Source organism: Carcharhinus amblyrhynchos, chromosome 17 (genome assembly GCF_965287045.1).
Source record: "Carcharhinus amblyrhynchos chromosome 17, sCarAmb.v2.hapA, whole genome shotgun sequence".
In the NCBI taxonomy this organism is placed as follows: Eukaryota; Metazoa; Chordata; class Chondrichthyes; order Carcharhiniformes; family Carcharhinidae; genus Carcharhinus; species Carcharhinus amblyrhynchos.
This window is the reverse complement of record NC_137340.1, coordinates 34571576-34643664: the sequence shown is the minus strand read 5'-3', so window position 1 is coordinate 34643664 and position 72089 is coordinate 34571576. Positions and strand designations below refer to the sequence as shown.

The window sequence follows — 72089 nt, the reverse complement described above, 5'->3', positions numbered from 1 at the left end:
CTTTCAGGCTGCAAATAGATCCTTGGCACCTGATTCTGGATATTGATCTCTGTGGCTCCCATTGCTTTCTCAGAGTTAGTCTGGAATGTCTCCAGAACTCCTGTGGATTGAGGATCTGTCTCCTCCAGTTTACCTCCTGCACCAAGGCTCCCATTGCTGCGGGAGAGAATCTTGGAGCACACGCTCTCTCATTTGGTGCCTTCCTTTGATTTGATTTTTGATTTGATTTGATTTGATTTATTGTCACATATATTGGGATACGGTGAAAAGTATTGTTTCTTGCGTACTATGCAGACAAAACATGCTGTTCATAGAGTACATCGGGGAGAAAGAAAGGAGAAGGTGCAAAATATAGGGTTACAGTCATAGCTAGGGTGTAGAGAAAGATCAGCTTAATATAAATTCATTCAAAAGTCTGACGGCAGTAGGGAAGAAATTGTTTTTGAGTCGGTTGGTACATGATCTCAGACTTTTGTACCTTTTTCCCAACAAAAGAAGATGGAAGAGAGTATGTCGGGGGGGCATGTGGGATCCTTGATTATGCTAATTACTTTTCCAAAGCAGAGAAAAGTGTAGATTGAGTAAATGGATGGGAGGCTGTATCCACAACTCTTTGTAGTTTCCAGTGGTCTTTTCCCTGTGTCTTTTCCAGGTTAAATAGTTTACACGGTGACTTTCAGCTCCTGTCCAGGCAAAGGGCACCTCACCTTTAAAGGTGTAGACTAACTTTAAGCAGTGCAAGTTAACCTGAACTCATGCTAGCCTCTTGTAATATTGTGCCCCCTGCATAGATGCATAGCCACTCAGCAGCACACACTCACACTGGCTGCACAATGCAATCATTTAATCATGAGCAGCTGCAGGAGGCTGGTACCCAACCTGGGTCAGAAGCAAGCGGCCTGGGCTAATGGCGTATTGTGATCCCGCCTGCACCACTTTTTAGACCATTATTAATCTTGCTCTCCATTGTTCTGCTACGAGTGTTAGACCTATGGATTTGGTTTCTGCTTAATGAGAAGTTCCATACTGGGCAATGTTTTGCTGAAAATGTATCTACCATGGATTGGTGTTCTGCTCAGCTAGTTCAGGTTTGTTGAAATATTAAGAGTCGTCTTCCAATGCTACCTCTTGGGAGTCTTGCTGTGGTGGATCACAGCATAGTGTAACTGCAGTGCTGGCTGAAGTCTAAGGTTCATTTCAAATATTCTGTACTCCTTACTGCAATTGATTACCCCACACTGAACAAGGCAACCCTTTCAATCTTTCCTTCCTCCACTCTTTTGCCAGCCACCCCCACCACCTCCCCTCCCCCAACCCCCGCACTCCCCTATCAGGTTGCCAACACTACAGGCTTGGCCTGGCATCTACAGGAACATTCAATTCCAGGACACTGCTGTGACTAGGTCATTAAAAAAAGTATTATTTTTCTCATTTTCTTCGAATAACTCTGTTTATTAGTTCTAAAAATATCAGAGATTGGATGAAATAAAAGGTATTTGACTGACTCAAATTATTATTGGAAATGGAGAGCCTTTTTTGCTTTGCAAGTGGTATGGAAAGATAATGGGTGCAATTTTATGGCCTCACTTGTCCCAAAACCATAAAATCCTGCCTGAGGTAAATGGACATTCCCATTGTCTTCCCCTAGCCCGCTCTGATTCCCGTGGCAGGTGGGGCGGAAAAATTCCGGCCAATGAGTCTTCAGGATGAGTGGCTGCAGCTTAGGGGTGTGGAGCAGTTGGAGGCAGGAAGTCATGTGGGTGCACATCCAGGAACCCATTCAAGCAGAATGCCAACTCCATTGCTTACTGACCTGCAGAGCAACGTAACAGATATCGGGAGCGCAAGAGGCATTCCTGACACCCGGGGTAAATTTTCCCATTCCGCCCACCACGGGAATTGTAGCAAACAAGGGGTGGACCATGGAAAGCTCCATTGACCTCCGGTGGGATTTTTCAGTTTTGGGACGAATGCAGCCAGAAAATACCGCCCCCTGATTTGATAAAGTATTGAAGACTTGCTGTCACTTCTGGCAGAAAATTCTAGAAATGTCAACAAAGAGAAGGGACCTGACAGATTAGCTCCCCTTACTCTCACCCTCAAAATGGGCAGAAAAATGAAGAAAACATGGAACATTATATGGATCAATCATACATGGATTATAATTTACTAAATGGGGTAGGCAGTGGTGTAGTGGTACTGTCACTAGATTGGTAACCAGAGTAATGCTCTGGGGACCTGAGCTTGAATCCCTCCATGGCAGATGGTGAAATGTGAATTCAATAAAAATCTGGAATTAGAAGTCTAACTATGATCACATCATTAGGGTTCATTAATCCTTGAGAGGAAGGAAATCTGATGTCCTTACATGGTCTGACCTATGTGTAACTCCAGATCCACAGAAATGTGATTGATTCTTATATTCCCTCAGAGATGGGCAATAAATGCTGACCCAGCCAGCAATACCCACATCCCATGAAAATATAAAAAAAAATTCTTTTTAATTTATTACAATGTTTCAATGAATAATCTAAGAGCTCTCATGGTTTAGTAGGTAACATTTCTGGCTGGTTACATCTTATGTCCATGAAAGGTGCACTCAAGATGTGGTTCAAACAAGTTGATAATCAGCCTGCTAATCCTACTGCTGTTCCCCAGAAGGGAATAAGTCTGTGTGAAGTTACCAAAAATAAACAGACAGAACAATCTTATTGAAATAATGTAAGTGATATCTCTCAGATCTCAGAAATTCTCTGTCCTGAATGTCAATCAAATCATCACTTCTCCTCTTATCAGCAATTGTCAGCGTTTTAATTGTTATTGAGTGAATAACTAGTCAGACTATAGGCTCGGTCAGGGATTCACAGAGACAGAGAAGCATGGATTCTGCTGGCAAAGTCACAGAAGAGAATTTGTGACAAAACTGCACTGTTTTTTTTTCATTACATCTACTGTAAACTGGCATAATAAAAATATCAGTGTTGGTTTATTGGTACTCTTGCCTGATGGCTATTGTTTCAATTGCCACACCAGAGTCTTGCGCACATAATCTAGGCTGGCATTTCAGATAATACTGAGGGGATGCTGCACTGTGAGAAGTGTCATCCTTTAGCTGCAAGGCTGTCTGGTCCCTCAGTTGGATTTAAATGTTCCACAATGTTTTCAGCAAAGAACAGGCAAGTCCTCCCAATGTTCTGATCAATATTTATCCCATAACCAACACCAAAAGAAATAATCCAGCTGTTCAATGTCAGTGTTAAACATATATATATATATAAAATCATTGGTAGAGAATTTTGAATAAGTATTGTAGATTTAAAATTTATTTTCAAATGTCTTGTAAGCTTTGGCCAAGATGCAGCCTGCCTCAAAGCATAATGGGAAATGAGCAGACTAGACATTCTTTGGAAACAATAAGGTACAGAATATATTCTCTGTTATCAGTAGGAGGCCCAAGAGCTGCAACCTACCAGGGTTTTAAAATGAATAGAGGCATTTAGTTTCTAGCTGCAGTGAGAAGAAGTATTCAGCTTCTACTGTTAAGAGGTAACTGGCAGACAGAGGGCACGACTCCCTCTCCATTCCCCTGGTTTACAGATGGTTAGGGCAATCTTTGAACTTACTGGATTTGTGTAGATAAGGTTACTAAGCAATCAGGGGGGAAGAAATTCTGGGTCCAGTTGACCAATGAATTCCCAATTCTGCTATAAGGTAGAATGCTATTGGCCAATGTTAATAATGTGTATTAAACGTAATAGGATCATCCAGTTTGGATAACAGGTTGGGTGGGAGAAACAAACCTTCAAAAAAGTACATCTGTTTTACACAGGTACTGTAACACTGGAGAGAAGTTAGAATTTTCTGGCTATCTCTCTCCCAGTGCGCACTGGTCAATAAAGAATGTTCCTAATTGCATAATGTCTTTTGTAAGTCTTTGTATTAGCTGAGTTCAGCTCAGAACATAGCACCAGAGGGAATTCCCCCAGAAAATCCCCTTACACATAGGATCTAGCTGAGGAAAAAAAAGTGGCTGCTTTTTTCTTTTAAGTGAACAATACACTTCAAAGTTACCGTACCTGGTTGTGAAGCACTTTAGAAACATAGAAAATAGAAGCAGGAGTAGGCTATTCAGCCCTTCGAGCCTGCTCCACCATTCATTTTGATTATGGCCGATCATCAAATTCGATATCCTGGTTCCACCTTCCCCCGTATCCCTTGATCCCTTTAGCTCCTGTAGCTATTGATAGAGATATCCTAGGAGCAGGAAAGATGTTATAGAAATGCAATTTACTCCTCCCTTTGTAATAGTAAAGCAGAAAAACTCGAGATTGTTAATTCTGCAAATAAACTTGTCAGTCAGAATTCAAATCCCTGTGACTATCTCATTGAGCCCTCTGACTGTGCATTCTGAATTTAAAAATGACAGTAGCGGTGTGTTTATACAGGACTTTATCATATCCTCAATCATTACTACAATCAATTATTTATTTTCAAAGTGAGGTCACTATTATAGAGATATATCACAATAAAATTAGTTTTGAATGGTCTTGATAAAATCTCTTCACTGCAAATGGAAAGAAAAGTTGCAAACTATACATACTCAGAACCCCTGTCCCTTTTTTATTCAAACTTGTTCTTTGCGCTGCTTTGAAACCTCATTTCTACATACGTAGCCTGATATTTGTCTTTCTGACAGTAATGAGTCATTGGACCACATGCACAGCTCCAATCGTACTGACATAGCCTCAAACAGACTGTTATTATCAATGGGGTTAGTTATACTGAAATTTTTGTATTGAAGGAATGTGGTATTTCATCCCACAGTAATGCAGAACTAAAATGCAACTGAGGAACGAAATTGTCAAATCACAATATGTCAGGTGTGTGTCACACTTTGCCTCTTCTCAATTGCTTCTTCTCAAAAAGTGTTTAAATCCAATTTCACTTCACGGTCTCCTACTTCAACCCCCTTCTTCCACAGGACCTCAGCACTGTTGAATTTCATGTTACCCCTTCTGTCTTTCCTGTCTCCCAGCAACCCATAGCCTTTAAATGGTTTGGCATCATCACTTGATCACAAATTAACTCATTTCAGCTTCTCATTTATCCTGTTTAAACTTGATGTTGTTGTGCATTACCAACTTTGGACTTTACATTGAAGTCTCAGTTTAATATCTTGTGCAATCCTAGGAAATAATCCAACAATTACTTCAGCTTCACACTGATAAATCTATAGCCAGTTCTAAAGTAGAATTTACAACCTTGAAATATAGGAACAAGAATAGGCCATTTGTGTAGCTTGTTTTGCCATATTGTAGCTTTGCATTTCTAATCTCAATTCCCCGTCCTTGATCCATATTCCTCAGTACTCTTGCTTAAATTTCCTTTAAGGCTTCAATTGAATTTGACCTTATAGGGAGTGTGCTCTTTACATTCTCTCAACCTTTTTGTATGAAGACATTGTTCCTGGATTCACTTTAACCATTGGTGTATAAACTGTATTCTTTTACTCTCTAAATAGAGGGAGAAATTTTCATTTTTAATTCCTTTCATAATTCACACACTTTGACCTTCTCCTTATCAGAAAAAATAGCCCTGATTTTCTCAGTGATTCATCATAGTTCAAACCTTCCTTCCTGGGATTTCTTTCTAAGGTCTTCACAAGCTGGAGTGTTCAAAACTGACCACAGAATTCCAAAGAATAAATGTCGTAATTTCTCATGTTTCTACATTATGCTATCTGCTCAACATCTCATTCATTTTCTTAAAAAAAATCCATTTTGTATTTACAAACCAGCTTTTAATGCGATTTGTGCACCTAGACACTTCAATTGCTTTGTTGCATACTACCTCGCACTTTAAGTTAAATTGTCATCATACTTGCTTAATCTGCTGGTCATGGTCTCCTCTCTTCTCCAAGATTCCCTTAACCTCTCAGTTTGGTATTAAATGAAACATTGATATATTTTTCAAATTCCAAATCCAAGTCATTTAGATAGAAGGAATCATTTTCAGGCATTTCACACTTCTGGCAGGCAAAATTCCTGAGAGGGAGCATGAAGTCTGAGGATTACTGCCACATGGTGAAAAGCTGGGAGCCCGCAGCAATCCCAGGGAACACCACCAGTTTCATATATCTGTCACAAGGTCAGCAAATCTATGCACTACAAATTTGGTTGAAGGCTTCATGCAAAATCTTCCCAAATTTGTATCTTGCAATCTTTGTTTCACTTTCTCCGTCGGCTCAATAACAGCACTATGGGTGTTCCTGCAACACATACACTACAGCGGTTCAAAAAGACAGCTCACCTTCTTCAGGGCAATTAAGGATGGGCAATAAATGCTGGTCTAGCCAGCGATGGCCATATCCCACGAACAGATGTGTTAAAAATTATATTATTCCACCAAAATACTCTGTAGAATTCAGTGGGGTCTTCTTAAAGACCTTCCCAGTATTTATAAAAAACCACCAGGGCTGTCAACACTCCATTGACCTTAAACATGTAACCATCATTCAGAATAGATTGTACCTCTATCTGTAGCATTATATAAAAAGCTCCATGTTGCCTCAGCATAGAGCAGTAAACTCATAGCAGATATATCCAACACTTCAAAAAGTAATTCATTGTGTAAACTACTTTCAGACATTTTGACATAAAAGGCAATATATAAATGTGAGTGTCATAATGAAACCCGTATTGATATCAAACCAGTGCTCGCAGTGTGAAAAAGCTATTACATACCCAAATTTCACAAGTAGATGAAAGCAATGGCTTCTGAGGTAAGAGACAATAATTGATTGTTTTGGTTAATTGCAGTACATCCCATAATTACAACTCACAATTAATCATCTGAATAAATAGAATAATGAATTGCACAGGTGGAGTTATAAAACAATTCAAAGTGGTTGTGGTAACATAGCAAACAATGAGGATAAAGATCAAATCCCAGGACAGTATTACTGTCTTTAAATCCAAACAGACAATTGATATTTCTCTAAATTTAGCAAAAAATTCCTGGTGTATTGAAGTTGTGAACTACAATGATACAAGTGTTATGCAGAGAAATGCTTTGCATTAGCATCATAGAATTATAGAACAGGTACAACACAGAAGAAGGCAATTCAGCCCATCATATCTATGCTAGCTTTATATAAAATAAATTCACCAAATCTGACTCTTCCGCCTTTTCAAGCAGCTTGGCATCTCTTTTCCCTTCAGCTGATTATTCAGTTCTCTCTTTTGAAGGACCCTACTGAATCTGCATTCAGGCAGTGGATCTCAAATCCTCACCACTCGCTGCATGAAACAGTTTTACCTCATGTCATTGTTGCTTTTATTTCTTTGTCACCTTAAATCCTCTGGTTCTCAATCCTTCTGCCAACAGCAGCAGTCTCTCCCTATCCACTGTATCTTGACACTCATAGCTTTGAACACTTCTGTGGAATCTCCTTTCAATTGTTTTTCCTACAAAGACAACGGTTCCAGATTCTCCAATTTGTCCTCATTAGTGAAGTTCCTCATTCCTGGAAACATTCTTGAGAATCTTTCCTGCACCCTCTTTAACACTTCCACATGCTTCCTAAAGTTGATCCCACTCCAGCTGAGGCAAAACTTGTGTTTTATACAAGTTTATAGAATCATAGAATCCCTACAGTGCAGAAGGAAGTCATTCAGCCTATCCAGTCTCTTCTGGCTCTCTCTCACAGAGTACCTTACTCAGGTCATTTCTCCCACCCTATTCCAGTAGCCCCACACATTTACCCTGCTAATCCATCTACATATGCACCTTCGGACACTAAGGGGCAATTTAGCATGGCCAATCCATCTAAACTGCAAATCTTTGGACTGTGGGAGGAAACCAGAGAACCCGGAGTAAACCCACGCAGACAAGGGGAGAATATCTAATTTCACGCAGACAGTTACCCAGAGCCAGAATTGAACCCAGGTCACTGGCACTGTGAGGCAGCAGTGCTAACCACTTTTATACCTTCCTTGTTTTTGTACACGATTCCCTTATTCATAAAACTCAGGATCTTGTGTGCTTTATTCACCACTTCCACAAATTGCCTGTCACCTTCAAGGATTATTACATGTATTTCCCAAGGTCCCTCTGCTTCTATCCCCTTTAGAATTATACTTTTTCATTTTATATTGCCTTTCCTTGTTCTTCCTAATAAAATTAATCATTTCAGACTTCTCTGCATTAAATTTCGTCTGCCACTTGTCTGCCCAGTGCACCAACCTCCTTCCAATGTTTATCACTATCCTCCCCATAGTTCACAATAATTCCAAGCCTTGTGTCATCTTTAAGTCTTGAAATTTTGTTTTGTCTAGGTTATGAACATATGTCACATATTCTTTTATTTTGTTATTTGTATATTAGTTGTGTTTAATTATATGCAGCTAGTGAGCATTAATTGGGACTCACTTGTGTCCCTATAGTAAACAGACTGAAACGGTGATGGTTGAAGTTGGGAGGCGTATTCTTGCAATGTTTAACTCTATAAATAAATGTTTATTAAAGTATACACAGGTCATCTCCATTCTATCTTTCACCAACCATTTCTGGAATATAACAATACTACACCACATTACAAAGCTGCCTGAGATGACCGATGTTAGCAAAGGCAAGGTGATCTTTATTTTGTCATTGCATTATATAAATGCTTCCAACTGCTTTTTTTGCTAATACAATTATTGTGTTTTCAATGTAGCAAAATATAAAATCATTAAATGATCCATTCATTTAACTGCACAGGCACAAAGTGAAGTCTAGATCCCATTCCACTTTATGCAAGAAAGCAGAGTAACCATCGCTTCTATTCACATTGTAAGAAGTCTCACCACACCAGGTTACAGTCCAACAGGTTTACTTGGAATCACAAGCTTTCGGACCAATGTCAATTCACGTTGACACTGGTAGTTGTCATGCAGCATTACACATGCAACACAAATTACTACAAGTAAGGAGGGGTGCTTTATTAATACAGCATAAATCCTGTCCTTTGAACCATCCGAGTTTTTGTGTACATCTGGCAATTTGTCATTCCTCAAACAGCTAGTTTGTCAGCTGGTGGAGGGATTATAGTACTGGTTGCGATTTGGCTCTGACCCACATCTCATGGACATCCCACAGGGGCTTCCCGGGGCTTAGATCCAGGGACTATGCTGGCCCTGGTGGAGCCTAACATTTTTGCCCACGCTGTTATCAAACTGGCTTCATGCAATTATTGTCCCACAACCATGATTCTTTGTTGAAGCACATCAATGGATAGTTGGCCTTCCAGGATTTGAAATTCTCTGGCAGAGCAGTGTCATGTATTGAGCACTGTTTTCTTTGATGACATTAAAGTGACATTTTACCTTTCTTTGATTGACCTAAAACAAATCACAATTACCCCTTATCTTACGCATGCACATTTTGTTCCGTGTACATTCTTACCTTGTGAAATATTCCAGTTCATTCTGAGGCTGAATTGGTGAGGGTGGGGGAAGAGGTGGGGGAGGACAGCAGCTTTTAGTCATACTTACCATAAATTAAACTACTATAATAGTTGTGGTGGGGTGGACATCCACAAGATGCAATATGGACTTGATCTTTAAAATGTACAGCTGGAAGGAGCTTACAAAAAGTAAACCCTGACAGGAATTGCGACAGATTTATGTGTTCTTCAAGAGTATAATTGCCAAGTCTTTATGTCGGGTTTAAAGGCATTTAGCATACCTTTGGGTAAACTGCGATGAGTTATTAATGAACACAGGTGTTAAACCAGATCAGTGTTTAATAGGTTAGCATGTACTGCTGGGAGAAGGTACAGTCTGGCTGTTGTGTTGATTTTGTCAGTGTGAGCTAAATAGCTGTCTTATTAATGTAACTGTTTCTATTACTATTCTCTCCACATAGCATTTTTGCATAGCTACAAGTGAGCCAGGCAGTCAAAAAATAATAAACTTAGTAAATATTCAAAACCCAAATGCTGTAAATTATAATTTTAAGATGCAGGGGAGGCAGTGTCGCAGTGGCGTTGATGCCAGACTAGTAATCCAGAGACCCAGGGCAGATGGTAAAATTTGAATTCAATAACAATCTGGAATTAAAAATCTAATGATGACCATTAAACCACTGATGATGGACTTAAAAACCCATCTGGTTCCCTAATGTCCTTTAGGGAAGGAAATTCACCATTCTTATATGGTCTGGCCTACTGATGACTCCAGATCCACAGCAATGCTGTTGATTTGTAAATGCCCTCGTGGATGGGCAATAAATGTTGGCCCAGCCAGTGATGCCCACATCCCATGGATGAATAAAAAAATTCAACTAAATTGCCTACTAAATTGCCCAACTATAAATGACATAGACTGTTGATGCTGGAGATCAGGGCTAAAAACAAAAATCTCTGGGAATATTCAGCAGGTTAGGCAGCAGTTGTGGAGAGAGCAATGGGATTAACTGCTTCAGGCCAATGACCTTTTGTCAGAATATATGACACTGTAGTTACTCTACATGTAACGGCTAGAACATGTCAGTTGTAGCTTAAAAGTGCATTCAGAGACATCCCAAATAATCTTTGTTCTGATACTGATTCTTAATAAGATAAAGATCTATAACATTTTAGGTGGTCCATGCATAATGTTACAAAATAGCTGTTTGCCTTTGATGTCAAGCAGAATGCTAGGTGAAATGGTGCAGAGAATGGCATGTTAATTATATGTCTGGGATCGAAAATCAAATGTAATTATTTCACAGTTTGGCTTTTGCAAGAAAAATGTGAAAGATGTGTGTGAACATAACATCATTTTTTTTATTTCTGTAAGCAGCTTTGGAAGGAAGAGATGTACAGTATCTTACTTGGGGAAAAAAAAAGTGCTTTGCAATTGTTGCCTACCTGCAGGTAATTCAACTTGCTCTTTAAGTCATTAAATATTTCAGTGAATGTATGAGAGAATGTGGCATGTGGTCGACCTCCTTCCATGGCCATTGAATGAAGCTCCCACAGACAGAATGTAAATGCTCGGCTCAACTGAAGCCAGATGTTTCCTGTACCTGCGGTGTCCACAGCAGAAACACAAGCCTTCCAGTCAGGGACACTGAATCCCAAGTACGGCCGTCTGTTCGCTATTTAAGCTCCCGTCAGCCAGTGAAAAAGATCCCACTAACAGGGCTGAGACCTGGGGAGCTGCAGCAAGGGGAGGGGAGCAGGCAGCAAAGTTCACTTCTCCAAATCATTTATCCTTTCTGTAGCAATTCCCCGATGTGTTTCTGTGATCACTATCAAACAGGTGGCGGGAGAAAGCTGTAGTGCTGCTTCTCAGAAAATAAAAACTGAAGGCAGGCTGGGCCACAGTGTTCTGCCTGCCAGTTCTTTCCTTTTCTGTTGTGTGTATGTGTTTGTGTGTGAGTCTGTGTGTGTTTCTATGTATGTGTTTGTTTGTGAGTCTGTGTGTCTTTGTGTGTGTATTCGCGTGTGTGTGTATTCGTATGTGTGTGCATGAACCCATGTATGTTTGTGTGGGTGGGTGTGAACCTGTGTGTGTATTTGTGTGTGTGTCTGTGTGAGTGTCTATGTGTGTGTGTGACTGTGTGTGTGTGCGTATGCAAGTGTGCGTGTGTGTGCAATGTACTGCTGTTCATTAAGAGTAACACTGGCTGCATTATTAATCATTAACCTAACAACTATATAAACGTATCTTGGGGTTTTATATTTATGAGCAACTAATGTGCCACTGTGCCGAATGATATTTATACAACTAAAACGAAAACAGGTTAGAATGTTGGCCCCAACTGGCATCTCTCAATAAAGCATGAATTGCAAGTCTGTATATGATGTTATATTTGCCTGCCTGGTAAGTGAGAAGGAAGGCGAAAGGTAACAAGGGAGCATGGTAACCAGAGCTAAGCTTGGAATCCTTGACTTGAGCTTTTCTATTGCCTTCATGCTGCTTGGTTAAGGATGTCCAAGGTCAAAACTAGGCAGCAATTTCAGATTTTGGGCCCTCTGTTCAGCTTGATTTTGCAATGAGCCACGTGGTTTCTTTCTGTGCTTTTATGACTCTATAATCCTTTATAGTAGACAACATCATGTCCCGCAAGTAGAGAAAGTATGTTAACCACAGTATAAGGGCAGTTGATAAACTGCCTCATTGGAAATAGTAAATTGGAAAGCCTCAAGTTGATGAGAGAGAATCATTGTGGAGTTCGATGACTTTGCAGAGTGAAAAGTATTTTTCCTATTTAAAGCCGTTCAGGACTCCCATAACCTGTTTCCATTCCCAATTGGGCCAATAACTGGATGATGCAGATTTGATATAATTGACAAGAGAACCAGAAGGAGATGAGGGTGTTATTTTTTAACGTAGCACGTTGTTATAATTTTGGTGGTAACATGTCATTTTAATATAAAGAACCCTGTCACCATGATTTGGTATGGGATCAGTACAGTGCCAGACTGGTGAAAGTACCACTCTGCTATGATTCCGGATGTGCAGTGGCCTAACTGGAATCACCAGGCTTAATTCTCACCACAGTGAGAATGTTCGAATGTGCAACACAGATTGCAGAATGATCTGATTCAAACCATTGCTGAAGCTGACTGGGCAAAAAAGAGCGTAAAAGTTGAGCAAAAGGATGGCGTTATGCAAGATGGCTCACATTGGGTCAAAGAAAGAACACAGGCTGGATGGGCCAAATGACCTTAATTTCCATATTGCTGCATTCTATAATTCTGTTGAAACATTCTTACCATGTTGAAAAGCCAACTTTCTCCAATAAACATTCAGGTCACAATCACATTAATATACATGAAAGATAACAACACCATTCCCCTGCTTATCATATATTTGCTCAATGCTGACTACTAAATACCAGCCAGAACAACTAGACTATACCTAACAGTAGTCTTTCATATAATAATATTACACCTCAATTCAATCACATCACTCTAACAGCAAGTATTTTGTCCTAATAATCTCCCTGATTACAGAAGAGGTGCCTGGCTTTCACTGCTCACTATACTCAGAGGAACAGATTCTGCCTTCATGTTCAGGAAATAGGTCAAAATTTTACACTCAAGCCATGGGGCATCCACATTTACCCTGTGTGCAAATGATCTCAACCCTCATGCATTTTCTTTCCAACAAAAGATCCTTGCACAAGGAGACCCATTTTTTCCATGTCTCCTTGATTTAACGACCAAGATCTCTCGGTAGCAAGAACTAAGCAAGCAATTCACCAAGTGGAAGCTAGGGGAATTGAACACAAAAATATCACTTGCATGCTTATCTACATACGATTTGCTAGATAATCATACACCAAGCCTTTACATACCGTGTGCATTCAGGCTTGTCAAGTAGGTATGTAATTGAAAAATCAATTCAATTTTTATTTATAGTGGCCTTTACGTTTGCTATCAAAGCATGCAACATAAACCACAACAGTAGTGCATCACACCACATTCCATCATTGGGTTACACTAGTTACTTACAGATTATAATAGTTACCTTTATTGTGGCAGCATCGGCAGTCTTTGTCCTGTGGATGAATAATCAATTATGTACACATCCATGTTATTATAAATTCACAGTCTGCGGAATTCCACTGTTAACAAAATAGTTGCTATTTGTTCTCAGGTCTCTTTGTTTGTCAGTGCTTTCCTAAACCCCTTTATGTCACATTGCTCAACCTGTGGGTTCACAGTCAATGGACCAAATAGCCTCCTTCTGCAGGGATTCTATGATTCTTCTACGAGGAGGACATTTGGCCCATTGAGCCTGCACCGACAACAATCCCACCCAGGCTCGAATTCCGTAAGCCCACATATTTACCCTTCTAATCTCCCTGCCACTAAGGAGCAACCTAAACGGCACATCTTTGGACTGTGGGAGGAAACTGGAGCAGCTGGAGGAAACCCACACAGACACAGGGAGAACGTGCAAACTCCACACAGACAATGAGCAATTATTGTTTTGCAATTGTGTGTAATGTTTCAAACAGATGGTTTATGAGTAAATGAATGACAAATAAAATGTGATGGTGATTAGAAGGTTATAGGAATGTTGTGAGTGGAGAAACAAGTCAGGTATGCCTTTGCAATACTGCATGAGATAGCCAGACATTCAGGTGACGGGTTCCCAAGAATAAATAGTAACCATGACTTGTGCTGAGTAGATCTGGATTTCTCTTTTTGTTCATAGGATGTGAGCATCTCTAGTTAGGTCACCATATATTGCCCATCTTTAATTGCCCTTGAGAATGTTGGAATAGTAATTGACTGCAGGAGAGATGTGGTTTGTGCTAGGACTAACAAGTCCTTACTAATACAAATCAGAAGGATACCAGAATGTTAATTTGACAAAAGATATGGCATCCTTTCATCATGTAATAAAGATACAAAGAGAAAGGATGTGTAGGTAACTGTGATTATTCATCCACAGGACAAAAACTGCCGACGCTGCCACAATAAAGGTAACTATTATAACCTGAAAGTAACTATTGTAACTCAATGATGGAATGTGGTGTGATGCATTACTGTTGTGGTTTATGTTGCATGCTTTGCTAGCAAATATAAAGGCTGCTATAAATAAAAATTGCATTGATTTTTCAATTACATACCTATTTGACAAGCCTGAATGCACATGATATTTAAAGGTTTGATGTATCTAACAAATTGTAGTTAGGTAAGCATGCAAGTGATATTTTTGTGTTCAATTCCCCTAGCCTCCACTTGGCGAATTGCTTGCTTAGTTCTTGCTACCGAGAGATCTTGGTTGTTAAATCATGGAAAAAATGGGCCTCCTTGTGCAAGGGTCTTTTGTTGGAGGGAAAATGCATGAAGGCTGAGATCATTTGCACGCAGGGTAAACGTGGATGTCCCATGGCTTGAGTGTTGAATTTTGACCTATTTCCTGAACATGAAGGCAGAATCTGTTTATCTGACTATAGTGAGCAGTGAAAGCCAGGTACCTCTTCTGCATTCAGGGAGATCATTAGGACAAGATGCTTGCTGTTAGCGTGGTGCGATTGAATTGGGGTGTAATATTATAACATAAGAGGCTACTGCTAGGTATGGACTAGTTGTTCTGGCTGGTATTTAGAGTTAGCATTGAGCATTTACAAGATGGGCAGGGGGTGGCGGGGGCGGGGTGGGGGGAATAGTGTTGTTATCTTTGATGTATATTAATGTGATTGTGGCCTGAATGTTTATGGGAGAAAGTTGGCTCTTCAACATGGTAGGAATATTTCAAGAGAATTGTAGAATGCAACTGTATGGAAATTAAGGCCATTTGGCTCATCCAACCTGTGTCCTTTTTTTGACCCAATGTGAGCCATCTTGCATAACACCATTCTTTTGCTCAACTTTTACACTGTTTATTGTCCAATCAGCTTCTGCAATGGTTTGCATCAGATCGTTCCGCAATCTGTTTTGCACATTCAAACCTGCATGTCTGGCTATCTCATGCTGTATTGCAAAGGCATACCCAACTTGTTTCTCCACTCACAACATTCCCATAACCTTCTAATCACCATCACATTTTATTTGTCATTCATTTACTCATAAACCATCTGTTTGAAACATTACACACAATTGCAAAACAATAATTGCTCATCGTCTGTGTAGAGTTTGCACGTTCTCCCTATGTCTGTGTGGGTTTCCTCCACTGTGGTGAGAATTAAGCCTGGTGATTCCAGTTAGGCCCAACACCCAACACAACACAGTCACCGCTGTCTGCAAAAATAAAGCGAACCCTTAAGCTTAAACCAGATACTACATAATTCATAATCCTCCCATTTGCTAAATGAGTCCAATCACCCATTTGATTCCACCTAAAATACAGTTAAATGGACAATTTTTGTTTCGACATGCCTCCTAAGAGAATATAAGACCTCTGGAACTTATCTAAAATGTTCAGAGGAATCTTGCATACAATAGTAATATATTCTCTCTCTTTATTATTAAAATAGCTATAACTAAAAATTGGTTGCAAAAGCATGATCGTGGATTGTAATTCATTGCAACTTTGAATAACTAATCTGCTTATGTATTTAGAAATTGGAATTTACTGTCAAAATGGAACAATTACAAATCTTTCCTTTAGCTGTTCATAATATATTTCCTTATCAAATTGACAAATAATGATGCACGGTTTTCATTATAAATCCTGAATTACGAATAAATGCTCTTAGATTTTTTTGCTTTCTTTTACTATGCAATACAAAGCAGCAATAATATTCAGAACGATAAAACTTGACATGTACCTAATGATTAGGCATGTTTCTGTTCCGCCATTGTTCCGCGCTATCACTGAGTCCATAAATAAAGCTCATCAAGGCCTCAGTTTTCAGACAGATTAGTGGGCCACCCCACCATCTGGAATACCTGAACATCTCTCCAGAACACTGTCAGCAAGCAGCACATGGGATGGCTACAGTAAAACAAAAGTGTGAAATGCTAATCTTGCAAAATACTGGGTGTTTCAGAAATTTCCTCCAACTTTTTTGAATTCATTCATGAGACATGGGCGTCACTGGCTGGGCCAGCATTTATTGCCCATCCTCGGTTGCCTGAGGACAGTTGAGAGTCAACCACATTGCTGTGGCTCTGGAGCCATATGTAGGCCAGACCAGAATTGAGTCCCTTTATCAATCAAGAATCTGTCTATCTCTGCCTTAAGTATACTCAATGGCTTAGTCTCCACAACCCTCTGCGGCAATGAATTCCTCAAATTCACCCCACCCCCCCTCAAAAAAATTAACCTTTTTGCTTGTCACTTCAGTCAAGTGTACCCCTTTGATGCCCATTTGACGCAGATTTGATGGCAGATTTCCTTCCCTAAGGGACATTAGTGAACATTAGATGAGTTTTTCTGACAATTGACAATGATTTCATGGTCAACAGTAGACTCTTAATTTCAGATATTTTTTATTGAATTCAAATTCCACCATCTTTCATTGTGGGATTTGAACCTGGGCCCTCAGAACATTAGCCGAGTTTCTGGATTAATGGTCTAGTGATAATACCATGAAAACATCACCTCCCTTAAATATTGTCTTTGGTTGCCACCACAAACTCTAGGCTGAATTTTATGGCCAGAAAGTGAGTTGCCAGGCATCGCACAGAATTAAAGTTACATGCCTATCTGCCCCTCCTCCTGCCTAACCCTGGTTGGAAGATTTCAGTATTGACTGATGTGGAGGGGAGTGAGGGAAGTGCTTTTGTTAGCTTGAGGAAGTGTTTCAACTTCAGCATTGGGGAATGAATGCAAGGTATAAACCAGAATGGGATTGCAAGGGCAGAAGATTACCAAGCTGAACTGGGGAAGTAGATGGGGAGAAGTATGACCTTGCACTGGGGACCATCTGTGAATCTCAATGCCTTGAGCTCACTTTGTCAGCTGAGATCGGCTCAGTGGAAAGCAGAAATGATTTACTGAGGATGTTTTCCAACACTTTCTGAGCCATTTGGAAAGAACTAGGGATGGGCATTAAATGCTGGCCAGCCAGTGCAGTCCATGTCCCATGAATGAATAAAAAAGAACTTAGATTTGTGTGTGGAGCAGTTCATGTCCTCAGGACATCCCAGAATGCTGTACAATCAATGACCCACTTTTGTGTAGTCACCTTGTGATTTAAGAAATGTGACAGCCTATCTGAGCACAATAAGATCCCACAGAAGAGCAATGAGATCATTGCCAGATAATCTGCTTTCAGCTGTTGAATTATGGGGGTAAATGTTAACCAGATCATTCCTGCTGAGCTTTGAAATAGTACCACGGGATTTTTTTTATATCCACCTGTAAAAAAGGAAACACAACCCATTTGGAGGCAGTCATGACGGAAAGGACTTTTTTTCTCATTTACAAATATCAATCCTAAAGTGAATTTCCCATTTTTTTCAATCATGTGACCTGACAAGAAACATGTCTGAGTGGAATGGACATTGACCTGAATAATCCAGTTTCAAATTACTTCAGGTGATAAATAAACTCGCGAAGGGGATTGAAATTAAGAAAAGATGACCTTAACTTGACTTTAAGTGCAGCATTTACAAAAACGCGTTTACCACTGGGATGAATGTCTTCAAATAATTTTACTGTGTGAACAGACGGTATTACTTACTTTACCTGGGGCTAATTTAAGTTCAGCTCTCCAGAGGTGAAACAGGGCATCCAAAACAATTTAATTAATTTAAGCCTCCACCATTATCATGGCCTGGGATTTCTTCATCTGTAATATAATTCAGATGAATAGCACCGCAGAAGAACTACTCTGGCCCAGAATTTCTTTATTATCTTCAGTGCTCATGCTGTTACTGTGCTGAACACGTATTTCCTTGACCTTCTTAACAGTGCATATTTTACACCCATCAAAACCCCTCAGGGATCATTTAAACAGCTGTGCTGCTCAAATACAAACATATTTCTCAGATTCACACCAGGCCCACAATCAATGTAACTTTATTTACCAACACCATCATAAGACCATATGATAGAGAAGCAGAAGTAGGCCATTCGGCCCATCGAGCCTTCTCCGCCATTCGAGTATTTACCCTAGCTAGTCCCCCGACACTGCAGGGCAATTTAGCATGGCCAATCCACAGCTTTGGGCTGTGGGAGGAAACCATAGCACCTGGAGGAAATCCATGCAGACACAGGGACAACGCACAAATTCTGCACAGTGATCCAAGCTGAGACTCGAACCTGGGTCCCTGGTGCTGTGAGGCAGCAGTGTTAACCAGTGTGCTGCTCTACTCAACACCCTTTTTCAACCCCATTCTTCCGCTTTTCCTTTTAACCTTTGATCCCCTTATCAATCAAGAACCTATCTGTCTCTGCCTCAAGTACACTCAATCACTTGCCTTCTGTGGCAATGAATTCCTCAAATCTATCCCAGCAGCCTCAAAAAAAAGGTCTAACCATTTTGCCTGTTAGTTCAGATAAGTGTACTCCTTCAGTGCCCAAGACCATTTGGTGCCCACTTGATACAGTTAAGATGGGACTGTAAATTAGATGCAGTGCATAGCCACTGGAATAATGAGGATGCTGCATGCTGATGCAAATGGCGTTCCTATGCTTGATATAAATAACCCATGTGCTGAGTGTGTACTGCCCCAACCCTCCCCTTTGTAGGAGCTGGTAAGTGGCTGAACCAAGAGTCCTAAAACGGACTGCTAAAGGCTGCTCCAAAAAAGGCCTAGGAATCTTTGGGAGGGAGTTTGTAAGAGGCCAGGTGAGTCAGAAATACAGCCTACCATTCATTGGCTGTTGATTGGACCCTTGCAATGATCAGCTGCCCTCTTCCATCAACCCCACAATTTTCACATGAATCAAACCTACTTTGGCTTGTTCATGAAGCACCTGGTGAAAGATCATTGACCTGAAATGCTAACTGTTTCTCTCTCCACATTTGCTGATGAGTATTTCCAGCATTTTCTGTTTTCAGAATGACCTTTGGTGCTCCCTGCCCCAGGTTGTGGCAAGTGACCTGCTGGCATTCAATTCTCTGGTGAGGCCTAAGCCTGAAAACAGTTGGGGCTTCTCAACATTGATGCAGTGTGGGTGACACATCACCTCCTCTGATCTCATGTCCATTTTGGATCAAAGTTGAAAACTGTCCTCCCTCCTGTTAGTGATATCACCACACGTTATATAATCTCCAGGCCGAATTTCCTGCTGGTGAGATTTTCTAGTCCTGCCAAAGTCATTGGATATTTGAATAGCTCACCACATTTTACAGCCTTGCCCACATTGTGACAAGAATGTGAAATTTAGTCCCAGGTGTCCGATGAACACATGATCGCTGTGACCAAAGGAATCTCTGTAAATCGTCAGTAAGTCACCAAATTAACATATTGGAAGCGGAATATTCTCTTTTCTTCTGCTGATCTGTTGCAGAACAAAATGTAACAATTTAGGACTGGATTTAATCAGCCTGTTGGAAAAAGATTGGGAGGCTGGACAGTTAGCCAAATGGCAGTGAAAGGCACAGAATATCTTTGTCCTCGCACAGCAAGCAAGGAATGGACACTGACTCAACAGTCGATGGAGACAACCCTGTTAAGGCTACCTCCCACATCAGGTGGCATATGGGGAGCCTTCCTCCAATTACCTCCCAGTGGGCTCCCTGAATACCTGCTGCGTGGTACATGGAGGGGCTCCATGGCTGCCATGACCGCTCTCGGATTAAGCAGCCGCCACTGCAATATGATCTCCCTGCAGCCCGCACGCCCCCCCCCCGCCCCCCACTATGCCAATTTGGTCTCCAAGGGCACCTCACCCTAGACAAACCACCCCCCGCTACCCCCCCCACCTTGCAGTCTCTTCATTGGCTGCGACCAGCTGTGACACCACCAAGACTGCCAGGCTTTTGACTGGAACAGCAGCTCTGGGAATGGCAATCCCGGCAACAGCTGGTTAACTGTTCACCACCAGTAAAATTCCCCAGGGATCCTGCTGGTTCCTGCTTCCAGACCCAGCAGTACTCCTTCACTCCTGACAAAATTCAGCCCTGACATTAGAAATTGGCACTTTTAACAGAAAGTATTTTATGATAACGCTTTTCATAAGCCCTATGATCTCTCGGGGAACTATTAAACATTGTGGAATACATAAGCCCAATCTGCTCTCAGTAGTTTAAAGCATCTGTGAAATATTGACTCATCTGGATTATTTTGGAAAGTGTGATTGAAGTCACAAACTTGTAATGCACGTGTGTGGCATATTTCATTTGCCTTTTATTTTTCAGTGTGTGACTTTATTACGTTCTGGATATTTCAGTGGCTTGTGGGATGTATTGCATTGGGAGGATTCAGTGATCTGGTTCACACGTATTTCATGATTTGAACTGTGGATCTCGGAAGATCCATTTTGCCTTCTTGTATGCAAATATCCTGATGCCAGGTCTGAGTCGCAGTTAATCCGCTAACTTGTATTGCTGTTCAATTAAAGAAAATGTGTATTAATTTATTCTTGTAGCACAGTGTATAGGGTCGCTACAAAGAGCAATTGATCATGTGTTTCTTGTTAAAAGAAAGAAAAACGTTCATTTTTATGACACCTTCATGATCACGGTACATCCCAAAGCACTTTACAGACAAGGAAATATATTTGAAGTGTAATCGTTGATGCAAGGTTAATTCCTCAGCCTCCAGACAATTAAATTGTTTTCCGATGTAACAAAATGATATTGTTTTATTAATAAGTATGGAAGATAAGTGTTAAATAGGAATTTAAATGCAACAGAGTAAATTAAATTTATTCTCTTGGTGCACAAAATTAAGCCTGGATGCTTGGATTTACGGTCCCCCCGGGATAGGTTTACAGATGGAGGGGCTTGTAAAGTACATTGGATACTCATCCTGTCACAGTCTGACCAGATGTGGAGGACATTGGGCAACACACCAGGCCATTGGCCAACTGAGGCCCTCAAGCCGCCAATCAATTGGCTGCTTCTTCTGCGATTTAACCAATGGGGTGAGAGGCCCACATTAGGCATCCAGCCTGGTAGCTTTCTCTGCATGGGTTGGCGAGGGGCAAAGAGAGTTGTCCTTCCTTAATGGCCCCCTGGGTAACTGGAAGGCTTCCCCACTAAAATCTAACACTCGTCCTTGCTTCCCTGCATCAATCCCCGCCAACAATTCCAGCTGAGATAGGCTCGAAGCCTATCCCCTTTCCTCTACATGTAGTTAAAAAATACACAGCACTGTGCAAGTTTTGGCAAATTATCACCAAGGACTTGATCTCAGACAAGAAACTCAAGAAGAAGAGATACAGTATCAGGGGGGAGTGCAGATGATTTGCAAACTGACCTTCGGTCTCAGAAAATTTACTCTGATGAGCAAGGCACAACTGTCAAGAAGATGAGGCAGAGAAAAGCACTGGAGCTATATCAAAGGGAATGGGAAAAAATGTTGTATCCCTCAACACAAAATCTCATCGCAACGCTTAAAGTCAAGTAACAGGAAGTTTGTCAAACTCTGATGCAATTGTCGGTGACTGAATTCACCTAACAATTGCTTTGCACATGTCACAAACTGTTTTAGATAAAGGCTAACACTGTGATCTTCCAACACTTCATCAAATTTCAAATTACATTAAAACCCCACCTGCTTTCAGCTTCAAAACTAAATTTAAGTGTGCAATTGGAACAAGAGAGCCATGTCTCCTCACACTTTTGTCTCAAAGTGGGGTGGGGGGGGGGATAAAACATTGCAATCCAAGATTTTCTCTATCACTGTAACAACTGATGAATTCTTCAGTAGATTTTAAACGAAACTAAGTACATGAAACGTTCAAGGAATAAATATTTTAATGCGTTTAATACTGGGAAGTTCCAATTGTCTGTGGGTAATTCTGAATGCTGATTGGCTCTTAATAGTCATTTTCAATTTGAAAGGGTCTATCTTGACAAGATCGAGGATCCCTCAGTGACTGATTGTGTCTTTCTGCGTTCTTTCCAGCCTAATTTGCCAGAGCGATGTTCAAACATGAATGCTTTAGCCACACTTCAGTAGTTCATATCCTTCTGCACTCCATACAAGATTTATTATAATTTTTTTTTGGAAAATGAATAAATGACTTTCCTGAGCTTGTCTCACTTGCACTGTAGATTCTGACGGATGATAATTGAGCCGTGTTAGCGCAGGAATGTATCTGCGGTCCAGGCTGATTCACACTGACACAACAATTAAAGGCAGACATCTGAACTTTGGATTTTAAATGGTGTTTCAATTTTTAATGCGATGGGCGGGATTTGAATTGTGATGGGTGCGGGGGGGGCACTAAGTTTGGTGGAGGCAGAACACCTGTTTCCTGGGAGTGGGATAAACTGTTGGAATTCTCTTCCCCCTACTTTCAAGGTGGGGTTAAACGGGGTGGGAAGGTTCAGACAAACAATACTGCAAATTTCATTTGCATGTATTAGCATCCCACGCATGCTTACCTTGCTGGAATTAAGCTCTGATTCCAAATTCAGTCCCCCGCCAGCGAGAATGTGCAACGTTCAACATTACAGCTGTGGTGTCCACATTGGTGAGTTTCGCCTCTTCCACAACTTCGAGCTTTGTAGGAATTGCTTTCTTATTCTCAGGGACTCAAATAACTTCACTTGAGCACCGTAACCAATTGCTGCACCGAGGTTGGACAAGGACTGCTTGGGACTGGGGGGGGAGGAGGAGGGGGGAGTGCAGGCCGGCAGCAGGCAGGCAGGGTGGAGTGCAAGCAAGCTTATGATATAAGGATGGGGAAAGTGTCTGGGGAAGTAGGTGGGAATGCCCAGGGAAGGGATAGGGGTCTCTTAGAGGGCAGGGTCAATGATGGGGCCCTGGGGACATGAGTTCAGAGTATTGGTGATAGGAGGGTATAGCCAAAGAAAAAATGGAATGACGTTGAATGGCAGGTCCAGGGTGGGAATCTGGTTGGTGAAGGTCCCAACAGAGGTAGGAGGAGAGGGACAAGACAGGTGGCCCAGCTAATGGGTGGAATTTTATGAGAACAATTCTAAGTGTCCAGCTAGTGTGAAAATTTGAAGATTTTTGGGAGAGTTTTTACTCCCAATCTTATGCATATAGTGCTTGAAAAATGGGCTAAACTCTTTCTGGGTACTAGAGGCAGTGGGTGGGGCTTAATTCACCAGCCAGCCTGATCAAACAGCAGAGGGAGCTATTGCGTACATGCAGATTTCTGTGTCAGCACATGCACAATTCTAAATGCAGAGGCCTGACAGAGAAAGAGAGATCAGTCAGGCCTCTGCTGTTGCAGCCAGAGTCATCTCAACTGCCACCCACCCCAAAATCATGGGGCCCCAAGGCAAATCATGAAGATATAGCTCCCACTGCCCAGACTGATCGTGCCCCCTACCCCCCCCCACCAAACTCCAGCAGAGTGCACAGTGTCCCTCCCCCCCCAACCCCACTGATCGCATACAGAGTGCACAGTTAGCCTTCCCTCCCTCTCTCCCCCACCAATCTCCAGCAGAATGTGCAGCGAGCCACACCTCTCCCCTGTTCCAACAATCGCAGATACAGAGTGTGGTGGGCAGAGCCAAGCTGGCATTGCCCAAAAGACATCCCCTCCCCCCCTTGCCCTCGACCTCCTTGAGGGCCCTCAATCACCTTTTAGTTCTACCGGTGAGGGCAACATGAGTGTTCTTCATTCGTGGGCTGCAGGTGTTTTCCTCACCAGACAGAACCTCTCCCAGTGAGGCCGCAAGGGCAAGTGAGCCGGGACAATTGAGGACCAGGCTCGCTAATGCCGTGCAAATAAACATTTCAATAAATTTACATAATATATTCAGCCTCTTGCTGGAAATGTGCAAGAAGCTGACTGTGCTAGAAATCCGGTGTCGGTAAGATCGTGAGAGCCAGGAAATCGGGTGCAGTCCGGATTGCTCGACTCTCACATGATGTTACCAGCTCACTATGTCCACCGATGGGCAGGGCAAACTGGTAAAATGGGTGTGTGCTCTGTGGGAGGGAAAGCACATGGAGGTGAATCTTGATGGATCAAAGATATTGGGGAGATTCAAAGATGACACGTGGTAAAGGAATGGTGATGTTATGTGGGTCTATTTTGGTGGTGGTTGTTTTGGGGGGGGGGGGGGGGGGAGAGGTCAAAGGCCTTTGAACATGGACCAATGCATGTATTGGCCTGACCACAGGTACACTGTCAGCAGTACTCTTATCTAGAGATGAGCGAGGGGTAATGCTGGTGGTGCCCTTCGATGTCACCAGATGTGATTGCTCACATCTGCCAGCTTCTCCCGTATAAGCAGTGGCCATAAGGGCATTGGCGGGGTTGTGCAAAGTATCTGGCCCATAGTGAGTGAATGTGTGTCTCAGTGCCCTTTAAAAATGGTGCTTCAACCCCCTATAGTAATGGCCAATACATTTGTTAAGCTGCTGGCTGAGGCATAATTCATGAATTGAAAAGCAGAGGGTTACACGTGATCACCCAGTTCACTGCCCAGTGAGAATCATGCTGACTTTCCTGCCCGCTGCTGGACTTGGGTTTCCAGAGTAGAACATTCTACTCCATCCCTTCAGGAAGGGATTTTATTTTTACAGTTTCTAGGTACTTTTTCTTATGTTTACTAAATATGGGCAACAATTGTAGCTTCTACTCATTGATTCAGCACCACTCACCTTATCTGAAAAGGATCTATTAAGCTGTTAGTCATTAATTTTGTGCTATTTGAAAACATACAGCAGCTCACTCTTCATAATCTGACAGCACATTGGAAGCTTAATCATCTGGCCAAATTTATTGAAAGCAGATTCTGCTACAGCAATAGCCAACTGCTTTACAGATCAGATAGCTGAAATCAAAAAGACCATACATTTATAAAGTTTAATAGCCTCTAAATAAGCTAATATTTTCTCCTTCCTTCTCAAAGAGAAAACTGTGACATTGTAATCTATAATTACATCTCTCTGTATCCACCCAGATTTCTGAAACCTTTACCAACTTTTCAACCATACTTAGTGGACAATATTAAAGGGTCTAAAACTTTGATGGGTTTAACGTTGGGCCAAATCCAATTACATATAATATTGTTGCCAACGTATATGATATTGCACCGTGTGGCATGGTGATACAGTGGTTAGCACTGCTGCCTCACAGCACCAGGGACTTGGGTTTGATTCTCGGCTTGGGTCACTGTCTGTGTGGAGCATGCATGTCCTCCCCGTGTCTGCGTGGATTTCCTCCCAGTGCTTCAGTTTCCTCCCACAGTCCAAAGATGTGTGTCTTAGGTGCACTGGTCATGCTAAATTCTCCCTCAGTGTACCCAAACAGGCACTGGAGTGTGGCAGCTAGGGGATTTTCACAGTAACTTCATTGCAGTGATAATGTGAACCGATTTGTGGCTAATAAATAAACATCTTTACTTACTACTTTATTACGTAACTAATTATAATGGATGTAATTTTGAAATCATTCCTTTCACACCCAAATTTGAGGCAAGTCTAGTTAGGATAGTACGAGAAAATTCCAGGCACAAGTCAATTTTATTTTATCCTTCCACAAGATGCGGGCTTCGCTGCCTGGGCCAGCCTTTATTATCCATCCCTGATTGCCCTTAAGAAGATGGTGGTGAGCTGCCTTCTTGAACTATAAGAACACTCACAAGGCTGTTAAGGGAGGGGATTTCAGGATTTTGAACTAACCAGAAACAGGGAACAATAATGTAATTCCAAGTCAAGATGTGTGACCTGAAGGGGAACTTGCAGGTGGTGATGTTTCCTTATATTTGCTGCCTTTCTCCATCTAGGTGGTAGAGGCTGTGGGTTTGGAAGGTGATGTTGAAGGGAGTTTGACAAGGTGCTGCAGTACATTTTGTAAACATTACACATTGTGCATCGGAGATGAAGGGAGTAAATGTTTAGGGTGGCGAATGGGGTGCTAATCAAAAGGGCTGCTTTGTCCTGGATGGTTGTCGTGGATGGCTGAGGTTCTTGAGTGTTGTTGGAGCTGTACTTATCAATTACACACTTGAATTGTACTTTGGGGTTGGTGGACTTTGGGGAGTCAGGAGGTGAGTTACTCACCACAGGATTCCTAATCTCTGACCTGCCCTTGCAGCCACAGCCGGTTACTATTGACCAAAAAGTTAAGCCCCAGGATGTTGGCAGTGGGGAATTCAATGATGATCATGCCATTGAATGTGTTACAATGCAGAGGTTGTCCCCCTTTTTAGACATGACACCGAATTCCCCAAAGAGGAATACCCTGCCTTGTACTCTGTTAAAAGTGCGTGGAAAGGTGAACCGTCCTTCAGTAACTCTTAACGGTTAACAAACAGAAATACCTGACACTCACTTTAAAATAATCATTTAACAATTGATTTATTTTAACTAACAGGGAATGTTAACTAAACACGTGAGATACCGAATAAAATAAGATTCTATTGAAATGTCCAAATATATAGAATATCCATTCATTAATCAAAAAAGTAATAATAGAATTTAGTTTCACTCAAAAAAAATACAGCCAGGTTTTGTGCCTTTTGGAGCCTTATGGGGTTTCTCAGTTGATTTCTCTGTTCATAAGTTCTTTTTGATTTGGTACCTTTCACTGGTTAGATGGTGTGTTCTTTTAAGACATAGCTGAAGCTGGCAGGATGGAGAGCTGCTCTCTCCCTTTCAAGACTTGAGAGGTAGAAGCTGCTATCTCCTGTTTTCCCCCGTGCACTACTTTTTGTACCTGTGATGACCTAACAATAAGATTGGCCTGCTGTTGCCAACAACATCAAATTCAAATCTGATAGGTTCTTAGTAGCTGAGTGCCGGCTTTAAATTCATTGAGCCAAATTCAAAAACATTCAAATGCCTGAAGCCTATTACCAAGGCAACCCTGTTGCCTGGCCTTTGATACAAGTGTTTCAGCTTGGATTCAGTATGTACTTTGCATTTTAACCTCGAAGTACTGAAACAAGAGACCATGCATGTTTTTTTTCCCCTGTAGCATTTTTACATTCTTTACATCTTTACAAACCCAACTTTGCGGCAAATGTAATGGGGAGATGATCATTGCCTGGCACTTGTGTGGTGCAAATGTTATTTACCACTTGTCAGCCCAAGCCTGAATGTTGGCTAGGTCTTGCTGCGTTTGGACAAGAACTGTTACAGTATCTGAGTTGCGAATGGTACCGAACATTCTGCGAACATCAGCAAACATGCTCCCCTGACCTTATAGGAAGGTCACTGATGAAGCAGTTGAAGATGACGGGGTGTAGGACATTATTCTGTGGAACTCATATAGTGATGTCCTGAAACTGACATCATTGAATCATAGAATAGAATCCCTACGGTGCAGAAGAGGCCATTTGCCCATCAAGTCTACATCTACATATTTATCCTGCTAATCCCCCTAACCTACACATCTTTGGACACTAATTCTGTAACCTAAACGTATTTGTACACTAAAGTCAATTTAGCATGTTAGTCCACCTAATCCACACACCTTTGGAATGTGGAGCAAACCCACGCAGACACGGGGAGAATGTGCAAACTCTACACAATCACCCAAGGCTGGAATTGAACCCGGGTCCCTGGCGCTGTGAGGCAGAAGTGATAACTACTGTGTCATCAGCCATCACAGATACTGGAGGCAATCCCATGATGGATTATTGAAGGTATATCCACGACGGAATATTGGAGCTAAATCCAGGACAGGTTATGGAAATAAGTCCATTATGGAATAATCTTACATGAGCCCTTGTGAAGCAGACCTGCAACCTAAATGTTTTATTCTCACTTTACATGTTCTTGCATTCTTATTTTGAAATTATGACTCCTGTAACAACTCATTCTAAACAACACTCGTGATGTTGGTTCCACTACCAACAAAATGTTTCACACTTGCCAGGCTACCCATGTGAATGTCCATATCATTAATATTCTCCCTGTAATTAGTGTATTTTAAACACTGAAAGGGAAGAGTTGGGACAGGTACAAAAACAGAAAATGTGACAAAGGGTCATCCAGACTCTCAACGTTAGCTCTGTCCTCTCTCTATAGACGCTGTCAGACCTGCCGAGATTTTCCAGCATTTTCTGCTACTGTTTCAGATTCCAGTTTCCGCACTAATTTGCTTTTATAAGAGTTGGACAGGGACAGTTCTGAGGTGGAATTTTTCCATCTCGCCGCTGCGGGAATCATGGGGGACAGGACAGAAAACTCGGCGGGCCATGTGAAGGTCTGTTGACCTCAGGCATGAATTTCCAGTCTTAGGGTGCACACAGTTGGAAACTATTGCCCTGGCACAGAGGGTAAGGTACTAAACCGCACAGAGGTCTACAAACCCCTATCCCCTTTCGCATTGTATGTACTCACAAACATAAAGCCTGGGGACCACATACCCCATATGCCTGATGTCCAACTCCCTCCCTCCCCACCCACCCCCACACCTCAGTGTCCAATTCCACCACCCCCCGCAATGTCCAACCCATTTCTCAATTGACTTCCCCTCCCCATAACATTCAGCCCTCCACCAACCGACACAATCCTGCCAACGAGCTAAATCCCACTCACTTACCTTGTCCGTGGCCTGCCAAATGCATGGGGTCCTTTAAACCTACCTGTTTTCTGGCAGCCAGTGGCAGTAAAAAGATGGGGTTTCCGGGGTGGGAGAAGGGGCCGGGGGGGATTTGTGGAGGGGTGGGGGAGGGGGAGGGGACCGTGGCCTGTCAAAACTCTTTTTCTGCAGGCCCAAGAACCTCTAACCAGTGGAGGTTTGAACGCAACTTTCCAGAGCAGGTCAATGTAGATAGGGCTTTAAACTAATTAAGGGGGGGGGGGAGGGTGCGAGGGTAGGTGACATTACGGGGTCTAAAGTTAAGGAGAGGGTACAGGTAAGGGAAGAGGCCGAGGATGTCCCAATAATAAAGGGAGTAGGGGGAGTGAGTATGGTTGGTGACGTTCTGGCAAATAGGGTACAGGTAAAGGCTGGGATGAAGGCACTTTATCTGAATGCACGAAGCATTCGGAAGGAAGTGGATGAGCTGGTGGCGCAGATCGGCACAAATGGATACGATCTGGTGGCCATTAGAGACGTGGCTGCAAGGTGACAGGGACTGGGAGCTGAATGTCCAGGGGTATCAAGTGTTTAGGAAGGATAGGCAGGAGGAAAAAGGGGGGGGGCGTAGCTCTGCTGATTAAGGATAGCATCAGGGTGGTAGTAAGGGATGATATAGGAACATAAGAACATAAGAAATAGGAGCAGGAGTAGGCCATCTAGCCCTTCGAGCCTGCCCCGCCATTCAATAAGATCATGGCTGATCTGTCGTGGTTCAGTTCCACTTTCCCGCCCTCTCCCCATAACCCTTAATCCCCTCTCTTATCAAAAACCCATCAACCCGCGTCTTAAAAATATTTAGCGAGGTAGCCTCCACCACTTCAACGGGCAGAGAATTCCAGAGATTCACCACCCTTTGAGTGAAGAAGTTCCTCCTCAACTCTGTTCTAAACCGCCCCCCCTTTATCTTGAGGCTGTGTCCCCTAGTCCTATTATCCTTTCTGAGCGGGAACAGTCTCTCCACCTCTATCCTATCCATCCCATTCATCATCTTATACGTCTCAATTGTGGGTGGAGATTAGGAACAGCAAAGGGAGGAAGACGCTGGTGGGTGTCGTCTATAGGCCCCCGAATAATGATCTGGAGGTGGGGCGGGCTGTTAACGCACAAATAAATGCGGTGTGCAGGAATGGAACGGCAATAATTATGGGGGATTTCAATCTACATATTGATTGGTCAACCCATGTTGGACACAGTGGGCTTGAGGAGGAGTTCTTGGAATGCTGCCGGGATAGTTTCCTCAAACAGTGTGTGTTGGAGCCGACGAGGGAGCGAGCTATCTTGGATCTGGTGTTATGTAATGAGGCGGGTAGAATTAGGGACCTTGTGGTGAAGGATCCTCTTGGGAAGAGTGATCATTGTATGGTGGAGTTTCTGATGCAGATGGAGGAGGAGAAAGTAGGATCCTGGACCTGTGTCCTTTGTTTGAACAGAGGGGAGTACGGTAGGATGAGAGAAGAATTGGCGAATGTGGACTGGGGGAGCACGTTGGAAGGTAGGTCTGCTGAGGAGCAGTGGAGGATCTTTAAGGAGATCTTTCTTGGTGCTCAGCAGAAATTTATTCCGATGGTTAAAAAGGAATGTAGGAGGAGAGATAATCAGCCGTGGATAACGAAGGAGGTAAAGGAAAGTGTTAAATTAAAAGCGGATGCGTTTAGAGTAGCTAAGAGTAGTGGGCGAGAAGAGGATTGGGAGAGGTTTAAATGTCAACAAAGAATGACAAATAAGTTGATAAAGAAGGGTAGGATAAACTATGAAGCTGGGCTAGCGCTTAATATAAAAAAGGATAGCAAGAGTTTTTATAAATATATAAAAAGGAAGAGGCTGGCTAGGGTGAACGTTGGACCCTTAGAGGATGAGAAGGGGGACTTAGTGGTAGGGGATGGGGATATGGCTGAGGCCTTGAATAACTGTTTTGTTTTGGTCTTCACGGAGGAGGATGTGAATAATTTGCCGAGTGTTAGCGATGGAAAGATGGTAGGAGTGGAGGGCCTGAATGACACTATTGTTACTAGAGAGGCGGTGCTCGACAGACTGGAGGGGGCTGATTGTGGAAAGTCCCCAGGACCGGATGGAATGCATCCGAGGGTCCTGAAAGAAATGGCGGAGGTGATAGTGGATGCCTTGGTTATTTTCCAGACGTCGCTGGATTCCGGGGATGTGCCGGAAGATTGGAGAACGGCTAATGTTATGCCGTTGTTTAAGAAGGGTGGCAGGGAAAAGGCAGGGAATTATAGGCCGGTTAGTTTAACGTCTGTTGTAGGTAAAATGTTAGAATCCGTGATCAAGGAGAAAATAGCGAGGCAGCTTGAGGAGAATTGTTTGATAGAGCAGACGCAGCACGGTTTCGTTAAGGGGAAGTCATGTCTGACGAATTTATTGGAGTTCTGTGAGAATGTGTCTAGGGCGGCGGATAGAGGAGAGCTGGTGGATGTGGTGTTTCTTGATTTTCAGAAGGCGTTTGACAAGTTGCCTCGCAAGAGGTTATTACAGAAGGTCGAGGGACATGGAGTTAGGGGTAGGGTGTTAGCGTGGATAGAGGATTGGCTGTCAAATAGGAGGCAGAGAGTGGGGGTCAATGGGTGCTATTTGGATTGGCGGTTGGTGACTAGTGGAGTGCCCCAGGGGTCGGTGCTGGGGCCTCAGCTATTTACCATTTATATAGATGATCTGGAGGAGGGAACCGAGTGTATTGTGTCGAAATTTGCTGATGACACCAAGATTGGTGGAACAGCAAATTGTGCGGAGGGTGTGGAGAGTCTGCAGAAGGATCTAGATAGGCTGGGCGAATGGGCCAGGAACTGGCAAATGGAATTTAATGTTGGCAAATGTGAGATTGTCCACTTTGGTAGGAATAATGGTAGGAAGGACTATTACTTGCATGGCGAAAAACTGCAGCAGGCGACGGTGCAGAGGGACCTCGGGGTCCTTGTGCATGAGTCGCAAAAACCCAGCCTGCAGGTGCAGCAGGTGGTCAGGAAGGCTAATAGGATGCTGGCCTTCATAGTGAGAGGGATTGAATATAAAAGTAGGGAGGTCTTGCTGCAGCTGTACAGGGCACTGGTGAGGCCGCAGCTGGAGTACTGTGTGCAGTTTTGGTCGCTGCACTTACGCAAGGATATTTTGGCCTTGGAGGGATTGCAGAGGAGGTTTACTAGGCTGATACCGGAGTTGAGGGGGTTGAACTATGAGGAGAGGCTGAATAAACCAGGCTTGTACTCGTTAGAGTTTAGAAGAATGAGGGGAGGTCTCATTGAGACATATAAGATGATGAATGGGATGGATAGGATAGAGGTGGAGAGGCTCTTCCCGCTCAGAAAGGACAGTAGGACTAGGGGGCACAGACTGAGGATAAAGGGGGGGGGCAGTTTAGAACAGAGTTGAGGAAGAACTTCTTCACTCAAAGGGTGGTGAATCTCTGGAATTCTCTGCCCGTTGAAGTGGTGGAGGCTGCCTCGCTAAATATTTTTAAGACGCGGGTTGATGGGTTTTTGATAAGAGAGGGGATTAAGGGTTATGGGGAGAGGGCGGGAATGTGGAACTGAGCCACGACAGATCAGCCATGATCTTATTGAATGGCGGGGCAGGCTTGAAGGGCTAGATGGCCTACTCCTGCTCCTATTTCTTATGTTCTTATGTTCTTAATGCACTTTAATTCCAGTGGGGCATGGCTTTCTGACACTGGGGAGGCAGGAAGTTACAGGCGAATGGAGTTAAGACTGTGGAAGCCAAATTGCTGTCTGGGAGAGAGCACTGGAGAATATTTGGAATACCAAAAGTCTGCTTCATGGAAAGTAAATTGATCTTATGGATTTATTTAAGGCTAGATCCCATTGTGAGTTCAACATCTGTTGTTATAAGAATAGATTTATCTGTGCTAGCTCCCACTTAATATTTCTCCATAATATCACAAATAGGAATTGACTGTACAAGACATGTTCACGCAGGTGCAGTTTCCAGCATTCTGAAAACGTCCAAAATTAAACAGCATTTGAACTCAAATTCCTTTCCTGTAATTTCTAGTGTCAAATATTATAGAATCAAATTGGAAAAATGGGCCCAGGTGCTGAATATTTGTAAATCTGTGTTCTCTCAGAAGAGCCAATGTTAAAATCGTAGATTCTAATTCTGACGTCTTGGTTAGATACTGCTAAAATAGTAAAAATACAAATCATCACATGCTAGAGATGGTCAGGGGTGTATGGAGAGGAGGGGTTGGGTGCAAATCTGAGGCAAAATGAAATTAAACAAAACTGGCAAAACAGAACTGGATTAAAACACAGATGTGTTGCCCAGTTTGGGATTGATTTTTAACACAGTAGGAGAGGTGCTGATTGTCAAATGGGGCAACGTGGTGGCACAGTGGTTAGCACTGCTGCCTCAGAGCACCAGGGACCTGGGTTCAATTCCAAGCTTGGGTCACTGTCTGTGCGGAGTCTGCACGTTCTCCCAATGTCTGTGTGACTTTCCTCCAGCTACTACTGTTTCCTCCCACAATCCAAAAGACATTTTGGTTAGATGCATTGGCCATGCTAAATACTCCCTCAGTGCATCCGAACAGGCGCTGGAATGTGCCGACTAGGGGATTTTCACAGTAACTTCATTGCAGTGTTAATATAAGCCTACTTGTAACACTAATAAATAAACGTTAAACAAAATGCCTCTTCTTGTCTCCCACCCAATCTCAGACCTTCCCCTTTCTTTCTTCCCCTGCCTTTGTCCTTGTTACTCCCATCACATTTTCCAGTTTTGATGGAGGGTAACAGGTCTGATTTTTATGCTTCCCCCTTGGCTGAGGGAAAAGGCTGGCAGGTGCTGTAAAGAGCACTAGGCTGTGCTTCCCCCAGCTCCATCACAGTGTTGGGATGGGGGGAATGGCAGGACCTGCCGTCCACATGTGGAGGGTCACTAATTCACCTGGTTAACAGAAATGTAAAGTCTGTTGAAGGAGGCTAACTGGGATTTTTCAGTTGGCCTCCCATTCCCTACAGGCAGTGGAGGGAGTGGGGGGGAGAGGGCGGCAACTTAACTGACAGGAAGTGGTCCCCCAGCAGCAGACCAGGGGGGCACAATTGCTCCAGGCGGACTTCAAGACCTTCCCTTCCCGCCTGGACTCAACAGCAGCCAAAGGCACAATACAGGCTACCCTGTATTGTGGCTCTCCACCTCCTGCATTCCGCACCCCATGTGATGGCCTGGCTAAAAATTCTATCTTTTAATTTAAAATGTTAAAAGAGGGCACCTCTATTTTGAAACACCCTGTCACATATTTGGACCCTGGAGCTCCTTTCAGGCTGGGATGTTTTGAATTGACCTTCCAGCTTCAAGAGCCTGGCCCACCTTTCTTAACTGGATGCCAAGCTTGCCCTCTGGCTACTAATTGGCCTCTAGGGAGGAGAATCACAATGAGTGACTTTATTCCCACACATAGTGTGGGGCCCTGATGCATATTCCGATCTAACAACGGAATCCAAAGCCCACAAGGGAAAATCCAGCTCTCAGTTCTGTTTTTGTCTCGGCTGCGTGGCCTGTGGAGTATTTCCAGCATTCTCTGGTTGCTAGCATCTGCAGTATCTTGCCTTTATTTGTAATTATGGTACCCGCTTCGCCAAACCAAACAGTAATCAGGACCATTAACTTTTCTATCTTGTTCGAATACATTAAGAAGTCTCACAACACCAGATTAAAGTCCAACAGGTTTATTTGGAATCACGAGCTTTTGGAGTGCTGTTCCTTCCTCAGGTGAAAGCTCATGATACCTCAAAAAAAAACCTATTGGACTTTAACCTGGCGTTGTGAGATTTCTTACTGTGCCCAGCCCAGTCCAAAGCCAGCACCTCCACACCTTGATCAAATACTCCCGGGAAGTGGACCAAATGATCCTTGATTTGGGTCAGAGTGATCGCGATCGAGCTGTACGATTGGCCGACGTGTTAAGTCTGCAGGCACCAAAGGAAATGCAGGTGTCAGAGGGTTAAGGGGGAGACAATGGAATATATCACTGCAGCAAATGCTTCAGATTAAAATAGACATCAATGTCGGCGGTGTTAAAGTGCTGGTCCATGAAGGCCTGGAGCAAAATATTAGTTCCTTGATTTGCAACGAGAGTCTGAAGGTTAGCAGCTGCGGCTGGAAAGCTAAGCAGTTGGCAGAAGGGACAGCGCTTGTCTGCTGAGGCTAAGCTTATTGATTGCTCATCAATGAAAGGTCATCCCCCTTCGAGAGGCCACGAGTGCAGCAGCATTTTGTCTCCTCTCCAGATATTCCGTCTTTCAGCTTTTGTGCTGGTCTCAAGGTGGACACCTGGGGTAGAAGTGAGTTGTAAATGAGCTAATAATCACTGCCACACTGACAGAAAGCACTAGCCTGACATCTCTGCCTTCCCCTCCTAATGGCTGACAAATGTCAGGGTGACATGTATGTATTTTTGTTAATTGATTTGGTTAATTAGGTCCCAGAGGCCCATGCTTTAAGCCACACTAATTATGGACTGCTGCAGAGAGTTCTAAACAAGCGGCACAAGAAAATAATAAAAAAAAACAAAAGTGAGACAGATAACAAGGGGGAGAGAAATACTCCTTTGTATTCTTGGGTTGCCTTCCTCTCGCATCGCATCAATTCTGACCTACCACATGTCGCCTCGTACTTGATGTGATGCAAACCAAGGGGAAAAATAACAAATCAGAGCCTCTTATTCCATACAGCATCTGTTCCACAAAAATATAACATTCATTAATCTAACAATTAGCATTTAGTTCTGAGATTCCTAATTTCACATTCCGGCGTTTTAACTTTCTTAATATATACTCCATTAGCCTGGGTTTATTGACGGAATCTGTATTGACACTCTGTCTGCGGAGGCTCCTTTTGCTATTGATAAACAGTATGCTTTTCTCTCAAGTTCAAACGAAGTAGCAGTTTCCTTTTATGTTTGTAAACATTATTGATCTGCATAATATCATCAGCATTAAAATCCTGGATTACCGGGACGGATTGTAAAAACTGCTGCCAAAATCATATGCTTGGTAGTGTTAATTAGAAGCTGTTCTTAATTGTGGTGCATTCTGGAAAGGCAGTGCCTAATTTACTTGTAAGTTTAAAGAGATGTGCAAGCAGACACAAATAATAATTAAAAAATATGAGACTAGACTGAGCTGATCCAAACAGTCAAATTATTTCACTTGAGTGATCTGGAGTGCACATCCTGCAAAATACTGGCTTTTGTTTCATAGAGGAGTCAGATTGTAACACCTTTTCTTTAGCCTCATCAGAGTTGTTACTGGGAGTGAAAATTCTTCTTTTTTTATTAATTCATAGGTCATCGCTGGCTGGCCAGCATTTATTGTCCATCCCTAGTTGCCCAAGGACAGTTGAGAGTCACCCATGTTGCTGTGGCTCTGGACTTACATGTAGGCCAGACCAGGTAAGGACGGCAGATTTCCTTTCTAAAGGACATTAGTGAACCAGATGGGTTTTTCCGACAAAACGGTTCCCTGTTTCATCAGTAGATTCTTAATTCTAGATATTTTTTATTAGGTTCAAATTCCACCATCTGTCTTGGTAGGATTCAAAGCTGGGCCTACAGAACATTTCTGGATTAATAGTCTAGTGATAGTCTAGGCCATCGTCTCCCTCTAAGTGAAGAAAAAATGGAGTTTTCACCAGGATGTTGCATGGGCTCTTGAGCTATAAGGAGAGACTGTGGATAGAATTGAATTGCTTTCCTTAGAGCAGAGAAGGCTAAGGGAGGACATTATTGAGATGCATGAGATTATGGGATGTATGGATAAGGTGAGTAGGGAACAGCTGTTCCCTTTGGTTATGGGGTCAAACATGAGGAGACATAATTTTAGAGTGAGGGGTAGGAGATTTGGAAGGGATTTGAGAAAAAGCTTTTTCACTCAGAGGGTGGTGGAAATCCAGAATGCACTGCCTGGGAAGGTAGTTGAGCCTGGGAACCTTACAACCTATTTAAAAAAATATTTGGATGTGTACTTAAAATATCACAATATTCAAGGATATGGAACAAGTGCTGGAAAATGGGATTAGCATGTCTTCAGTGGTAGATATTTTGGTGCAAAACCAATGGGCCAAAGAGCCATTTCTGCACTGTCCAACTCTATGGGCAGAATTTTCCCATCCCGCCCGCCACAGGTGGGACACGGGCCGTGCAAAGGCCCATTGACCTCGGATGGGATTTTCCAGTTTCCGGGTGAACACAGTAAGAAAATCCAACCCTATGACTCTAATTCAGAGGATACTGCGGGATATAGATCAGTTGGAGACTTGGGCAGAGAGATGGCAGATGGAGTTTAATCCAGACAAACGTAAGGTAATGCATTTTAGAAGGTCTAATACAGATAGGAAATGTAGAATAAATGGCAGAACCCTTAGAAGTATTGATAGGCAAAGGAATCTGGGATTTCAGGTACACAGGTCACTTAGTGACAATGCAGGTGGAGAAGGTAGTCAAGAAGGCATATGGCGTGCTTGCCTTCATCGGCCGGGGTACTGAGTTTAAAAATTGCCAAGTCGTGTTGCAGCTTTATAGAACCTTAGTTGGGCCGCACTTGGAATATAGTGTTCAATTCTGGTCGCCACACTACCAGAAGGATATGGAGGCTTTGGAGAGGATACAGAAACGATTTACCAGGATGTTGCTTGGTATGGAGGTCACTAGCTATCAGGAGAGGTCAGAGAAACTTAGTTTGTTCTCATTGGAGTGACTGAGGTTGAGGGGAGACCTGATAAAAGTTTACAAGATCATGAGAGACATGGGCAGAGTGGATAGTCAGAAGCTTTTCCTCCGGGTGGAAGAGCCAATTACTAGGGGGCATAGATTTAAGGTGCGCGGGGCAAGGTTTAAAAGAGATGTATGAGGCAGATTTTTTACAGAGTGGTGGGTGCCCAAAACTCGTTGCCAAGGGAGGCAGTGGAAGTGGATATGGTAGTGACTTTTAAGGGGCATCTTGACAATTACATGAATAAGATGGGAATAGAGGAATATGGTCCCTGGAAGTGTAGGGGGTTTTAGTTAAGTCAGGCAACATGGTTGGTGCAGGCTTGGAGGGCCGAAGGGCCTGTTCCTGTGCTGTAATTTTCCTTATTCTTTGTTCTTTGAATTGTAGACTGAAATCTAACATGTGCGTATACGGAGATAGCTTCTCTCCCCAACAGAACAACAGTATTTACAATATGGTAAAACATCGTGCTGTGAGTCACTGAAAGGCCTTCAAGGAAGTGATAAGATTAATTACGTTGTCAATTTAGAAAAATGTTTTCCATTTGTTTCTATACTTCTGCTTTATAATACTATTGTGCATTTAGAAGTTACTATTTGCAATATTAACCTACCAATGTTTAGCACATATACAACGTTCCTCTATGTTCATTAAAATAATGGAAATTGAAATGTTGAATGAATATGATAGCCTTTCATGTACCGACAATACCTTTTAACACTATGTCTGAGCAAAATGGTTCCATCAAGGAAGAAGATCCATGGAACAATGCTAGGCCATTCAGGAGGAAAATCACTGTTTCAGTAAAGGTTGTAGCAATTTGGTACTCCACGCTGTAGGTTCTCAGACATTTGGAGCTTTCAAGACTGATACAAGGGTTTAACAGGTATTGAACAAGGAATTTACAAGCATACTTTTTGATTTGATTTATTATTGTCACATGGTGCTATTCGGATTGGCGGTTGGTGACTAGTGGGGTGCCCCAGGGGTCGGTGCTGGGGCCTCAGCTATTTACCATTTATATAGATGATCTGGAGGAGGGAACCGAGTGTAGGGTGTCGAAATTTGCTGATGACACCAAGATTGGGGGGAACGGCAAATTGTGCGGAGGGTGTGGAGAGTCTGCAGAAGGATCTAGATAGGCTGGGCGAATGGGCCAGGAAATGGCAAATGGAATTTAATGTTGGCAAGTGTGAGGTGGTCCACTTTGGTAGGAAGAATGGTAGAAAAGATTATTACTTAAGTGGCGAAAAACTGCAGCAGGCGACGGTGCAGAGGGACCTCGGGGTCCTTGTGCATGAGTCGCAAAAACCCAGCCTGCAGGTGCAGCAGGTGGTCAGGAAGGCGAATGGGATGCTGGCCTTCATAGCGAGGGGGATTGAATATAAAAGTAGGGAGGTCTTGCTGCAGCTGTATAGGGCATTGGTGAGGCCGCAGCTGGAGTACTGTGTGCAGTTTTGGGCGCCGCACTTATGCAAGGATATTTTGGTCTTGGAGGGAGTGCAGAGGAGGTTTACTAGGCTGATACTGGAGTTGAGGGGGTTGAGCTATGAGGAGAGGCTGAATAAACTAGGCTTGTACTCGTTAGAGTTTAGAAGAATGAGGGGAGATCTCATTGAGACGTATAAGATGATGAATGGGATGGATAGGATAGAGGTGGAGAGACTCTTCCCGCTCAAAAAAGACAGTAGGACTAGGGGGCACAGCCTCAAGATAAAGGGGGGGCGGTTTAGAACGGAGTTGAGGAGGAACTTCTTCACTCAAAGGGTGGTGAATCTCTGGAATTCTCTGCCCGTTGAAGTGGTGGAGGCTACCTCGCTAAATATTTTTAAGACGCGGGTTGATGGGTTTTTGATGAGAGAGGGGATTAAGGGTTATGGGGAGAGGGCAGGAATGTGGAACTGAGCCACGACAGATCAGCCATGATCTTATTGAATGGCGGGGCAGGCTCGAAGGGCCAGATGGCCTACTCCTGCTCCTATTTCTTATGTTCTTATGTTTTGTGCAGTGAAAAATATTGTTTCTTGTGTGCTATGCAGACAGAGCATACTGTACGTAGAATACATGGGGAGAAGGAAAGGAAAGGGTGCAGGATGCAATATGGTGGCACAGTGGTAAGCACTGCTGCCTCACAGCATCAGGGACCTGGGTTCGATTCCCAGCTTGGATCACTCTGTGCGGAGTCTGCACGTTCTCCCCGCATCTGTATCTTCCTCTGGATGCTCCAGTTTCCTCCCACAGTGTGAAAGCAGTGCTGGTTAGGTGCACTGGCCATGCTGAATTCTCCCTTGGTGTGCCCGAAATAGGCACCGGAGTGTGGCAACTCGGGGATTTTCACAGTAACTTCATTGCAGTGTTAATGTAAGCCTACTTGTGACATTAATAAATAAACTTTTTAGAAGATAGAATTAGTGGGTATAGCTCGCAAGAAGTCGCCACACTCTGGTGCCATCTTTAAAGTATACATATGAACAAGGAGCAGGCCATTCAGCCTCTTGAACCTGTTCCAGCATTTAATAAGATCATGTCTGATCTGATAGCAACTTCAAATCTGCACCTGCCCACTCCTGATAACCTAACACCCCTTTGCTAACCAGGAATCTATCCATCTTTGTCTTAAAAAATGTTCAAAGATTCTGCTTCCACGCAACCTTTTCAGGAAGAGTTCCAAAGACTCACATTATGAAAAAATATGTCTGATCTCCATTCTAATGGGGCAATTTCTTATTTTTAAACAGTGATCCCTAGTTCCAGATTCACCCACAAGAGGAAACATCCTTTCCACATCCAAGGTAAATAGAATTAGGGGCTGTGAATTACCCATGATCTGAATGAACAGTGGAGCAGGCTTGAAGAACTGAAAGGCCTGTTCCTATTTCTAATGTTCCAGAATTAAAATCCCGCACACACTCTCGTTGCTTTGAGTACGTAGCTACGATAGAATACGTGCTGCATGGGTTGTCATTTGAAATAGGTTCCCAGAATATGTCAGGCAATGTGGCTAAAAATGAATCTTAGAATGTGGAATGCTCTGAGGGAATTAATGCCCGCTGGGCAGTCAACAGGGCTGCTGGAGTCTAATAAACTATCTATTAATAAGTGTTAGAGCCTGACAGAAAATCACTTTTACAGCTGTTAGATTGAGGAGAACTTGTTCTGAAAGGCACTGACTACTTAAAGGGTTCATAAAAGACAACAACAATTATGCTAATCATTATGTATGTTCCATGTATCTTTGCTTCGAGGTTTCGCATTTTATTGGTAATTTTCAATAACATCAGTGGCAGATAATGAGGGCCATATCATGGCACATAACAAGATATAATAAAAATATCCATCTTCACAAGTAGAGGCGAGTGGTAACAAGTGGGAGTATTTATCATTATCTTGCTGTTAGTCATGACATAGTCTACTTCTGTAACAACTTATATTTATATACTGTCCTTAACACAAGAGACATCGCAAAACACTGCAGTTCTAATTTAAAATCAATCATCTTCAAGTTTTATGTGCGTTATATTATGATGTTTCAGTGAACTTTTAACATTGCTAGCCAAAACGATACTGCAGCCCAATTTAATTCCTGTATTCTGACCTGGGAATCTTCTTTTTTCTCTACTTTTTGATTTTAGCTGTTTAGTTTGAATTACTTCACGGATAGAATCATAGAATTCCTACAATGCAGAAGCAGGCCATTCAAGCCTGCACCAACAACAATCCCACCCAGGCCCTATCCCCATAATCCCCATTACCCTGACACTGAGGGAAAAATTAGCATGGCCAATCAACCTAACCCACACACCTTTGGAGCATAGGAGGAAACTGGAGCTCCCAAAGAAAACCATTGCAGACATGGGGAGAATGTGCAAACTCCACACAAACAGTCACCTGAGGTTGGAGTTGAACCCAGGTCCCTGGTGCTGTGAGGCTGCAGTGCTAACCACTGTGCTACCGTGCCTTCTCTTTTTGTTCCATTTACAAAGTCCTGATCCAATCGACCTCTATTCTCTTGCTCACTGTGAATCAGTCTTTCATTTTGAACATGACTTCATGCTAAAGTTTAGGAGCTGCTGGGTTCAGTTGGCTCGCTCGCTCAGAATAACACAGGGTATGATTCTCATTCTGACTGAAGTAGGTTTGACACTTAACTCCCCTGCTTGCCCCTCAGAGTAGAAGGCAATGACAAATCAACACTGACAAAACAAAATTGCTGAGAAAATGTCTCAGGATGAAGCATTAGCTGGCAATGAACCAAAGAACTGTGCTTTCAGCAGAAAACACATGTTGATGATGCCCCACTTCGCCAGTCTAGCTTTCCGATCAATCTTGTGAACAAGGAAGAGCAGAAGAGAGTTTTCATAATTGATTTCTCTAAGTTTAATTATTAGTGTCACAAGTAGACTTACATTGCCACTGCAATAAAATTACTGTGAAAATCCCCAAGTCACCACACTCTGGTGCCTGTTTGGATACACTGAGAGAGAATTTAGCATGGCCAATGCATCTAACCAACACATCTTTCAGAGGAAACACATGCAGACGTGGAGAGAATGTGCAGACTCCAGAGAAACAGCGACCCAAGCCGGGAATTGGACCTTGATCCCTGGTGCTGTGAGGCAGCAGTGCTAACCACTATGCCAGTCCAAGTGTATGGGATCTTCTGACCAACCTGATTATTGGAAGTGGGTTGAATTGTAATCTTTGAAGGGCCCTGCCTGATTTTCCTTTGTGAATAACAGTGGAGAAAACTCAGTCAGATCTCTTTGCTGGCATGTGCTCCAATGCTTACTGTGCCAAATGTTCAGTGAAAAAAGTGTTGGCAACTCTAGTCTAAAGTAGGAAATATTCAGTTACAGGAATAAAAGGAGTGAATATTTTTATTCATGATGGACAGCAATATTCTTAATAATTGTAAAAATTCTTAGTAATTATTATAATGAACGTTGCACATCTAAGTCACACACCTGCTCTTCTTAAACAGGTTTCCGATTTGGCTACATGCACAGAGGAAATTTGATCTTCTTATAGACATGGCAAGTAAGGAAATATGAGAACTATTTTCACAGCTCTCAGAACATGCACTCTATAAATCTTCTTTTGTAAAGCCATTCTAGAGTACCTAAGAACAATATGATATGTTTTTGTTTGTTTCTTGTTGCATAGGGCAATTTCTGAACTTTGACTATTATCTTGATATCAATGATCAGCAAGTTCGTATTTGTTGAGGGAGCCCTAACTGAAAAGGGAAAGCAGAAATGGAAACCGAGAAAAGGAACTGACCTGTCACATTTTTAAGACGAAAACTCAAACTGATATTTGGAAAGCTAAACTTCTGGGCTGACAAAGTAGTTGAGGCTACATAAAGGGACACAAAGCCATCCAATCTCCACAGTAGAAGTTGAGGAGTCCACTGGTACAGTACAGGCATGTTGAAGAAGCCAGGGTCCAGATTCAGAATCTGAGAATAAGTTGTTGCAGCTGTTTCTGTTAAGTGGGGGTAACATTGGTGGATCTAAACCATCAGGTGGGGCAGGTGGTGACAATGTGGTATTATCACTGAATTAGTCATACAGAGACCTAGGGTACTGCTCTGGGAGCCAGGGTTCGAATCTCCTCATTGCAGATGATGAAATTTGAATTCAATAAAAAAAAATCTGGAAATAAATGTCTAATGAAACCATTTCAATTGTTGTAAAAACTCATGTGGTTCCTCCTTTAGGGGAGGAAATCTGTCATCCTTACCTGATCTGGCCTGTGTGTGATGTCAGAGCCACAGTAATATGGTTGAGTTTAAAGTTTATTTATTAATGTCACAAGTAGGGTTACATTAACACTGCAATGAAAATCCCCTAGTCATTACACTCTGGCACCTGTTCGGGTACTCTAAAGGAGAATTTAACATGGCCAATGCTCCTAACAGCACATCTTTTGGGGATGCCCTCAGGGATGGGCAACAGATGTTGACCTAGCCAGCAACGCCCACATCCCATGAATGAATAAAATGAAAAAATGAGTTGAGAAGATTCTGCAGATGTGTGCCATTTGTGGCAAACACCATGTCTGTGGCAGTTGAATTGGTTGTGTGCTGATGTCGACTGGGAATCTGGCTAGCTCCCATAGGAAGTGGACTGTATGTCTCTGTGTGGAAGTCAGGAATTGAAGGACTTCAGCTCTCAGAACATGCACACTATAGATCTTCTTTTGTAAAGCATCAATATGGCATGGCAGAGTACCTACGAATGATGTGATGTGTGTTTTTTTGTTTCTTACTGTATAGGGCAATTTCTGAATTTTGACTATTGTCATGATATCTATGATTGGCACCTAGTCTGATTACTTATATGCTGAGACTGGTGGACCAATTTATAAGATCTGTATTAGTTGTAATTGCTATTTAATCTGTAATTTATAGTTTCTAATTGACCACAATTTGCTTGTTAACATGTGTTTAACAATGTGAATGTGTTCATTCTGGAGGTTAGAGTATAGGAGGTTATCTAAGATAGCATTCATTGTTTGCTTGTTTGACTCTTACGCAGTAAGAATTCATCTGTTTTTAAACCATGGAATTTTGAGGCATCATACTTTTAGTAAATCTCTACTGACATTGTAACTATGCTGACAAGGGGCTAGCATGTTACCAAGATAAGAAAATCCAACATGTAAGGGAGGGAAAGAGATTGAGATAGAGGGGGAGAGAAAGACAGAGGAACACTTTGGGATCAATCATTCCTATCTTAAAACAATCATCCTCAAAGGACATTGGGAAGAAAAATATCTAGCCCATGAATTGCTGTGTAGAATGGGAAAGAACGGAAATGTGTATAAATTAAGAAGGAAATATGCATGTTAACATATGCTGAGAGGATAGTATTCCTTTCCAGGGGGCAAATTTAATAGTTAATTTTAAAAATTGCATTTGAACTTGCCTTTAAAAATACTCATTCATTAAATTTACAGCCATTTATATTAATTGTGCTGTACCCGTAATTACCAGAAAATAAATCCATTTTCATTAGATTTGTAAACTTTCTTCCACATGACATTGATCTACGTTTTTTTTCCAAAACAAATCTTATCAAATCCATATGTGTAATGATTTCCTTTACTTAGAATTGCATCCTTGTATCTCTGTTCTCATAGATTCTCTTGAGTCCAATCTCAGATATGCAGATACTAAATGACTTTTCAAGGAATGTGTCACATTAGAATTCCCTGCTCATTCTTCAGCATAATGATGGTATCAGTAACAATGTGCCTGAGATTGTTGTTTTTTGAATAATGGTTTTGATGTCATCCGAATTCAATCAATATAATTTACAATCATTTTTATTTGGCCATTTGTGATGACATTGAATTACGTGGATCATAACAGCTGATCATTTATTATAAAATTCTCTTTATTTTTGTCCCTACACATACCCTCGGATAAATCCCTGTCCGATGAACAGACAAACTGCTGAGCTGCCCTTTTAAGACGTGCTTGTATCAGCTTATTTATCACAATTACCATTGCTCACAGGAAACTTGTCTGAAGCAAGATTGTGATTTTTAGCTACTAAAGTGGAGCTGTATTTAATCCAGCCTGACCCTCGGTTGTCTCTGCGGAAGTGTTAAAATTAGTGTGAGGTAAATTCAGTGAGAGATTAATTGTAGGGGCAAATTACTGGAGGCTGGCAACTGCTTATAAACCCCTTGCTTCTGTCCTTAGATCAGAGACCAAGTTGTCAAAGTCAGAAACATTGGCACGATATGGATAACTTTCTTTCCCTTCTGAAGTGTCCAATGTGAATTGTGATGGGCAGATGCTGGACACAAACATTTCATATAAATGGATCGGAAAATTAATTAGAAATAAGAACAAGGTTAAAAAAATGTAAAAGTCATGGGGAAGGTTGTCTTTCCAAATAGAAAGACTGATGGTTCTTATTATCTGTCTTAATCTGAATGGTGTTATGATATGCGCATTTCATTATGACAATGCTATTCCTGGCCCAGGAAGAAACCTTTAAAAGTTTAAAATGTTTAAACCATAACATTTACCTGGGCCTCTTCTGGCTCTCAATTCAAGTCCATGTTTGGCTTTGTATGGAAGCCATTTAGGAATCGGGTTAAGTTTGCAGTGAGGCAACATCAGGGCAGGAAGACAATCCTCCATCATTCCATTTTAATGTTGACCTCCAACACTGGTCTGCTGGGCAAGAATATTATAGTTCCAAATATATTTCAGAATCTACCAATCAATTAATATCTTATGGAAACACAGTTGCACACAGTGACTAGCATTGCTGCCTCACAGTGCCAGAGACCCAGGTTCGATTCCGGCCTTAGGTGATTGTGCAAACTTCGCACAGACGTTCTCCCTGTGTCAGCGTGGGTTTCCTCCGGGTCCTCCGGTTTCCTCTCTCAGTCCAAAAGATGTGCAGGTGGCAATGGTCTAGTGGTGTTATCGCTTGACTATTAATCCAGAAATTCAGCTAATGTTCTGTTCAAATCCCACCACGTCAGTTCATGGAGTTTGAATTTGATTAAAAAAAAATTTGGAATTTATCTACTGATGACCATGAAACAAATATCAGTTGTCATAAAAACCTATCTGGCTCACTAATGTCCTTTAGGGAAGGAAATCTGCCATCCTTACCTGGTCTGGCCAGAGCCACAGCAGTGTGGTTGACTTGCAACTGCCCTCTAAGGGGAACTAAGGATGGGCAATAAATGCTGGCCAGCCAGCAATACTCATGTTCCGCAATGAATAAAAAAAAAGTTAGGTGGATTGGCCATGGTAAGTTTTCCCTTTGTTTCTCAAGATGTGTGGAATAGTAGGGTAAATATGTGGAGTTATGGAGCCTGAGTGGGATGGCTGTTGGACAGCTGTGCAAACTTGATGGGCCGAATGGCCTCCTTCTGCACTGTAGGGATTCTCTGTATGGCCCTGGGGTACATGATGAAGGCCACATCTCATTGATGGCTATTAACTCGGTGAGGAGTGAATGGCATTTGCATCATCTAGGATAAACAGGATTTTTTTTGTATAGCATCTGTTTTACTCAGATGTTTTATGACTAGAATAGCAATTGGCTGCGATACATTAGTGACTGGAAGTGCTGAAAATGAATACATTTCTAATTAAAATTTGATTTTTAGTTTTGATTAAATTGCTGTGCTAATACCATGTTGCCTGATCTTGGATCTGCCTGTGCAGAGCAGAAATGGTTTCTACTGTAATTTAGAGCACAGAATTATCCTGAAAAAAAATCGTTTTCTGTACAATTTGAGCTCTGAACATTATTGGATAGAATTAGATTAATGCATGAAATAGCTAACCTTTTTGTGGTACTTCTTGTTTTCTTATGCAAAACTGTCTGTGATCTATATTTATATTGCTGTTCAAGCATGTTTCTAAATCTCTCAATGTCAAAATGACAATGCATCTTTTAATGTGCTCACTGCATAGAAAAGCATTTGTTTTTTAATTTCGATGAAAAATAGTCATCAAGTATTGATAGTTCCAAAAATATGGTGGGGGTGTGTGTGTGACTGTCCATGTGCACATGTATGCATGTGTGGTGTTGTCTATTAGTTTTAACCTGAATGACATGATTTGACATTGCTGTACTTTTATACAGGACATGAGTGTGTAATGGGCAGTCTATCCAATCCTTGATCAAAGAACCCAGTAAGAGAGACTGTTAAATAAATTGGACATTACTTGAACAAGAATAAAGAATCTCTGTACTGTTTGTCTCCAATCCAGTCTCCCCAAATTCTGAAAGCAGTGTTTTTATTATATGTTCTTCTGCTACTCCCTGTCCGAATCACAAATCTCGACCGGTCCAATGCACCAAGACTTCCCTGGCCAATTTCATTAATGTGGCATTGGCTCAAGATGTACTTTAAACTCTCTGGGTGGGATTTTCTGACTGCATTCACCCCAAGACTTTTGCATGGTCCACTCTCCCCAACCTGCTACAATTCATGTGGTATCTCTTTCAGGATTGCTGTTTACACCATGGCTCCGTAAAGGTTGTTTTCCACATATATGTTGACAACTTGCTGCCTCTATTACTAACTCTAAGACTGTTGCCCTACTTTTTTAAATATCAGTTTAACATTAAGTAAAACCTCTTGAATTATGCTGTTATTATGATATCATAGGGAAAAGTTCAGACAATATTTCCTTCACCGTAATATCACCCAAACAGAAAACATACTTTGTGGATGCTTCTGACTAGCATCCACATAGCTTTGGCTTCAATTTAAATAATCTTCATGGTTACTCTCTAAACCTAAATGCAGATGCATGCAACCTCAGCCTCATATGTTACCCTGAACTGAGGCTCTTAGCTTTGTGTAAATCACAGGCAAGAGAATTTCCTTTCACCTCAGAAACATGGTCTCCCTGCTTTCCTCTTTCCTTCCCTCCCCTGCTCCCCTGCCCCCCCCCCCCCCCACCCCATGCCACCACCCACCCTCAGCACTGATTAGAACCTAATCCTTACCTACAACACTTGGAGGACTAACATCTCTCCAAGGATTTCCTTGGAATCTCCTGAACTCCATTTGTAATGCATCGTAGCTCATTTAGAATTCTGCCAGATACTCTGTCACACTAATTGGCCCCTGATCAACCAAGTTTCACCAGCACCTTTTGCCCTGTTGATCAATTTTAAGGTTCTTTCCTTCCGTTCTAGAATGTATCACTACCTTGTTCCTGGCCATACATCTTTTCAAATTCAATTCTGTGGATGGCAGAATTGCCGTATGAAGAGAGATTGGGTCAACTGGGCCTTTATTTAGTGGAATTTAGAAGAATGAGAGGGGATCTAATTGAAACCATTAAATTCTGACCAAGGCTGGACAGACTGGATGTTGTTTCCTCTGGCTGAGGCTCTAGAACAAGGGGTCACTGTTTCAGGATATGGGGTTGGCCATTTAGCACTGACACGAAGAAACAATTCTTCACACGGAGAATGTTGAACCTGTAAAATTCTCTGTGTAGTCCAAGTTATTGAATATATTTAAGAAGGAATTAGATTTCTAGGGTGGGATCTTGAGCCTGCATTCTCTGTGGGGGGGGGCCGAAGATTAACTGAAACCCAGAAATCATGGCTCTTGCTGGCGAGATCGTGACCTCCGATTTTTTTTTGCCGCTCTCCCAGACATGAACTTGTCGAGGGGATTCCTACCCAGGTGTAAAAGTCACTACAGAATTCTGTGTCACTGTGGGCAGCACAGTGACACAATGATTAGCACTGCTACCTCACAGTGTCAGAGACCTGGGTTCAACTCCCGTCTTGGGTCACTGTTCGTGCGGAGTCTGCACATTGTTCCCGTATCCCCAGGTGCTCCAGTTTCTTCCCACAGTTCAAAAGATATGCTGGTTAGGTGCATTGGTCATGCTAAATTCTCCCTCAGTGTACCTGAACAGGCGCCAGATTGTAGTCACTAGGGGATTTTCATAGCAACTTCATTGCAGTGTTAATGTAAGCCTAGTTGTGACTAATAAATAAACTTAGAATTTCCAACAGAAGCAGGGTAAATAGCGTCAGGTGTCCAAAACGGCCAGAGCACCTTGTCTGTGAGGCTGCTCATCAAATGAAAAAAGCAGACTGAGACTTTGTAGTTCATTGAGACAATATTACTGGTTCCACAAGCCAGATGTCCATGTCACCTGACTCTCCACACTGCCTTTAACAAAGGGTGTGTATTCGCAGGTGACCAGACCCCTGTTGTCCAGTATGGATTATGAAATGCAGATGGTCTTTGTATAGCTCTCTTTGAATTTGTGGGTTGTCCACAAGGGGTCATTAGGGGCTCTTCAGAGACAATGAAACAGTTTCTCTGGTACTGCCAGGTTGCTTCTTTCATTCAGGGTCTGAGATGGACACAGGTTCAACCAATTGAGGTATTGGTCCAGTTTGAAAACTTTAGAGCTAGCAATGGGCATAATTGTATATATTTTGTAGGGGATCAATTTAGCTCAGTTGGCAGACAGCTGGGCAGTGATGCAGAGCCAATGCCAACAGCACAAGTTCAATTCCCACACCAGCTGAGATTATTCATGAACACCTGCCTTTTCAACCGTGCCCCTCGCCTGAGGTGTGGTGACCCTCAGGTTAAATTACTATCAGTCAGCTCTTCTTCCCCCCCCTGAAAGGGAGAGCAGCCTCGGGTCATCTGGGACTTTGGCAGCTTTACTTTTATAGAGGAGAGGTCCAAATCCCACACAGAATCCATTTTGTTACTTGTCAAACCTTTTCAGGTATTGTTGTTTGGGAATTAGATGAGCAATAATATAAAAATACAGATTTTTTCATCAGGACGTAATACTAAGCACAGGATTATCACATTGCGTTCTATAGAATCATACAGTGCAGAAGAGGCCCTTCAGCCCATTGAGCCTACACTGGCACATGAGAAACACCTGAATTCCCACTTAATCCCCTTTACCAGCACTTGGCCCATAACTTGAATGTTAAGACATGACAAGTGCTGGTACTTTTTTTCTGTGGTGATAACATTGCAACTGGTCAAATCTTAATGTCTTTGGTATAATGCAACAGGACTCCTATTAATGAGTGAGAAAATTAAGATCTGCCTTTCATATTTATGAGTATACTTATTATTTATGTATTACTATTTCTAATTAGGTCATTTGCCTTGAACTTGTCTCCCTCTTGTACGATGTGGAATGATTTTCCACAGTAATAATGTAGTCTTTTATTTACTTATTTATGATTTGAAGAGCAAAGCATAGACCAAATAATATTTTAAAGTCCTGTGGTTGATTATTTTGACCACAAATGAATCAGTGTTTCACAACTGTGCTGTTAATTTCGGTCCAAAACTGACTCAGCCTAAAGCATGGCACACTTCCATAACACAGGGTGGCACAGCAGCACAGTGGTTTGTACTGCTGCTTCACAGTGCCGTAGGCCCAGGTTCCATTCCCGGCTTGGGTCACTGTCTGTGTGGAGTTTGTACAATCTCCCCATGTCTGCATGTGTTTCTCCCGGGTGCTCCAGTTTCCTCCCACAGTCCGAAAGACGTGAGGGTGAGGTGGATTGGCCACGCCAAATTGACCCTAGTGTCAGGAAATTAGCAGGGTAAGATATGTGGTGTTACAGGAATAGGGCCTGGTGGGATAGTGGTCGGTCCAGACTCGATGGGCTGAATGACCTCCTTTTGCACTACAGGGATGCTGTGATTCTATATGTCTGTAGGTAGCAGTCTGCTAGCTGTCATAAATATCCCCCTGGCATGTATACGCCTAGCCAGGACAACTTGCTGGTTGTGCTGAACTTGTTGGGGTGAAGGATAAGCAGGGCTTCCCAAACCTTCTTCCACTATCAGTCATTTTGAGTCTTCAAAACTCCTGTGAACCAGAGTGTGTCATGATGTGGGTATGCCGGCGTTGGACTGGCGTAAACACAGTAAAAAGTCTGACAACACCAGGTTTTAGTCCAACCGATTTATTTGATAATACTCACAAGCTTTCGAGGTTTCTCTCTTCGTCACCTGACGAAGAGGGAAACCTCGAAAGCTTGAGTATTATCAAATAAATCGGTTGGACTAATACCAGAGTGTGATCCAGGTGAGGGAGATAGACCTGAGGCTGGAGGAGGAAGAGGGGGCGGGGAGAAGCTGTGAGAAGGGTGTGGGGGGAGCAATGAGAGCGGTGAGAGGGGAGCGGTGAGACGGGTGTGGGGTGAGGGGTGTGGGGGGGGTGGGAGCGGTGAGAGGGGCACCGTGGTTAACACTACTGCCTCACAGTGCCAGGGACTCGGGTTCATTTGGCCCTGGGTCACTGTCTGTATGGAGTTTGCATGTTCCCCCTGTGTCTGCATGGTTTTCTTTCGGGTGCTCCAGTTTCCTCCCACATTCCAAAGATGTGCAAAATTTTTAATTAGAAATCATTTACCTTTTGACTGGATATTTTGGAACTGGAATCAGTCCTCAAACATTGGTCAGTTAGGACATATCTGTCATTAATTAAGGAAGGATGCTGAGGGGCCCAACAGCTGTTAACACCCAGTGGGATCCGCACAACAGACCCAAAGCTCTCAACCCCGAAATATCGCCTCGTGACCCCAATGTGGGGGTCACGACACTCAGTTTGGGAAGCTGTGCAATCCAGTCGAACAATACGTCGGTGTGTTACTCACAAACATGAGCTGCAAGTGTTAAAGTGGAGCTTGGAAAGCATCACCATGTGCTGCATGCTGAATACTCCAAGCACCCAACGCTGTCAGGTCATTCACGATGAATTTATTTTTTTTGCGTGGTAAATGTATTTTTTATCCCAGCAGTGTTCTAAAAAGGTTGCAGATGTTAGGGTTATAAATTGCGCAACTAGTTTCCCACATGCTGGAATGAACTGCTTGTTGAGATTTTCTAGCCACTCGTTGACAGTGATCAATGGTTTGGCCATGAAGTGAGTTATACTTTAAACAATTTGTGGTGACCACTGCCAAACAACATGTGCCAATTGCTACAAACCAGGATTACATTATCTTTCACCCATTTTCTTTTACCACAGCTGACGTTTTTGGACCAGGCCCCTTATTATCCAGGAATGTGTATATATGTGTGTGTGTGTATGTATATCTGTGCACTTCTAACGGGCACTTACATGCAATGAAAATCCAGCACATTATCAGCGGGATTATCTGTGTCCCCACCGCAGCATCTTTCTCAGTGGTAGGAGGCAGTGTGCCATCAGCCAGTGGCAGGACCTCCTGGTCCTGCTGCCATCAATGGGATTTCCCATTGGTCCCACCCCTTGCCACCGGGAAATCCACAAGGTCGGGGGTGGAGGTGGAGGTGGACGGGTATCATGTCATAGGCCCAAAATTCCTGCCCTGATGCATCACCCAATCACCAGCTCTTCTGTAAAATTGAACCCCTCCACACTGGGAGATAATCATTTGAAAACTGCCCCAAAACCATTCGTGAGACAAGTACTTGTTTGGGAGCAGATATGCATGCAGGAGAGATTTTTTTTTACTGATTTTATTCCACCTAGGAAGCTGACCGGATCATTTGGGAGATTCCAGCACCTGCAGTATTTTGCCTTTAATTCGGGAGAGCTATGTGGCCAGCTAAACAAATAGACAGAAAAACCAGCACTTCCTGCAAAGTATGCAGTTCTTAAAATATACAATTAACTCGATTTTTATAAACTACGTTTGTGACATACATTTGGACGAGAAGAGAATTGCAATCCTGTATAACTTTGCTGTAAATGAAATAATAGCTGCCCTGTAGCTAGGTCTCCAGTCTGTCTTCTTCAAATAATGAATCTCACACCATTAGGTGGAGTTATTCCATGCAAAAAGATACAGGACATATACTCTGCTTATTTCAAGAAGCTTAGGAATGATTGTTGTCAACGTTACCAGACAAGCACTCATTATTGCCTGTTTGGTTTCTTCAAAGACTCTTTTTTTCCCCCCCCCCTTTGGGGAATAGTGGGAAAGTGTTGGGAGAATTAGCAAATTGTTCATGAATCTTTTGAACCACATAATGAATGTTCCATCCGACAAACCCTGGAGTGATTTTTGATTTGATTTATTATTTGTCACATAGTGTACAGTGAAAAGTATTCTTTCTTGCACCCAATAAGACAAAGTATACCGTTCATAGAGAAGGAAAGGAGAGAGTGCAGAATGTAGTGTTCCTCATAGCTAAGTGTAGAGAAAGATCAACTTAATGCAAGGTAGTTCCATTCAACAGTCTGACGGCAGCAGGGAAGAAGCTGTTCTCGAGTCGGTTGGTACGTGACCTCAGACTTTTGTATCTTTTTCCCAACGGAAGAAAGTGGAAGAGAGAATGACTGGGGTGCGTGGGGTCCTTAATTATGCTGGCTGTTTTGCCGAGGCAGCGGGAAGTGTAGACAGAGTCAATGGATGGGAGGCTGGTTTGTGTGATGGATTGGGCTACATTCACAACCTTTTGTCGTTCCTTGCCGTCTTGGACAGAGCAGGAGCCATACCAAGCTGTGATACAACTAGAAAGAATGCTTTCTGTGGTGCATCTGTAGTGGTTGAAGAGAGTTGTAGCTGACATTCCAAAGTGAGACTTGAACCCAGAGTTTCTGGCTCAGAGGCAGGGCCGCTACTGACTCATGTTCATCATGTACAGATGCCATTCCATAGAAGCATAGAAATCATAAAACATTGAAAGAGGCCATTCTGCCCATCTTGTCCATGCCACCCAAAGACACCCAGGTGCCCTTTCTAATTCCATCTTGCTGCACATAGCCCAGGTTCAATTCCTGTCTTCGGGTGACTCTCTGTGTGGAGTTTGCACGTTCTCCCTGTGTCTACATGGGTTTTCTCCAGGTGCTCCCATTTCCTTCTGAAGTCCAAAGATGTGCGCGTTATGTTGATTGGTAATGGAAAATTGCCCCTTAGTGTCAGAGGAATTAGGGTGAACACGTGGGGTTATGCTGTTAGAGCCTGGGTGAGATTGTTGTCGGTGCAGACTCGATGGGCTGATTGGCCTCCTCCTGTACTGTAAGGATTCTATCATTCCATGATTATTGTTCATGTTGAACTTGTTGGGCACTTTCATTTTAAGAAGGCAAGGAATGTTATATGTATTAATTCTTAGTAATTTACTGGGCTCTGCTGTATTCATGTATTCACTGGAAGTGACATCATGAGTTTGAAATAGGCTGAGAAGAAGCAGCCATGTAAGAGAACTACACTATCTAAATGAAACTCTGTTATTTTAAACCCTCTGTGCTCTCCCAGTGTCATTTCCAATTTATAACATTAGTGTTAAATAAGTCAAAATAACAACTTGCTGAGAGAGATCCTTAGAAGCCAGTGTTACATCAAGGAACTCAGCCAGCCTCATTATGATTGGTGTCTAACAATAGGAACCTGTGCTTGCATAACCTTTGTATCTGAGACTGTTCCAATCATCTGAATACACAAGGGGAGCAGGGGAGAGGAATACAAACAAAGAACAAAAAAGTACAGTACAGGAATAGGCCCTTCGACTCTCCAAGCCTGTGCTGATCATGATGCCCTAACTAAACTCAAAAAAAAAAGCCTTCTGCCCTCACTCGGTCTTTATCCCTCAATTCCCTCCTTATTCATGTATCCATCCAGATGTCTCTTAAATGCACACACTAACGCACTAATGTGCCTGCTTCCACCACCTCCTCAGGCAGAGCATTCCAGGCACCCACCATTCTCTGCATGAAAGACGTACCTGCACATCTCCCTTTTAACTTTTCCCCTTTCATCTTGAACCTGTGCCTCCTTGTAATTGACACTTCCACCCTGGGAAAAAGCCTCTGACTATTTATACCTCTCGTAATTTTGTAGATCTGTCAGTTCTCCCATCGGCCTCAGTATTTCCATTGGAAAACAATCCTAGTTTATTCAACCTCTCCTCGTAGGCAACATCCTGGTGAACCTTTGCGCTCTCTCTAAAGCTTCCACGTCCTGGTAGTGTGGTGACCAGAACAGCATGCAATAAAATAATGGGACAAACTAACTCTCAAACTCACTGACATCTTCTTGTGGGTACCAAGGGGACTTTGGACCCTTGGTTAAGAATCCTGTTCTTGGCAATACGACCACTGCTCTGCCTGTGGCCACAGCATGCACTTGTGCATGTTTTGTGTGCGTGTGCGCACGCATGTGCACATATATGTGTGGGTTTGCATGCATGCATGTGTGTGTAAGATGCCTCACAAATTGAAGAGAAATATATCTGAGGAGTGAGTAGTGCCTGTGAAGGTTGCATTAATGTGGAGTGTGTGAATATTTGTGCACATTTAGATGGTGGGTGAAGTGTGTTTAGGCTGTGATGCTGGTGGGAGTGCCAGCTATTGAAAAGTGCATTCATGAATTGGGATCCCATCTTGACCGGCCATGTCAAGACAATGGATTTCTTACTACACTGAAGCTATTCTCTGGCTGTTATCTCCTGAGTAATCTCTTCACACATCCATGGCATTAGTTGAGGCTGTGACCTCCATTCGCCTTGTGAGTACAGGGCACCCCTTCTCAACAAGGACCTCCTCTATCCACATCTCCAGAGCTGCGTCTGAGAATTTATGCAGTCTCCTCCTTGGTTTCTATATCATTCTGAAACCTTCTGCTCTTTGTCAATCAACACACTCCACCTTCAGCTGAGATGGGTGCGTGGAGGCTCCAGAGACTAGTCCAGGAAAATTACTCCTAATCAGTGCTTGAGTGCTAAATGTGCAGGTACTTGTTTTAATACCTTCAGGCAGGTTTATATCATGGTAACTAGGAATTTGTCCCAAAATTGCAGGCTAAAGCCAAGCAATACAACAGACAGACATGATCCCTTTTGCAGCAGTCACTAAGCACTTGTTTTTACCCTTTTCCCAACAGCCTTTTGTTTACCAGTCCCCTGGCGCAAGTGGTGTCCATGCAACTGGCTCTGAGCTGACCCATAACCTGTCCCAACCCATCCACTGCAGAAATCATAGCGGACGGGACAGAAAATTTGACGGATCATATGAAGGTTGACCTTGAATGGGGATTTCCAGTCTTGGAGCATCTGCAGCTGGAAACTTCTGCCTGTAGAGTTTTGTATTCCATTGTGATTGTGAGGAGATATTGTAGGAATTATAAATATTGTGACTCAGTGGTGAGTGTGGACAGTCTGGCTCTGGGATCTGCCAAACACCCGGAATGCTTTATTTTGTAAATACAATCCCAAAATCTTATATTTGTGATGCTTCAAAACCAACTCTGTCATCAATTTTAACTTGCCCTCTTTCTTATCACAAACCACTTCATTTAGGTACCCTGTGGCATCTCAGACTCCTGATTGAAACTTTGCATCATTCTTCACATCCCCCTGGGGAGGTGGTGGCCTAGTGGTGTTATTAACCAAGAAACTCAGTTAATGTCCCAACTCATGGCAGAATTTGGACCCAGGTTCAAATCCTGCCATGGTGGATGGTGGAATTTGATTTCAATAAAACAAAACTGGAATTAAGAATCCACTGATAACCATGAAACCATTGTCAATTGTCAGAAAAACCCGTCTGGTTCACTAACGTCCTTTAGGGAAGGAAATCTGTCATCCTTATCTGGTCTGGCTGGCATGTGACTCCAGAGCCACAGCAATGTGGTTGGCTCTCAAAGACCCTCCAAGGACAACTAGGATGGGCAATAAATGCTGGCCAGATAGCGACAACCATATCTCCAGGAACAAATAAAAATATTAAACCTTTTCCATTCTGCCCATAGTCTTACGGATGCTTCAGTTTCACAGAACTTTCCAGTAAATTGCCGGACAAAAATTAATCCACCATAGATTCCTCAGAGCCTACTGCTCTGATAGAAAATCTTAACTGTCTCAAAAAGCCCAGAAGAATGATCACAAAAATCAGTGCTAAAAACATATGATAAAATTGTTAACCGTAAAAAGACACCTGTGGGAATTTATGGCACAGTGGCTAGCACTTGTGCCTCACAGCGCCAGGGACCCAGGTTCAATTCCAGCCTTGGGTGGCTGTTGTGTGGAATTTTTACATTCTCACCATGTCTGCATGGGTTTCCTCTGGGTGCTCAGGTTTCCTCCCACAGTCCAGAGATGTGCGGGTCAGGTTGATTGGCCATGCTAAATTGACCTAAGAGTCAGGCGATTAACAGGGTAAGTATGTGGGGTTACGAGGATAGGGCCTGTGTGGGATTGCTGTTGGTGCAGACATGATGAGCTGAATGGCCCCCTTCTGCACTGTTGGGATTCTATGATTCTGTGATCATGCAGAGCTTCCTGTGGTCCCACTCCAAGTGGGAGACGAATATACACAACACACTCTCATACTGAACCATATTCAATTTAAGTGCTTCAGTGTAAATTTACGATTGCACTATTTGGGTGTGTATGTGTGTGCAGTGCGCATTGGCCTACATGCTGTCCAGAAAAATTTACATGGCATTAAAGTGATCCAGTGATTTGGACCGAGATCCAATTGTGTATTCTGATCCAGCAGTGCTGGCCTAGCAATCAGAAAATGTGCAATGCCACATCTTGCATCTACCTGTTCAGTCACTTCACAGCACATAGGATCAATAATTCACAGGTGGAAAACCAAGAATTCACATTTGTATGATACCACTTAGCGTGTGACGATGCTGTGTGGCTTCCCAGAGATCATTACTGATGCACTTCATGTTCAGTGAGCAGTCTCCTGTCTGTACGATAAACCACATATGTCACCAGTGATGAGGAGTTCAGTTAGTCATCACTTAGTTGAAATCTTATCACCGTGCTTCCACCTTTTGTGGTCAGAACCTGTCATCACTGATGAGAAATGCTGACACCCTCAATTTAAAAATATGTTTTTCATCTATTAACTATTTTCAAGAGGACAGCTGACTGAAAAGAATAATAAAGTGTCAGTAAACCATTCTTTCACCAATCAGGATATACTGTTTATCTCTTGTCATAAAATCTATTTTTAAGTGCCTTTACATACAGGATAAAGTAATGACACGACCTGATGTGCAAATACCAACCTTCTGATTCAACATCTGGGATAGATTCAACCCAGAACAAGGAATGAAGGGGAAGAAATCAGACCCTTCGAATTCTAAAATGGCATCTAAAGCATGGGTGCTAATATGTGGGATGGATCATGCTGGATACCTTTATTGGTGAGGCTGTCGGTTTGTAGAGTGAATGACTGCCAATACGTGCAGAGCAGGCGTAAACCCAGTGTGCAACACTGAGTTGATACCAGCGCTGCCATTTTGCAGCTCAACAGCCCAACTAACGCCTCCTCCTAACCTCACACAGCTGAATACATGTTCAGCAACAAAACATTAGGGGTGGGCAACAAATGCTGGCCTAGTCAGTGACACACTCATCTAGTGAAAGAGTAAGTAAGGAAAAAGAGGCAAGACCCTGCATCAGTATAACTTAGAGTGATCATCAATTATTTATTGACTTGATTTCTGGTTGATTTCCTCTGGCTATAACTGCAGTTCTACAAGGGGATTTGTATAGTTGGTACAAAAGTCTGCAGGCTATGATGATGGAGATGTTGAAGGAGTTTTTTTCCTGTTTGTCAAGGCTTCCACACAAGTCAGTGGTTCCCAGTGATGGGTGCAGCAGTAAGCATTTCCTTTGAAGTACAGCAGGACTGACAGAAGGAGCAGGACAGGACAAGCTATTTTTTTATTGCCCTTGAGAAGGTGGTGGTGAGTGACCTCCTTGAATTGCTGAAGTTTGTAGGGGCACCTACAGTGCTGTTAGGGAACGAGTTCCACATTTTTGACCCAGGGACAGTGAAGGAATAGCTTTATTTTTCCATGTCAGGACAATTAACTTCCTGGTGGTGGGGTTTCCAGGTTTCTGCTGCCGTTGTCCTTCTGGATGGTAGGGGTCGTGGGTTTGAAAGTCTTGGTGATTCCCTGCAGTGCATTTGTACATGTGGCGATGTGCAATGATGTAGTTAAAAAGTTTATTTCTTAGTGTCACAAGTAGGCTTACATTAACATTGCAATGAAGTTACTGTGAAAATCCCCTAGTCACCACGTTCCGATGGCTGTTCGGCTACACTGGGGGAGAATTTAGCATGGCCAATGCACCTAAACAGCATGTCTTTCAGACTGTGGAAGGAAACCGGAGCAGCCAGAGGAAACCCACATAGATACAGGATGAACGTGCAGACTCCGCTCAGACAGTGACCCGAGCCACCAGTCAAACCTGGGTCACTGGCGCTGTGAGGCAGCAGTGCTAACTATTGTGCCACCATGCTGTCTTAAGTGTTGGCGTCTGTTTCTCTTTTTGATTCTCTTCAGAGGATTCTGTTCATTCATTAAGCAGAAACTCCAATTTCCAAGCGCCTGTTGAAGCCGATGGGTCATGGATGTTCACCAAGCTGCTAGTCGGGAGTTGCCAGACCTGAGGTGGATGCTGTCTCACCAATGGGACTTGATGTCTCCTTGCACCATTGGAGACAACCAGTGGCATCATTGTGTACACCAGTCAAGTTGGGTTGTATTTGCTCTCTTCTGTGCTGTGTTCATGCTCTGCAATAAAACTGGAGTGCCCGCTCTAGGTGCAAACTTTGGCAAAATATAGGGAAACCCTGTGCTGCCCAAATGTCAAGGTCCCTCTCTTGATCATCCCAGTTGAGTCCAAATGATTTCAAAGCACTCAATTTACTAATGGCTTGGTTGCTCAAGAGATGATGTGTTTAGACATAGTCTGCCTTTGGGCTCCATTCCTTAACTTTTTCAGGGTTTATTTCTTCAGTCTTTAACTCTCCTGGAGCATCCACAAGGAATGGAACTACTTGCCTGTAGCTAAGAGTCTGGTTCATCAGCGCCAGGATATATGTCCACGTGTCGATGTGCTGGCATACTGCTAATCTGTTGGTCAAACCTACTTTGCGTTTCTCTGAGGTTTTAGCCTGTGCCCACAAGGGTCAATTTTATGGAGTGGGGAGAGGGAGGGGTTGTTTTTCCAATCCACCCTCCCCATCTCCCATTACAAAAGTTGGTCATCAACCAACCAGTGTAATAAGAAAGGCTGCTCCTGCAGCAATAACACACTGCTATTGGCCTAAACGAGCAGACAGTAGGACCTCAAGAGCTGCTAACCAAACTAGAAGAGCCAGCAGCACCAGAACTCAGTGCCGGGTGCTGCTGGGACTGCAGGCAGACCCTGGGAAGAAGAGCAATGGATTCCGGTTAAGATAAGTCCTGGGCTTTCAGGGTGTGAAGGGAATGGACATCCTAGAAAGATGGTGTAGAGACAGCCTTTGGATGCCAGGCAGTGAGGCAAAAAGTTTGTTTGCGGGGGTAGCCGTGGGGGGGTGGTGGTGGTGGTGGTGATCAGCTTGGGAGGGGCGTTCCCAATGTGCACAGGGCACTGTATCCCCACCTAAAAGATGCAGCCCATTTTCTTCCTGCTTTGTCATCTCAAGTGGTGAAAAAGAGGACCCCCTACTCTTGTCCGCCTGCCCATGCCAAACACATTATGCCATGGGCAGTGTAATATTTGGCTCAATCATCTTGTTCATAAGCTCAACTGCCCTTTTTTTTTTTGACAAATGATTCAGCTTCTCCACCCCCCACCACTACCACCACCGCCGACCATATTAGTTCTGGGCTGGGGGTTGTTCTGGCTAGTCACCCATCATATTTTGTGTTCCCCCCCCCCCCATTGAAAACACACATCTGGCGGGGAGCCAAAAGATGCAGCCCCATGTATGGCCGTGCGGAGCCATGGCTGAGGACTTGCTGATGGAGATGCCGTGTATTGAAGGGGTGGACTTATACCTACAGCTCTCTTTCTCACCTTGCTGCTAGCCAACAGTGCTGGCTGAAAATGTGAAGCAAACTAACACAGCAAAACAGAAAGCATGCTAAATCTCTTCACCTGCACACTAGATACATCACATCAACCAGTTAGAGACACATGTCTGAGGGTGAGGTGAAGCAGATGAATGATAGCTCTGAATCCTGATCGGTCGATGTGCTTGGGAGGTTAATGATGGAATATGATTTGAGCTAAGGCTGAGGTTAGTAACACAGTTGGTAGAATATGACATTTGAAAATACATTCACTTACAAAGAACAAATAAAATTACAGCACAGGAACAGGCCCTGTAGTGTTCTAAGCCTGCATCATCCATGCTGCCTGACTGAACTAAAACTCCCTACCCTTCTGGGGACTGTATCCCTCTATTCCCATCCTATTCATGGATTTTTCAAGATGCTCCTTAAAAGTCATTATTGTATCTGCTTTCACTACCTCCCCCGGCAGCGAGTTCCAGGCACTTACCACTCTCAGTGCAAAAAACTTGCCTCGTACATCTCCTTTGAACTTTACCCCTTGCACCTTAAACCAATGCCTCCTAATAATTGACTCTTCCACCCTGGAGAAAAGCTTCTGACTATTCACTCAGTCCATGCCTCTCATAATCTTGTAGACTTCTATCAGGTCTCCCCTCAACCTCTGTTGTTCCAGTGAGAACAAACCAAGTTTCTCCAGACTCTCCTCATAGCTAATGCCCTCCATACCAGGCACATCCTGGAAAATTTTTTTCTGTATCCTCTCCAACGCCTCCACAACCTTGATCATTTGTCTGAGTTCATTGAACTTCTTGCATCCAGGTCTTCAAAATGTCACACCTGGAAATGACCGTTACAGCATCTGTTCCCGTTGCTTTTTAAATGTAGACCTCCTTCCACCCCTGCAGAAATAAGACCTCTCTCCTCCTTTCCACATGCTGCACCAAGACCCCCAGAGCTTGAAAACTTGCTCCTTCCCCTGTAGTGTTGTTCTCTACTCTTCTCAGGTTAGAATCTCTTCAACCATGATTCTCAGCCCCTGCTCCAAAATCCAGCTCCCCTTTAAGCGGTACAGGTAAGCTATGAGCAGTGTAAATATGCTTTGAATGATAATGATCATATTACCCTTCCTGCTGGTTCAACCAGCTCACAAATGGTGAAGTTAGTCTTGGAGGTGATTCAAGTGAGCAGACAGCATGAAGTTGGTGTAATGTCTGCATTGCAATCACCAGAAATGGATTAATTAAGAGTTGAGATTCCTGTGTGAGCAATACCAGTGCATGTCTGCCATCTGTGGGATAGGAATGTACAGCCAACCTCCAAGATTCCATACAGACCCCCTTCGTCAGGCTCTTGTGTAAAGGGACCAATAGAAAAACCTAAAGTTTTTCAGGATGTAGGCTATTTCCCTGGCCAGGACCACCCCCCTCCTTCCCCTGCCAGCATTGCCCATTTTCACAGGGGATTTTCACAATAACTTCAATGCAGTGTGAATGTAAGTGTACTTGTGACAGGAATAAATAAACTTAAACTTTTCTGCCACACCCCACTGGGTGTGACCAGTATCTCTCATTTCACTCGATATAGAATCATTGAATCCTGACAGTGGAGAAGGAGACCATTCTGCCCCTTAAGTCTGCACTGACAAGAGTACCTTACCCAGGCCTTTCCCCCATCCTATTCCTGTAACCCCACACATCTCCCATGGCTCATCCATCTAACCTACACATTTTGGCAAGAATTTAGCATGGCCAATCCACCTAACCTGCACATTTTGGACTGTGGGAGGAAACCAGAGCACTTGGATGAAACTCACACAGGCACAGGGAGAATGTGTAAACACCACACAGACAGTGACCCAAGGTCGGAATTGAACCCGGGTCCCTGGTGCTGTGAGGCATTATGGCTCTGACTGGTATCTCTGTCCTCTGGCCTGTATGGGAACTGAAGAATCTCCCAGCCCATAAATCCTGGCTCTTCCCCTTTGGCCTCATGAGTGTTGAGGGGAGGAAGTGTCAGTGTAGCTCGGGCCCTAACAGATCACCCTTGTACTCATCCCGTCGGAAGCTCCCAACAATTTTTCAATGCTGACATGATTACATCCAGAAAACCGATGTTCCTTTGAGGGCATACCACTCTAATGATGATAGAGTATTCCTATCAGGATAGAAAATGTGTGGATTGACATAATGCGTTGCTGCTGAAATACTCAATCTCTTTCATTATACATTTCTAATAAGCGTTGGAACACATTTCCACTAGCCATCAAAGTTTAGATTAATATTTTCTGCTGGCTCAGATTCAAAAGAAAGTGGGTTTCAGACATGTGATCAATGATATTTTCACTGCTCAGTATCTCAAAGGAATTAGTCACATGAACTGCATATGTTGTCCAGTGCAGCTTGCCAGTTTTCACCTAGTTGGTGGATTCCAGCCAATGATCAGGATATTGTCAGACTTACATAGACTTATTATAATCTTAAGCAATAACTCTCGCCCTTCCTCGCTGCCTTAAGGTATTTCCTGGCACCACTCCCCATGTTTTTCCTGGCTTATGTGCTCATAAAGCTCGCAGGATTTGAGAAACTCAGATGATGCAACGAATATAAGAATCCATTGTGTGTGGACCAAATACCTAACTCTCAATAGATCATGACAGATTGTATAATCAAACATGCAGTGAAGGATTTTTAAACTGATTGGCAACAGAAAGGGGGACAAATTACTTTTTCTTTGAATTCATATTTAATATTGCACTTAATTAATTTTGCCATTTGAAATTAAAAAACATTTTACATTTATACCAGTTATTAGTTTACCCCTTAAACACCCTCAAACACAAAACCTGTTCTTCAGAAAGATTATGAATGCAGATTGTTTTCTCAGCCAATACAGATGAACCTGCACCATTATTTATTTTATGGCTGCATAACAATCATAAAACATCTTGGTCCACGTCTGTAAATGAGGCAGAATTTGAGTGAGATCTTTCAACATTCTGTCAAATCTGCCACATGATGGATGTGCCCAGGCCACAATGCCTTTGGTTAGGAATGCTGTTCCATAATACTGCAAGATTTACAAAACTGTTCTGCGTTCATACTGGTATAACCTCAACATCTAAATAGAATCAGCATCAAACATCAATTGGAATATGTTTTTTTTAATAAGTACTTCTTTACTCAACAGCATGAGAACATTTCTCTTCCATTTTAAGGGTTTTAAAATACCAGTACATGTGACAATAATAAATCAAATGAAAGGATGCTAGATTTCCAGCCTTTTAGCACCTCTGGACAACAATCCAGACAGTTTTCTAACTAAAATCAACTATAATTCATTATTAATAACAACCAAAGGATATTTCAAACAAAGGAGATATATTTCACTTTAAATGGTCAATAAAACAAAGATACGCCACACAATTAAAGGTCTTGCATTACTTCTTGCACAAATGTGGCAATATGTGCAAACTTACAGTTTTTCCAATTTAGCCTCCACTATGTAGGATCTCTCACTTCCCACTCATTTGAATCCATTCACCAGCGGCCGTATTCTGTCTGAAGTGACCAGATACATGTTACCACCGACAAGGAATAATCTACAGACCCTCTCTTGCTTATAACAGTCCTGATGGCACAAAATCCCCAGACTCCCTTCTCTGGCCACTCTGGTAACAGTGAAACAGCAGCAAAGTGTCTGATCAAATTCATGATTGCTTGCCCATCCTGTCCTCTGCTCTCAGAAGGGAGGGGGTGTAAAATTCTGCCCTTAGTCGCTGCTCAATTCTCACAGACCTGCTTCCATACAAGGATCCGTTCAAAAATTGCCAAACAGAAAAGTATTCCATTCAGACAGAGCCTTGCTTCTTATCTCTCATATGAATTCTCAGTGTGTTCTGAACTGCCAAGCAGAAAAACAGGATGAAATCCAATGCCACTGCAATTAGCTTTCTATTTATTCTTTGTTTCTTAGTTGTTCATGCTTATGGCAAGCTCAAGTCACATTGGCATTCCTTGGAACATCATGATGTCTTGAGCAGGAAATTAATGAACCCACTTTCAGTATACTCCCCTATCCACTTTGGAATTAAAGAGGGCATTGCACAAAAATAACAAACAGGTTTTTCCCAAAGCACATGAGTATATTTTATATGAAACACATCTTATAGTTGTATGTAACATAATGACGTGAATGAATTTCATGACATTACATGCCACACACCCTTGTTAAATTGCATTTGAGGTATTCTGCGAAATATGAATTTGTCCAATTGTGCAGTAAAGCATAATGCCAAGATAATTTAGATACTTCATTTATTTTATTAGATTAAGTAATAGTCCAAATATTTTGAAGCAAATGCAAGCAGTATATGTGAAAATTCATTGTGATGGACTAAAGGGATATTATTTTTCTAGGTGAGGCATCAATTATGGTAAAACTCAAACAAAGTTTAGCTGCTTTCCAGCAATAACAGAATTATCCAACAAGGCAGTAGCAGGCAGTCAACTCATTGTAGTTACTACAGTAACATTTGCAACTCTGCAATAGTCCATGCAGCTTTCAATCATTTGCAGTGATGATACCAGAAGTCATGATATAGCTTCTTCCAACCAGATTTCAAGGCACTTTAGTTCCATTCTCAAGATAATCTGAGCATCTCAGTCTGAGTACTCATATGTCAGTAAGCTTTAAAGGAAATTTCAAAAGCAATATGGCTGTGCTATAATTAACAAAGAGTCAGGTATTAACAATATGGGAGTGTTGAAAATGTTCTGCTGCTGAAAACTTTAAAGTTGAAAATCCTAACAGCCTGGACATTTCTGCTGGTGACGTTGGTAGACAAACGCTTATCATACCTGTGCAACATTCCTCTGTCCGCTAACTTAACGGAGGCATTATCTCATTTAAAATGAAAGAGGCATCAGCCCAATCAAATTATCGAGCAGAAAAATGTCAGCGGAATGCAGGCTTTGACATGCTATTCTTAAACAAAACGTTTGTTTTAATTTGAGTAACAACTGAGCTTCAATAATCAAGGAGTTAAAAAAAAGTACAATGTCTCCTATAGTTCTTCACAGTAGACTTCCTCTTTCAGTAGATTCTGTATCAAATTGATTTCTTCCAGCATTATAGATAAACTGTCAAATGACAATTCAATGTATTTTGACAGGAAATGTGAAACAAAAACAAAATGAAAAACTTCTGAGACTCTTTGTTTCTTGCCCTTTTTTAAGAACAAAGGAGCCTCCCTCCATGCTGCCATCCTTCAGGGAAGTGTGCTCTGTCAGACAATGCAATATCCTGGACTTTCCTGCTGTGAACTACACTGCACTGAGATGAACTAAGTGCTGATATTGTATAAACTCTTGGTGTATTTTCTGTATGAACTAAAGTCACGATTGTGCCTTAATAAAATAATGCACTGTATTTCATCCCTGCTACTGATCAATGTTTTAAATTGTTTTAGTGCTGGGTTGCATTCTTATAGACTACTTTAGAAACTCACCTTTAATATAAATTAGGAAGCCTTTCAAGTTGTCACCTGCTTTGCATCTGAGAAACATGCAATCAGCAGTTGAAAGTCGTCTTATTTTGTTTAACAGCTTGGTGTCCAGAACTACAATTCTTTACTTTTTGACTGTTTGAGGAAAGCAGAAAGCATACATTTGGACATACTTCCAAAATTGGGTGATCATGAAGCATCCTACTCCACTTATCCACACCGCCCCACGCCAACCTCCACCCACAACTGCACCCACCCCCCCCCCAACCAATTTTCTCACCACCACCACCACCGAGCCAACCTTTGGAAGATATATTTGACTCTGGGGCAAAGTTCAAGGGGAGGAGGGGTTCGCCCTGAGGAGGGAAATACAGGTCCTATGGCAATCAACCATTGAGATTTTTGTATAAACCTGCACATCGTTTTAATGAAATTCCTTTGTCTGGTATTTTAGTGGATATGAATTCATTTACTCTGTGCTCTTTCCATCGGAACATCGGATAAACAATTTTATGCTAATATCATAGTGCAGTTTCAGCCCACATATTTGAATTTTTGTCCCTTTGAGTGACAGGCATAAGCTACACTGCTATAGAAAATCGTATAAAAAAAACTTGAAAATATATGACATATAAATGGTTTTCAGTATCCCTGTATAACACATTAGTACGAGTAAATTAGTAGCTTTGTATTTCAGCTTGGACACCTTTATTGTGGCAAAAGCCATTAAAATTCCAATGTGCAATGGCCCTGATAAAACAGCGCAATCTTCCAGTTCCAATATCACTTGAAATTTTCCATAAAATGATGTTCAATCATACCGGTTAGTGGGGACATGGCTAATAAGAGTATTCCCTCATAACGTATGTTGCAATTGATTCCCAATGTACTTAAATCAGCAAGAACAGATCTCGCCTAATGGGAGGGATTTGATAAATAGGACAATTTCATTTCCATTATATCATGCAATTAATAGACTTTAACAGTATTTAAAAAAAAGTCCACAATTATTTGTGCCATGCAGATGTTGCACCAGCAGAAAATAACATTACGATATGGATAATCCACATTTTAATGTTAATTGACACACTGCCTTTCTGTATTTGTTTAAACAGATCCATATCTGCCTATCTGTCTCATTTGGAATCTAACAATCATATTACATTAGAAACCGGCTTTGACAAATGCAGACAGATTACAGAATCATTAACATGTACCCCAAGTTACTTCTGAAACAGGCTGCTTTATTTGAAGTATGTGTCGATGAACAGAGGAGAATACCCATCGTCTTGTCATCCCACAAGCTAGTATATTTCCCACCTGGGAGCAAGCTTCTATTCATTTCACCAGTGCCAGAAGAGATGAGAGTTATTCTTCCTTTTTTATTTTTGCATAGTGCATACAGAGACAATTGAGTCAATGCATTGTGCAGCAATGTGCAAAGCTGATGATTCATCCACACAATTACCAAGTTTCTCCTGGGACTATTTAGGGAAGAAGCTGAGAAACTGAATCACGGAAGAAGTTGGAAGATGATTCTGATTTTGATTTGATTAGATTTATTGTTGCCACCTGTATTAGTATACAGTGAAAAGTGTTGCTTCTCGCACGCTATATAGACAAAGCGTACCGTTCATAGAGAAGGAAACGAGAGGATGCAGAGTGTAGTGATACAATCGTAGGTAGGATGTAGAGAAAGATCAACTTAATGTAGGGTAGATCCATTCAAAAGTCTGGCAGCAACAGGGAAGAAGCTGTTCTTGAGTCGGCTGGTATGTGACCTCAGACTTTTGTATCTTTCCCCAACGGAAGAAGGTGGAAGAGAGAATGCCCGGGGTGCTTAATTATGCTGTCCGCTTTGCCAAGACAGTGGGAAGTTTGGACAAAGTCAATGGATGGGAGGTTGGTTTGTGTGATGGATTGGGCTACATTCACAAACTCCTTTTATGCCCACATGCAGTAAAATCCTGAGAGCTGAAGTTGATCAGCGTTAAGAGCCACTAAATGCACAAGGCAGAAAGAAGGGACAAAACCAGAACAATTAGTTTAAAACATTGTATAGGCAGGCTGTATGGGCCAAATGGCTTCAGTCTGCACTGTCAAAGTTCTATGATTCTCATAGAGACTTACAAAATTCTAACAGGATTAGACAGGGTAGATTAGGAAAGAATGTCCCCGATGGTGGGACAGCCCAGAACCAGGGGTCATAGTTTGAGGATAATGAGTAAACCTTTTACGACTGAGGTGAGGAGAAATTTCTTCATCCAGAGAGTGGTGAATGTGTGGAATTCACTACTGCAGAAAGTAGTTGAGGCCAAAATGTGCGATTTCAAGAAGAAATTAAATACAGCTCTTGGGGCTAAAATGAACAATAGGTATGAGAGGAAGGGGAGATCAGGATATTGAATTTGATGATCAGCCATTATCAAAATGAATGGCAGAGCAGGCCCAAATGGCTGAATTGCCTTGTCCTGCTTTTATTTTCTATGTTTCTATGTAAGCTAAAGATGATTTTTTAAATGTATTTTGTTTAGTTATTTACTGATAATATCATAGCAATTGGTTAATAAGAGGAGCTTGATGCTGACAATCCTGCCATTCTATTACATTGCTGAGGGCTACTGGGATTTCGGAGAATGCCCCAATATGGTCAACTGAAGAAAAGGGCAGAAATAGACCAAGCCACTGGGCAAAACAGTGTAAATGTAGTTTAGCAAAAGTCTACAACTCCTGGCACTTTTTTATTCTTTCGCAGGATGCGGGCATCATTGACTAGGTCAGCATTTTTACTGCCCATCCCTTATTGCCCTTCCAAAGGTGATGGGGAGCTGTTACCTTGAATCACTGCAGTCCATGTAGTGTAGGTACACCCACAGTGCAATTTGGGAGGGAGCTCTGGGATTTTTGACCCAATGAAGGAATGGCAATATGGTGTATGATTTGGAGGGTAACTTGCAGGCGGTGGTCTACTGTCCTTGCCCTTCTGGGTGGCAGAGGAAAGTGCTATCTAAGGAACCTTGGTGAAAAACTGTGATGCCTTTTGCAGATGGCACTAGGAAGGACAAATGGGACAATCCAAAGCTTTTAATGATCCAGTGCTTAAGTAGTAAAAGTGGACCAACAGATGAAAAAGTTGATCAGGCAAATGGACAACTTATCAATGGTGGCAGTAAAAATAGCAAAGTGTTACAGTGAAGCTATTGCAAAATAAATGCTCAACTGAGTTCTTGTGAAGAAATCATCAATCCAGATAATCACTTGCCTGGTGCCTGTACATAACTTGTAAATGGGAGCTGAGGGTTTGCTATTTTGCCCTTCTTGGAAACAGCTCTAACTTCACGGAGTGCCACTGGCAAAAATCTGTGCAAAGGTCTCAGGTTCGGGTGTGGGAGAGTCAAAAGCTGGAGTCAGGCTGAGGGGGCAAATATGGTGCCCAGACCTTCAAGCCTATGAGGAAATGGCAGAGAAAGTAATTTCCCACCAGCCCCCTCATGAGATTCACTCTGCTCCACATGGATGCATAAATAATGAGCTGAACAGCACAAGATCAAATGTGTCCAGTTGCCCAACCCCTTCTCCTATCACTTCTCCTGCCCCTGAAAGGAAATCACACATGCCTCCACAGCCACCATCAAACCTCGGCCTCAGAGTGGCAGGTTCTGCCTACTTTAGAACAAGATGCTTTACAGAGTTAAATAACTGCTCTCACAATTCTTATGGGGAAAAAAAGCTATTAACAATGTAAAAAATATGGAAAGCAATGCAGTAAAATATATTGTAGGCATATACAAATAGAAACTTCTGGCAATTTAAGGGCTCATGAAGCCTGCGTCTTTCCCATTCCAAATAGACAGACAATAAAAAAAGACTACACATAGCCTTGAAGTAAGCATCAGTAACTTTGTACCAAATCTAAGGCAGTAATTAGGCCAATATATAAACTAGTCATGGTAAATCAGCCCACTGAATGTAAGTGAGTGCAGCATTGCAGCTCAAAGACATTGGTACTGGGCTTGCTTTCCATTTCATGGCTCTGTCTGCGTGGTTGCAAACTTCTTCTCCCAGTAGATAGGCCCATTGAACCAGCTCAGGGAGAAAAAGCGATCAAGTTACAGAATAGATGGCTAAATGAAAGGCCTACTCCTTCTCATGCATTCCTGGCTTGGTCAATGCATAACTTTGAGTTCTCTTCTGATGTCTTAGGTTGTAACTTATTTTTAACGTTTATCATGGGTTTTTATCTATGTTGTTGACTTCAATAGTTACTGAATCCTTTGCAGCACGGTGTGCAAAGGTGAATTTTCTGACCTCACAGTTCCAGCTGGGAGCTTGCCCTGCCAGAAGTAGATATTGGAAATCTAAGCATGCACTGTGCCTGATTTTCCAACTTATTATTTTATCTTTCACATTTCAACATTGCGTATTCTGTGCACATGCAACTTTCTGTTATGATCTGCCAGCGGGCAAAATGTCTGTTCCCCATAATCCAGCAGCTTGGTTGCCAGTCCCTACTTGTGTAAAATTACTATTTATAATTTTAGCCTATAAACACTTCATGTATTCAGATTCTTTTCCTGTGTGATACTTTAGTGCAGGTGTTAGTCTGCTTAGTTCAAAAAGGTTTGTACACCAGTAGGGAAAATGTGTGTTATTCTGATCTCTTGAATACCTTGGTTTCTGAAACGATGTTAAATGTGCAGCTTCTGCAGATCTTATTAGTTGACTTGATCTTGATTTGACTTGACTTATTATTATCACATGTATGTGAAAAATGGTGTTTCTTGCACACTATAGAGACAAAGCATACCGTTCATAGAAAAGGAAAGGAGAGAGTGCAGAATGTAGAGTTATAGTCATAGCTACATATAGTTCCAGTAACGTAATCGTAGTCACATAGTCATCACAAATACAGAATGCAATTTAAATTTCATGAGTATATTTATGTTACAAGACCTAGATGAGCCAGCTTCTTCTGGAGTGCACACCGATACCTACAATTTCATATTGCGTTTTTCATCTTTGCCTCCCAAGGTGGAAAGGTGAACTGTTAACTGCAAAGTGAAGGCAACAGAGCATCTGAGACTACAGGGAAACAATGGGCTGCATTTTATATGCCCCCACCAGGTGCGCTTTTGGCAAGGCGGGAGGCACATAGAATAGGATGGGTGTCCACTACACCGCCTTACCACTCACCCATGAACACATCCAAAATCAACAGCCTACCCACCATATTTAAATAGGAAATCAAGGGTCAATTTGATTTGTTACCAAGCTAATTGACCCTGATAATACGCTGCTCATGCCCTAAAAATGTTTGATGAGGGCAGTTGGGCAGGAGTGGGCAACTTGATTCTTTGAACAATTGCTTCAAAGGTCAGGAAGGAAGGAAAGGAAGGATTCCTCTTGCTAAGACAGACCCACTTTCATCCAACCCACTTGTAGCCTTAAACCCACTCCCTGCACC

The 72089-nt window shown here is 42.5% G+C and overlaps 1 long non-coding RNA gene across 1 annotated transcript; it reads left to right on the top strand.

Annotated features, from left to right (window-relative positions):
* The first annotated feature begins 36391 nt into the window (after positions 1 to 36391).
* LOC145354273 (uncharacterized) lies at positions 36392 to 66441 on the top strand. Its single transcript, XR_013888840.1, has 3 exons — positions 36392 to 36492; positions 42792 to 42843; positions 66357 to 66441. It is a non-coding gene; the product is annotated as an uncharacterized LOC145354273 (long non-coding RNA).
* The last annotated feature ends 5648 nt before the right edge of the window (positions 66442 to 72089 follow it).